Consider the following 72089-nt stretch of genomic DNA (forward strand, 5'->3'; position numbering starts at 1 on the left):
GATGGAGTTTTTTGCTACATACAGGTCTGAAAATTTTAGTGTTGTCAAGATGAGCAATTATGGCACAGTAGACATCATAGGCATGGGTGATATTCATTTAAAGACCAACCTTGGTTGCAAGTTGGTGCTTAAGGATGTGAGGCATGTGGTTGACTTGAGACTGAATCTAATTTCAATTGGAAGGCTAGATGATGAAGACTATGATAGCAGATTTCACAAAGGGTAATGAAAGCTTAGTAAGGATTCTCTTGTTATAGCTAATGAAAAAAAATGTCATACTTTGTACAGGTTGCAGGCTAAAGTTTATGGTGAGCAGTTAAATGCTACAGAAAAAGACTTTAGCATAGAGTTGTGGCATAGGCGATTGGGACACATGAGCGAGAAGGGGCTGCAAGCTCTTTCCAAGAGAGAGGTATTACCAGACCTTAGAGGTATACATCTGAACCCTTGTATTGATTGTTTGGCAGGTAAACAACATAGAGTTTCATTTGCTAGTCCTGCTATGTCTAGAAAAATGCATGCCTTAGACCGTGTTTATACAAATGTATGTGGTCCTTTGAGGACAAAAACTCCTGGTGGATCTGTTGATGTTCTTGGTATAAGTGGTGCATTTTATTTTGTCACTTTTATAGATGATTTTTCTAGGAAAGTTTGGGCCTATTCTTTTAAGACTAAAGATCAGGTGATTAATGTCTTCAAAAAGTTTTATGCCAGGGTTGAAAGGGAGACAGAAAGGAAATTGAAATGCATAAGATTAGATAATAGTAGTGACTATACAGGATTGTTTAATGACTATTGCAGGTCATATGGGATCCAACATGAGATGACAGTTCCTGGTACACCTCAGCATAATGCAATTGCAGAGAGGATGAACCGCACAATCATGGAAAAGATCAGATGTATGCTTTCACAGGCCAAGCTACCTAAAAGGTTTTGGGATGAGGCTTTGAGGACTGCAGTTGATGTGATCAACTTATCACCATGTACATCCCTAGATGATGATGTTGCAGAGCATGTATGGTCAGGAAAAGATGTTTCCTATAGGCATTTGAGAGTGTTTGGTTGTTGTGCATTTACATATGTTCCAGATAATGAGAGGTCCAAGCTGGATGGTAAGACTAAAGAATGTATTTTTCTTGGTTACTCACATGATCATTTTGGTTACAGGCTTTGGGATCCAGAAAAGCAGAAGGTGTTTAGAAGCAGAGATGTAGTCTTCTTTGAGGATCAAACTTTTAAAGATTTGAAGAAGAAGGCACCAGCCAATACTTCTGCAGAAGGATTCGCAGATTGTGACCCAGTTATTGCTAGTCATAAGTGCCCAGCAAGCCAATCACGTGAGTGATGGCACGTGTGACTTGATACAGAATCTTTTTGCTTATTATATTTTGGCGTATATCACTTTATAACTATTGCATAAATGCATATATATTGTGATGTCCTTGGATTTGTGCAATGGGAATCGGATCGTGATGAGATCACGATAATGAGATCGATTCACCTTTAAACACATATCCTAAATAATCCCGGTCATAGGTTACTCGAGAGGGACATCGTGATAACCGGATAGACTGGTGTGCTGTATACCCGTCCATATGATGGATGCAGCTAGTCTCATAGCTGCTCGTGTAGGGACACTAGGGATACAGTACAGGTGCTCATTGGAGAATGAGTTCACTGATTGATCCGCTTACGAAATGCTGGATGGTTGATGATGCCTTATTGTCAGACAACAATTCCGTAGTCCTAGTGGTGTATCTGGTTCTTAGACTTGAGACACCAAGGATGTCCTGTATGAGTGCTCCACTCTTTGATACCAGACTTATAGGTTTGGCTGTTCCCAGATCTAGTACAGCTGGTCATTGGGAGTGGTAGTCGACCTTACGAGGGCTATTGAGTGTCGATAGAGGATCATCCACTCTCGGTATCATGAGAGGAATATCCCATGTGTTCTTGCTCAGACAAATCCCTGGCCAGGGTCATTCGGGTTGAGAGAGAAAGAGTTCTCCGAGAGAATCCGATTAGAGCGAGACTCGAGTAGAAACCGTATGGGTCTGACAGCACCATGCTCGATATACGGTCTCTGGGATATTAGATGGATGAGGGACTATAGGTACATGGTAACTGAGGACAGACAGGTCCAATGGATTGGATTCCCCTGTATCGTCTGGGGATTACGGCGTAGTGGCCTAGTACTTCCGTAGTCGATGAGTCGAGTGAATTATTACAGAGATAATAATTCACTTAGTTAGAAAGAGTTCTGACAGGTATGACTCACGGCCAGCTCGATATTGGGCCTAGAGGGTCACACACATATGGTAGGCATTGCGATGAGTAGAGGTTCGGATATGAGATATCCGACGGAGCCCTTGTCTTATTGGATGCAGATCCAATACCCACTAGGGAAAGGACCCATTAGGGTTTTGACACGGGATCTCTATAAATAGGAGGGATTCACAGCCTCATAGGCTAGAGTCTTTGCTTGCCCTTCCTATTCTCCTCTCCCTCTCCACCTCAGAGTAGGCCTGGAGTTTTGAGGAGCGTCGTCGCAACCCTGCTGTGTGGATCACCGCTAGAGAGGAGGACGCTTGACCTCCTTCACCCTCTCCTAAGGATCTGCAAGGAAACAGGGATATACGATCTCCCTAGGTAACACAATCTCTATACGCAGTTTTGTGTTTTTGCGGATTTTGCGCACCAATCTTCGCACGACGATGAACATCTTTTTGGGAATCAGGGATTTTTGTTTTCTTGTTCTTCCGCTGCGCATATGATGTCGCCCCCCTATGATTTCCCAACAGTGGTATCAGAGCCAGGTTGTTCGTGCGAATGATTGGTTTTTGAACTGCGTGTGTTGTGTTTAGGAAGAATATTGACGTCAAAATCGTTGACGCAAAAGCGAGGAAGGGCAGCAACAGTTGCTGCCCTCGATCTGCCTGCCTGCAGCCACCTGCAGCGGCAGCCGCAGCCAGGCAGCACAGCGCCGGCGCTATGCCTGCAGCAGCCGGCCGGCGGTCTGCTTGCAGCAGGCTTGCTGCCGACGGGGCTGGCAACCCACGGGCAGAGGCGCCGCAGGGCAGCGGCGCCTGCCGCCGAAAGGAAGCGGCGCCTGCCGCCGCAGGGCAGCGACGCGCGACGCCTGCCGCCGCTACTCCCGCGGGCGAAACCCCCCCCACAGGGGCGGCCGCCCGGCGGGACAGCACCGCCTGCGGAGGCAGCGACGCCCGAAGGGGGAGCCCACCTGCAGCGACGCCTACCGCCGCTACTCCCGCGGGCGAAACCCCCCTCACAGGGGCGGCCGCCTGGCGGGACAGCACCGCCCGCGGAGGCGGCGGCGCCCGAAGAGGGCGCCCACCCGCAGCGGCATCGCCGCCAGCGGGCGTGCCGCCTGCAGGCGAGGGCAGTGCCCTCGCCCCGCCGCACAGGCCGCCGCCGGCAGGGTGGCGGCGGCGGCAGCAGCGAAAAGGGGAAAGGGTATTAGGGTTTTCTGCGCAAAAGACAGTTTTGCCCCTCGGAATTTGAGAAATTCCAGTTTCTGTCTTTTGTCCAAATTACGAAAATACCCTTAGGAATTGAAAAATTCCCTATATATCCCTGATTTCAGAAAATATTAATTAATTAAAAGGTTTAGTTGATTATTATTTTTATTATTATCTAGTAGTCCTACATGATGATGATTATTTATACATGTGATGTATGATGAGTGGACGGATGATCATGGACCGTGTGATGTGTGTACTTGTGATTATTATTATTGAGGTCTGCGAACCTCCATTATATTTCTCGTTTATTGTCGGGCCTGCGTGCCTATGATTAAGTTGTAATCACATGAGGAGGCGCAGCGGGAGCGTGGAAGCCATAGCGGGACCCACGAGACGGACGATCGTGATGCATGGAGATGCATCAAGATGTCGACGGAACCGACGAGGACGAGATGGACGATCACAAGGCATGGAGATGCACCGTTGCACACATAGATCTTGATGTGAGTGATTAGGCCTACTGGCTCGGGCCTAATCATATTAGGTTGTGGTCCATGATCATCTGGTGTGATTGCTTATACACATACTAGATATGTATATATATTTGCATGCGATGTAGATATATATTAAATATGTATATGTGTGACATGTCATATTAGGAGACCAAATCATAGAAACATCTCTCGATAATATTAAGTTGGTAAACGTGAGGCAATTAGATTGACCCACGTGGCCTTCCATCGTTATGAGTAGGAACCGAATCCCGGTGTAGGTTGAGTTGGTCGAGTCCCTCGAGACTCACCTATATCGCGATTCGCTATCTTGCTTACGACATAGAGATGTCACCGGTGACCTGAGGGCATGATATGCTTGGTCGAGTCCCTCGAGGGTATATCATCAAATCAGACTCATCTTGTAACGAAGGTGTTGACTTAACCGAGCATCATGGTTGGTCGAGTCCCTTGAGGCCATGGTGATTCGGAGGCCGAACAGGACGGGAATCACAAGGAGTTGTGATCGGCAAGAGTTGTCTACCTTTTAGGCTTAGTGTGATTGGTCGAGTCCCTCGAGGTTGCACTAAGACGCTGATTGGATCCTGATCCCCACTAGAAGTCTGCCGGAGACTTCCGTTTCACGTGCTGAGGGTGTCGCGTGACTCGTTAGTAAAATAGTGGGAGCATATTAAGATAGAAGTCCATATCTTGATAGTTTATTTCTTGCAAAATCTGCATGTTATTCATTTTTGCTACATCTTTATTTTCAGAAAATGTCGCTTTCAAATCCCTTACGTGGCATACTTGATGTCAACCGCCTCACTAGTCCAAATTATACGGATTGGCTTCGTAACTTGAGAATTGTTCTCACAGCGGAGAAAATCGTGTACGTCCTTGATACAGTGATGCCTACGCCCGAAGAAGGGGCAAGCGAGGATGAGATCGCTCGCTACGTGAAGTACATTGATGACTCCACTCTTGCTCAGTGCTATATGTTGGGCTCTATGACTCCAGAGTTACAGAGACAACATGAAAAGATGGATGCCAGATCCATTCTCCTACATGTCCGCAAATTGTTTGAGGAACAGGGAAGGACTCAACGATATGAGATATCCAAGAGCCTTTTCCGCGCTAGGATGACTGAGGGGACACCGGTTCAGAACCATGTCCTAAAGATGATTGAGTGGATAGAGAAACTCACAGGTCTAGGAATGGTCCTAGAGGATAACTTGTGTGTGGACATTGTGCTTCAGTCCCTACCAGATTCCTTTTCACAGTTCATAATGAACTTTAATATGAACAAGCTTGAGGTGACTCTCCCAGAGCTCCTCAATATGTTGAGGGAGGCAGAGAGTACTATTAAGAAAGAGAAGCCAGTTCTCTACACTGGTGAGACCAGAAAGAAAAGGAAAGCAGAAAGGTCCCTTAAGAAGGGAAAGGGCAAGGGCAAACAAGGTAAAGCAAAGGTTGCTAAGAAAGACCCAACAAAGGACAAAGGCCAGTGCTTCCACTGTGGTAAAGATGGGCACTGGAAGAGAAACTGCAAAGAGTACCTTGCAGAAAGGGCGAAACAAAAGCTTGATGAAGCTTCAGGTACATTCATGATCAGTCTCCATTTATCAGACTCTTATGATAACACATGGGTATTAGATACCGGTAGTGCTTATCATATATGCAATTCGTTGCAGGTTCTGGCAAGGCCTAGGAGACTAGAGAGAGGCGAGATGGACCTCAAGATGGGTAATGGAGCAAAAGTTGCTGTATTAGCTGTTGGCGAGGTCGCCCTACATCTGCCTAGTGGAGCTTTTATTGCATTAGATGCATGTTATTTTGTTCCTTCTATTATCAAAAACATTATCTCCATTTCATGTTTAACAGTTAGTGGATATAAATTTGTTTTTGAGAACAATGGTTGTTCAATATTATTAGATGATAAGATCATCACGAAAGGAACATTGCATAATGGTTTATTTATATTAGACACTACTCTACATATCATGAATGTAAATGTGTCTAAGAGGAAACGAGATGAGTTGAACAGTGCATACCTGTGGCATTGTAGACTAGGTCACATCCATGAAAGAAGGATTCAAAAGTTGCTAAATGATGGATATCTAGATCCATTCGACTATGTGTCATATGCAACTTGTGAGCCTTGCATTCGTGGAAAACTGACCAACTCTCCATTTAGTGGAATTGGAGAGAGAGCCACTGAGTTGTTGGAACTCATACATAGTGATGTATGTGGACCCATGTCAACTCATGCCATTGGAGGTTACTCCTACTTCATTACATTTACTGATGATTTCTCAAGGTATGGATATGTGTACTTAATGAAGTACAAGTCCGAGGCCTTTGAGAAATTCAGAGAGTATAAGAATGAGGTGGAGAACCAGACTGGAAAGAGTATCAAAACTCTTCGATCAGATCGAGGAGGTGAGTACTTAAGTACAGAGTTTACTCACTTCCTCAAGGACCATGGGATATTATCCCAATGGACACCTCCTTATACACCTCAGCTCAATGGTGTCTCTGAAAGGAGAAATCGTACATTATTAGATATGGTACGGTCCATGATGAGTTTCGCTGACCTACCCATCTCATTCTGGGGATATGCCCTAGAAACCGCAGCTTACCTTCTGAACAGAGTTCCAACTAAGTCGGTGGTGTCTACACCATATGAGATATGGAAAGGGAAGAAGCCTGATCTTAAAGTAGTTAAGATTTGGGGCTGCTCTGCCCATGTTAAAAGACACAACCCCGATAAGTTAGAATCAAGGACAGGGCGATGTAAATTTGTGGGATACCCCAAGGAAACTTGTGGGTATTACTTCTATCATCTCGAGGACCAAAAGGTCTTTGTAGCTAAGAGAGCAGTGTTCCTTGAGAAGGAACACATTCTTGACGGAGACAGTGGGAGAATGATAGAATTGAGCGAGGTTGGAGAACCAAGCTCAAGCACCACTCTACAGCCCGAGTCTGTTCAGGTATCTAATACACAAGTTTCAACTTTACGCAGGTCTGATAGAGTATCCCATCCTCCTGAGAGATATGTGGGACATATTAGAGCAGAGGATGTAGAGGATATTGATCCTCAGACCTACGAGGAGGCTATTATGAGTATAGACTCCGGGAAGTGGAAAGAAGCCATGAATTCTGAGATGGATTCTATGTACTCCAATAAGGTTTGGAACCTAGTTGATGCACCCGAAGGTATTGTACCCATCGGTTGCAAGTGGATCTTTAAGAAAAAGATCGGAGTAGATGGAAAGGTAGAGACCTATAAAGCAAGGCTAGTGGCTAAGGGGTATCGTCAAAGGCAAGGTGTTGACTACGACGAAACTTTCTCACCCATAGCAATGCTAAAATCCATCAGAATTCTATTGGCTATTGCAGCACACTATGATTATGAGATCTGACAGATGGATGTGAAAATCGCATTCCTCAACGGGAACCTGGAGGAGGAGGTGTATATGATGCAACCTGAGGGATTTGTGTCCAAGAACTGCCCAGATAAGGTGTGTAGGTTGCTTAGATCCATTTATGGACTAAAGCAAGCTTCCCGAAGTTGGAACATAAGATTTGATGAGGCAATCAGATCTTATGACTTCGTTAAGAACGAAGATGAGCCTTGTGTATACAGAAAGGTAAGTGGGAGCGCTATTAGCTTTTTGGTGTTATATGTGGATGACATCCTCATCATTGGGAATGACATAGGAATGCTATCCACAATAAAGGCTTGGTTATCTAGACACTTCTCCATGAAGGACTTAGGAGAAGCATCTTATATCTTGGGGATTAGAATCTATAGAGATAGATCCAAAAGGATGCTTGGCTTGTCCCAGTCCAGGTACATAGAAACTATTGTCAAAAGGTTTGGCATGGAAAATTCCAAAAGAGGTCTCATACCGATGAGACATGGGATATCGCTTTCTACGAGTATGTCCCCAAAGACTCCAGAAGAAAGGGCGAACATGGATATGATACCTTATGCCTCAGCAATAGGGTCTATCATGTATGCCATGCTATGTACTAGGCCTGATATAGCGCATGCTCTGAGTGTCACGAGCAGGTATCAGGCGGATCCAGGCTTGGAGCACTGGAAAGCAGTAAAGTGTATCCTTAAGTACTTGAGAAGGACTAAGGATCTTTTACTAGTATATGGAGGTAATAGCCTTAAGGTTGAAGGCTACACTGACTCAAGTTTTCAGTCTGATGTCGATGATAGCAAGTCGAATTCAGGGTATGTGTACACCTTGAATGGAGGAGCAGTGTGCTGGAAGAGTTCCAAGCAAGATACCACTGCTGACTCGACCACAGAGGCGGAGTACATTGCTGCATCAGATGCAGCAAAGGAGGGAGTCTGGTTGAAGAAGTTCATCACAGATTTGGGAGTCGTGCCAGATAGTGAGGAGCCGATTTCCCTATATTGCGACAACAACGGGGCAATTGCTCAAGCGAAGGAACCTAGGTCTCATCAGAAATCTAAGCATGTTCTGAGGAGGTTCCACCTTATCAGAGAGATCGTGACCCGAGGAGATGTAGCAGTGGAAAGAGTTCCATCCGAAGATAACATTGCAGATCCACTAACAAAGCCATTGTCTCAGATTGTCTTTGAGCGTCACAGGGGTCTGATGGGGATCAGACACATAGGTGATTGGCTTTAGGTCAAGTGGGAGATTGCTAGTCATAAGTGCCCAGCAAGCCAATCACGTGAGTGATGGCACGTGTGACTTGATACAGAATCTTTTTGCTTATTATATTTTGGCGTATATCACTTTATAACTATTGCATAAATGCATATATATTGTGATGTCCTTGGATTTGTGCAATGGGAATCGGATCGTGATGAGATCACGATAATGAGATCGATTCACCTTTAAACACATATCCTAAATAATCCCGGTCATAGGTTACTCGAGAGGGACATCGTGATAACCGGATAGACTGGTGTGCTGTATACCCGTCCATATGATGGATGCAGCTGGTCTCATAGCTGCTCGTGTAGGGACACTAGGGATACAGTACAGGTGCTCATTGGAGAATGAGTTCACTGATTGATCCGCTTACGGAATGCTGGATGGTTGATGATGCCTTATTGTCAGACAACAATTCCGTAGTCCTAGTGGTGTATCTGGTTCTTAGACTTGAGACACCAAGGATGTCCTGTATGAGTGCTCCACTCTTTGATACCAGACTTATAGGTTTGGCTGTTCCCAGATCTAGTACAGCTGGTCATTGGGAGTGGTAGTCGACCTTACGAGGGCTATTGAGTGTCGATAGAGGATCATCCACTCTCGGTATCATGAGAGGAATATCCCATGTGTTCTTGCTCAGACAAATCCCTGGCCAGGGTCATTCGGGTTGAGAGAGAAAGAGTTCTCCGGGAGAATCCGATTAAAGCGAGACTCGAGTAGAAACCGTATGGGTCTGACAGCACCATGCTCGATATACGGTCTCTGGGATATTAGATGGATGAGGGACTATAGGTACATGGTAACTGAGGACAGACAGGTCCAATGGATTGGATTCCCCTGTATCGTCTGGGGACTACGGCGTAGTGGCCTAGTACTTCCGTAGTCGATGAGTCGAGTGAATTATTACAGAGATAATAATTCACTTAGTTAGAAAGAGTTCTGACAGGTATGACTCACGGCCAGCTCGATATTGGGCCTAGAGGGTCACACACATATGGTAGGCATTGCGATGAGTAGAGGTTCGGATATGAGATATCCGACGGAGCCCTTGTCTTATTGGATGCAGATCCAATACCCACTAGGGAAAGGACCCATTAGGGTTTTGACACGGGATCTCTATAAATAGGAGGGATTCACAGCCTCATAGGCTAGAGTCTTTGCTTGCCCTTCCTATTCTCCTCTCCCTCTCCACCTCAGAGTAGGCCTGGAGTTTTGAGGAGCGTCGTCGCAACCCTGCTGTGTGGATCACCGCTAGAGAGGAGGACGCTTGACCTCCTTCACCCTCTCCTAAGGATCTGCAAGGAAACAGGGATATACGATCTCCCTAGGTAACACAATCTCTATACGCAGTTTTGTGTTTTTGCGGATTTTGCGCACCAATCTTCGCACGACGATGAACATCTTTTTGGGAATCAGGGATTTTTGTTTTCTTGTTCTTCCGCTGCGCATATGATGTCGCCCCCCTATGATTTCCCAACAGTTATTCCTCCAATATATCAGGGTGATGGGGGAGATGTGCAGGAAGATGGTGTAGAGCCTGATGTTGATCTACCTGCAGGACATGTTGAGCGAGAAGAAGTAGGAGAGCAAGTTCCAGCAGAACCTCAATTGAGAAAATCTTCTAGACAACGTCAACCTTCCAGAAGATACTCTACATATGAGTATGTAATGCTTACTGATGCAGGTGAACCAGAGAATTACCAGGAAGTAGTTGAAAGTGAGCAGAAAGAAAAGTGGTTAGTTGCTATGCAGGAAGAGATGGATGCTCTTCAGAAGAACCACACTTATGATTTGGTGCTACTACCAAATAGAATGAAGGCTTTGAAGAACAAGTGGGTTTTCAAGTTGAAGACTCAAGAATATTGTTCTCAACCAAAGTACAAAGCTAGATTGGTTGTGAAAGGCTTTGGTAAAAAGAAAGGTATTGACTTTGAAGAAATTTTTTCTCCTGTTGTTAAAATGTCTTCTATTCGTGTTGCTCTTAGTATTGCTACTAGCCAGGACTTGGAGGTTGAGCAGTTAGATTTGAAGACAGCTTTCCTTCATGGGGATTTGGATGAGGAAATTTATATGGAGCAATCATAAGGCTTCAAAGTTAAAGGTAAAGAGAACTTTGTCTGCAAATTGAAGAAGAGCTTGTATGGGCTAAAGCAAGCTCCAAGACAGTGGTACAGAAAGTTTGATTTATTTATGATAGAAAATAGATACAAAAGAATGGCTTCAGATCATTGTGTATACATCAAATGGTTTGGTGAGGATTTTATTATTCTCTTACTTTATGTTGATGACATGCTTATTCTTGGGAAAGATATGTCTAAAATTGACAGGTTGAAGAAGGAACTGAGTGAGTCTTTTGCAATGAAGGATATTGGGCCAGCAAAACAAATACTAGGTATGCATATTTCCCGTGATAAGAAAAATAAGAAGATTTGGTTGTCACAGGAGAAATACATCGAGAAGATATTGGAAAGATTTAGTATGAGCAATGCAAAACCAGTTGGTTCTCATCTTGCAGGTCACTTCAAGTTGTGCTCAGAACAGAGTCCGTCAAGTGATGAGGAGAAGGAGAAAATGCAAAAGATTCCTTATGGTTCAGCAGTTAGAAGTTTAATGTATGAAATTGTATGTACAAGGCCAGACATCGCATATGCAGTTGGTGTTACTAGCAGATTTCTTGCAAATCCAAGCAAAGAGCACTAGGCAGTAGTGAAGTGGATTTTTAGATATCTCAGAGGGAGCTCTAAGGTTTGTTTAAGCTTTGGATGTGGACCACATGTGTTGACAGGTTACACAGATGCAGATATGGCAAGAGATATAGATACGAGAAAGTCTACTTCATGTTATGTACTTACTTTTGCAAGGGGAGCTGTGTCATGGCAATCCAGGTTGCAAAGGTGTATTGCTCTCCCCACCACAGAAGCAGAATATATTGCTGCTATAGAGGTATGCAAAGAAATGTTATGGATGAAAGAATTCTTACAAGAATTTGGGTTGAAACAAGAAAATTATGTGGTGCATTGTGACAGCCAGAGTGTCATCCAATTGTGTAAGAACCCAATGTTTCATTCCAAGTCAAAGCATATAGATGTCAGATACCACTGGATTCGAAATGTATTTGAAGAGAAGCAGTTGCAGCTTTAGAAAATTCACACAGATGACAACGGAGCAGACATATTGACAAAAACTTTACCAAAAGAAAGACAGGAGATATGCCGATAGCTGGTCGGCATGGCTTCACATTGAGGAGTCATGGGACAGCCTCCCTTATGGGCTGAAGGGGGAGGTTGTTGGGCTGGCAGCCCACAAATTCAGCCTATAGTGGGCTTGGGCAGCCCACAACCCACACCCCCTCTTAACCTAACCCTAATTAACAATAGGAGGGGTGTGGTGGCTGCGTTTTAGAGGCAGAAAAAGGAATATATATGGCAGCAACGTGGGAGAAGAAAACAGCCACGAGATTCCAAAGAAAAGGAGGAAAACAAGGCAGAAAAGGAAGAGAAAGAAAGGGAAGAAGACAAGGTCAATGCAGAGAGGCTGTTCTCAATCATCTAGCAGTGTTCTAATCTTAGGTTAGATCAAATATATAGTAGACTCTTGCTGTGATTACTTGGGGAGGTTTTAGATATTGTAGGTAGTGACGAGATCCTTGTATCCCAGTTATTCTCTTGTGATTGTTGTTAGGGTTTAGGGTAAGAGATTGAGATTTGTATATTTATTATTCTCATAGTGGATTATCTCTAGTTTGCCCCGTGGTTTTTACCCTTCACATTGAAGGGGTTTTCCACATATATCTTGGTGTTCTATTTGATTGTGATTCCATTTAATTCCGCTGCGTATTATGGTCTTCTAGTATTTGTTCATATACAAAGGTTATTCCTATTTATATCCCCATCAAAATCATTGTGAGAAAAATAATTATGATTTAGGATTTGACTTTTCTATAAATATATTATAGTTTTGGTGGGGAAACAGTAAGATACGATGAATACTTTGAGTACTCTTAGGTTTTTTTTTTTTTTCTAGGGTGCACAAAAAGGGTGTTCTATGAGGTTTTTAGAGATGATGAAATAAAAAATATAAATTTTGTAAAATCTATATGATTGGGTATAAAAGAGGATTAGGCTTGAGTGAGGATAACTTAATGATCTTGTAATTGATCTCACGTACTAAAGAATTTGGTTTTCATATTGAATTTAGGTTGAACCATAGTAAATCTTATACTGATTTTCTAGTATATTATATTATTATTGATCATTCACTTTGAATATTGATTAGGTCCAAGTCATTATATTACGTAATGAATTTAACATCATGCATTATATTATGTCCAAGTCATTATATTGATTAGGTCCAAGTCATTATGTTGATTAGGTCCGAGTCATTATGTCCATCTGTGATTCACCAAGCCCAAAGCATTCCTCTTGCACTCGATTTATCTTTTAAGGATAAAAATATTATATCTAACGTGACCATTATTATTATTATTATTATTTGGTCATGATGCATTCGTCTTTAAATCCATCGAAAGTACCTAATGTAATCCATGTCTCTTATGCCCAATTGATCCTTCTAGAAAAAATATATCTTACGTGTTAGGATTAATAAATATTTTAAAATATTTAGAACCAATGTTTAGAAAGAACAAGAAATCTTATTACGAGGAGAAATCATTGTGAGAAAAACAATTATGATTTAGGATTTGACTTTTCTATAAATATATTATAGTTTTGGTGGGGAAACAGTAAGATACGATGAATGCTTTGAGTACTCTTAGGTTTTTTTTCTTTTCTAGGGTGCACAAAGAGGGTGTTCTCTGAGGTTTATAGAGATGATGAAATTTTGTAAAATCTATATGATTGGGTATAAAAGAGGATTAGGCTTGAGTGATGATAACAATGATCTTGTAATTGATATCACGTACTAAAGAATTTGGTTTTCATAGTGGATTTAAGTTGAACCATAGTAAATCTTATATTGATTTTCTAGTATATTATATTATTATTGATCATTCACTTTGAATATTGATTAGGTCCAAGTCATTATATTAAGTAATGAATTTAACATCATGCATTATATTATGTCCAAGTCATTATGTTGATTAGGTCCGAGTCATTATGTCCATCTGTGATTCACCAAGCCCAAAGCATTTCTCTTGCACTTGATTTATTTATTCAGGTTAAAAATACTATATCTAACGTGACCATTATTATTATTATTATTTGGTCACGATGCATTCGTCTTTAAATCCATCGAAAGTACCTAATGTAATCCATGTCTCTTATGCCCAATTGATCCTTCTAGAAAAAATATATCTTACGTGTTAGGATTAATAAATATTTTAAAATCTTTAGAACCAATGTTTAAAAAGAACAAGAAATCTTAGTACGAGGAGAAATCATCTTGAAAATAATATTATGATTTAGGGTTTGACTTTTCTATAAATATGTTATAGTTTTGATGGTCAAACAATAAGATAAGATGAATACTTCGAGTACTTTTAGGTTTTTTATTTTTTCTAAGGTGCATAGAGAGGGTATTCTCCGGGGTTTTTAGAGATGATGAAATAAAAGATGTAAATTCTTTAAAATTGATATGATTAGCTATAAAAGAGGATTAGGCTTGAGTGAGGATAACTTAATGACCTTGTAATTGATCTCACATGGTAATGAATTTGATTTTCATCATGGATTTAGGTTGAACCATAGTAAATCTTATGTTGATTTTCTAGTATGTTATCTTATTATTGATCATTCACTTTGAATATTGATTAGGTCCAAGTCATTATATTACGTAATGAATTTAACATCGTGTATTATATTAGTCCAAGTCATTAAATTGATTAGGTCCAAGTCATTATGTTTATCAGGCATTATAGTTCCAAGTCATTAGGTCCAAGGCATTATAGTCATTAGGTACAAGTCATTAAATTGATTAGTTCCAAGTCATTATAGTTTCTAGTAAAGAATTTAATTTTCATCGTGCATTTATTCATTCATTCAAGATTTAGAAAAAAAAAAAAAACAAACATCAAAAGCACCTAACATTCGCTTTGCCATCCAACACGGACGGACGGACGGCTGCTTCACCAGAGACACAAGACATCCTATATGTATTTTTTTGGGTTAGTATCTTTGCCTACGTAGCTAATTCTATCTGGGATAGCAACAACAGTTGATAGCTACGCGTAGTAATTAAACTGTGAAGACAACCAACCATTAACGCTCTTTATCTCATTTCTAATTTTAATGACTTGGTCATTAAGTATCAAAATCTTGATAAGTGTATTCCATTTAGAATAGATGGAAATAAATTAATGCATATGGACCATATCATATTATTCACCTTCCTATGCTGGATGTCGATCCCAGATTCGGCATTCTGCATACGGTGCCACCTTTGGGTCGGTACACCTATCTCAGATCTCATGTACACAGTCAGTCCATGCACACGACAACTTGGCTCTATATAAAGTGCCCCTCACTGCGGAGTTGCAGATGCTGGCGCCGGACGGGAGCGTGGTGGGGTGCAAGAGCGCATGCTTAGCCTTCGACACGTACGAGTACTGCTGCAAGGGCCAGTACGATAGCCCGGACACATGCAAGCCCACCAGCTACTCCAAGATGTTCAAGGATGCGTGTCCTCAAGCTTATAGTTATGCTTATGATGACAAGAGCAGCACCTTCACCTGCGTGGGGGCTAATTACGATATCACCTACTGCCCTTGAAACCAACGTACATCTATCATAAGCTTATTCTTATCTCGCTTTGGCTCTCGAGAGAGCATAAATAAAAGAAGAGTTTCAAAGTTCTATTCGTGTCATTTGACTTTCATTTTTCTTGCTTTGGACATCGATCATTCATTTCTAGGGAACAAAATGCATACAACACGCTGCCTCATGAGATAAACAAAGGAACAAACTTTATATACGAACAAATATAAATCGATCGTAACACACAACAGAATTAAATGAAAATTATAATCAAATAGGATATTAAGATTTATGTGATAAAAATCATGGGGTAAACAATAGAAAATTCACTATAAGAATAATGAATATACAAATATCAGAATCTCTTGCCGAAAACCAAAATAACAATCACAAAAGAATAACTGGGATGCAAGGATTACGTTACTATATATAATATCCAAATTCTCCCTAAGTAATTACAATAAGAATCTATTGTAGATATGATCTAACCCAATATGAGAATACTGCCTATATTGGATGATTGAGAACACCCTCTGTATTGTCCTTGTCTTCTTTCCTTTTCTTTTATCTTATTTTTATATCATTTTCTTAAGTTTTCTGCATCTTTTTTCATAGCCACCATACCTCATTTATTATATCTAGATTTATGTTAATAATGGAATATGGGCTGTTAAAACCTATTATGAACTGAACCAATGGGTCGTCTGTCCAACATTGTCAAACTATACAAGAAGGTTAAATAAATAAAAATTTATAATTGACAAGAACAGAACAACAAGATGGCTGACTCACCTTTGGTGGATACATTGACGCCAAGATTAGGACGAGGAGGAGCTTCTATGCTTTGTGACCTTATATGCTTCAAACATGTCTTTGTTATTGAATGTAGTCTATTCTTTTTTTTTTTTGGCACCTAAAGGATGGAGGCGACGATAGAAAGAATGAGAAAACGAACGACCGCACTAAAAGAATGAGAAAACGAACGACCGCACTATTGAATAGTATAGGCAAAAAGAGATCGAAAAGGAAGAGAAGAGAAGAGAGAGTGGGAGAGAGAGGAAAGGGAGATTTGATAATGGTACGATAAAAAAACAGAGAGTAGTGGTCGCAAATAAAAAAATGCAGCGGAAAGAAACCGAAACCCACTGCCCACATGGCCGCAGCTCCGCAGGCCTCAGCCCACTGTGGTCGTAGAATCTAACGTTATGTCTTCATACCGGTTGAGCCGATGCATTGATCTTAAGGTTGTGGTGTGAAGAGTTAAAAAAGTGTCATTGCAGGTCAAAAAATAATTTGATTTTAATTAGAGTTATGTTCTCAAAGAAAAAAATATGATTAATTAATCTAACACTGTAATATTCTGATAATTAGGTTGGACCCACGACTCGAGTAACACACAACAAAAGAAGAAAACCTACGAGCTGGCTCTAATCTGGACCAGCTACATACCAAAGTTATGATTTGGCTGCGACATGACTTGCTCAAACTGGCCTTTCCCCTCTGCCCTTTGATGCCCATAGGCGAAGTAGAACTTTAGTCGCAGCACTGTCTCTCTCTCCTTCTTCGTCGCCATCCTGATCTCAGGTCCGTGATCATTGGTTCTATGTATGCCTTCCCTTGACATTGTTATGTCATTCATTCATGCATGATACTTGTTGATGCTTCTTCAGGCGCACACTCCGCCACCTTTAGCTTCAAGAACAACTGCTCCTTCACTATTTGGCCTGCCTCGTTGGCCAATTTCGACATAGGTGCTCTTTCCCAGACCGGATTCCTGCTGGCAGTCGCGCCTCCTTTTCACTGGATGCGCCACACACCTGGGGAGGCCAGCTGTGGTCTCGGCAAACGTGTTCCACGGACTCGGTGGGCAAATTCTCATGCTTCACCGGGGACTGCAGCATTGGGCAGGTGGCGTGCAATGGGGCGGGAGGAGCGTCGCCGACAATGCTAATCGAGTTCATGATTCATAGTTGTCTAGGTAGTTATCGTGATCTAGTAGTTATACGGTGACTTCAATAACTACCTCAATCGTTATCTAGAAGTTATAGGGTAGTTTCAATAACTACCTTTATCTTGGGTGACATGGTGATATGGGTAGTTACCACTAGTTCTATAAATATGATCATAGTTCATAAAGCAAGGAAATATAGAGAGTGGCTTCAATAACTACCTTAATCATGATCTAGAAGTTATAGGGTAGTTTCTATAACCACCTTTATCTTGGGTGACATGGTGATATGGGTAGTTACCACTAGTCCTATAAATATGATCATAGTTCATAAAGCAAGGAAATATAGAGAGTGGCTTCAATAACTATCTTAATCATGATCTAGAAGGTATAGGGTAGTTTCTATAACTATCTTTATCTTGGGTGACATGGTGATATGGGTAGTTACCACTAGTCCTATAAATATGATCATAGTTCATAAAGCAAGGAAATATAGATGAGAATACTGCTTAGATTGGATGATTGAGAACAGTAGATTGGATGATTGAGAACAGTCTCGACGTTATCCTTGTCTTCTTTTTTTTTTTTCTCTTCTCATATTTTTATGTCCTTTTTTTTTTCTGATTTTGAATCATGTTGTTGCTGTAGTTTTCTATCCATTTTTTTCATAGCCCTCACACCCCCTTTATTAGATTTAGGTTTAGGTTAATAAGGGAAGTGAGCTATAGGCTGTTAAAGCCCACAATGGGCTGTCTGCCCAACACGACCAAGCCATATAAGAAGGAAAAATAAAGTAGAAAATTATAATCTGACAAGAACATAACAACAAGATTGGGATGAGGAGGAGCTTCTATACTTTGTGATCTTATTTGCTTCAAACATGTCTTTGTTCTTCAATTTAGTCTGTTCTTTCTTTTCTCACTTAAATGATGGAGACGGACGACAGAAAGAAAAAAAAAGAAAAAAAAAAAGGAGAAAACGATCGACCGCACTATTGAATAATGTAGACAATGAGAGATGGAATAGAAAGAGAAGAGAGAGAGAGAGATAGTCGAAAGGGAGATTTGTTGATCGTGACGAGAAAGAACAGAGAGTAGTAGTTGGAATCCAGTAGAAAGAAATCGAAACCGACTGCCCATAGGGCCTCAGCCCACAGTGGTCGTAAAATCGAACATTATGTCTTCATACTGGTTGAGCTAAGCATATGGACCATCTTATTCACCTTCCTATGCTGGAAGTCGATCCCAGATTCGGCATTCTGCATACGGTGCCACCTTTGGGTCGGTACACCTATCTCAGATCTCATGTACACAGTTCATGCACACGACAACTTGGCTCTATATATAGTGCCCCCTCACTCTGACGTTTCGTCTCACCCCAACTCCTCTTAGTTCTCCGGAGCCTTCCTCTATGGCGCAGCCACGACTCGTCTCTCTCGCCTTCTTCGTCGCCGTCCTGATCTCAGGTCTGTTATCATCACTGGTTCTATGCATGCCTTCCTTTGCCATTGTTACGTCGTGTGTTCTTGCACGACACCTGTCGGTGCTTCTTCAGGCGCCCACTCCACCACCTTTAACTTCAAGAACAACTGCTCCGACCCTGTTTGGCCTGCCTCGCTGAACAATTCCGGCAAAGGTGCTCTTTCCCAGACCGGATTCCAGCTGGACAGTGGCGCCTCCTTTTCGCTGGATGCGCCACCCGCCTGGGGAGGCCGGCTGTGGGCTCGGCACAAATGTTCCACCGACTCGTCCGGTAGATTCTCGTGCCTCTCCGGGGACTGCGGCACTGGGCAGGTGGCGTGCAATGGGGCGGGAGGAGCGCGGCCGACCACGCTCGTCGAGTTCACCCTGCAGGGCGACGGAGGCAAGGATTTCTACGACGTGAGCTGCATCGACGGCTTCAACGTGCCGGTGTCGGTCGTTCCCAGCGGGGGATCGAACTGCGACAGCACGTCGTGCCGGACGAACATCAACGCGCGGTGCCCCACGGAGTTGCAGATGCTGGCACCGGACGGGAGCGTGGTGGGGTGCAAGAGCGCATGCGTAGCCTTCGACACGGACGAGTACTGCTGCCGGGGCCAGTACAATAGCACGGACACATGCAAGCCCACCAGCTACTCCAAGATGTTCAAGGATGCGTGTCCTCAAGCTTATAGTTATGCTTATGATGACAAGAGCAGCACCTTCACCTGCGTGGGGGCTAATTACGATATCACCTACTGCCCTTGAAACCAACGTACATCTATCACAAGCTTCTTCTTATCTCGCTTTGGCTCTCGAGAGAGCATAAATAAAAGAAGAGTTTCAAAGTTCTATTCGTGTCATTTGACTTCGATCATTCATTTCTAGGGAACAAAATGCATACAACACGCTGCCTGATGAGATAAACAAAGGAACCAACTTTGTATACGAATAAATATAAATTGATCGTAACACACAATAGAATTAAATGAAAATCATAATCAAATAGGAAATTAAGATTTACGTTATAAAAATCATAGGGCAAACAAAAGAAAATTCACTATAAGAATAATGAATATATAAATCTCAGAGTCTTTTGCTCAAAACTAAAGTAATAATTACAAAAGAATAACTATGATACAATGATTACATCACTGTACACAATATTCAAAATCTCCCCAAATAATCATAAAAAAAATTTATTGTAGATCTAATCTAATATTAGATGAGAATACTGCTTAGATTGGATGATTGAGAACAGTCTCGGCGTTATCCTTGTCTTCTTCTTTTTTTTCTCTTCTCTTATTTTTATGTCCTTTTTTTTCTGATTTTGAATCATGTTGCTGCTGTAGTTTTCTATCCATTTTTTTCATAGCTCTCACACCCTCTTTATTAGATCTAGGTTTAGGTTAATAAGGGAAGTGGGCTGCTATTAAAGCCCACAATGGGCTGTCTGCCCAACACGACCAAGCCGTAAAAGAAGGAAAAATAAAGTAGGAAATTATAATCTGACAAGAACATAACAACAGGATGAGGAGGAGCTTCTATACTTTGTGATCTTATTTGCTTCAAACATGTCTTTGTTCTTCAATTTAGTCTGTTCTTTCTTTTCTCACTTAAATGATGGAGACGGACGACAGAAAGATAAAAAAAGAAAAAAAAAAAAAAAAGGAGAAAACGATCGACCGCACTATTGAATAATGTAGACAATGAGAGATGGAATAGAAAGAGAAGAGAGAGAGAGAGATAGTCGAAAGGGAGATTTGTTGATCGTGACGAGAAAGAACAGAGAGTAGTAGTTGGAATCCAGTAGAAAGAAATCGAAACCGACCGCCCATAGGGCCTCAGCCCACAGTGGTCGTAGAATCGAACATTATGTCTTCATACTGGTTGAGCTAAGCATATGGACCATCTTATTCACCTTCCTATGCTGGAAGTCGATCCCAGATTCGGCATTCTGCATACGGTGCCACCTTTGGGTCGGTACACCTATCTCAGATCTCATGTACACAGTTCATGCACACGACAACTTGGCTCTATATATAGTGCCCCCTCACTGCGACGTTTCGTCTCACCCCAACTCCTCTTAGTTCTCCGGAGCCTTCCTCTATGGCGCAGCCACGACTCGTCTCTCTCGCCTTCTTCGTCGCCGTCCTGATCTCAGGTCTGTTATCATCACTGGTTCTATGCATGCCTTCCTTTGCCATTGTTACGTCGTGTGTTCATGCACGACACCTGTCGGTGCTTCTTCAGGCGCCCACTCCACCACCTTTAACTTCAAGAACAACTGCCCCGACCCTGTTTGGCCTGCCTCGCTGAACGATTCCGACAAAGGTGCTCTTTCCCAGACCGGATTCCAGCTGGACAGTGGCGCCTCGTTTTCGCTGGATGCGCCACCCGCATGGGGAGGCCGGCTGTGGGCTCGGCACAAATGTTCCACCGACTCGTCCGGTAGATTCTCGTGCCTCTCCGGGGACTGCGGCACTGGGCATGTGGCGTGCAATGGGGCTGGAGGAGCGTCGCCGACCACGCTCGTCGAGTTCACCCTGCAGGGCGACGGAGGCAAGGATTTCTACGACGTGAGCTGCGTCAACGGCTTCAACGTGCCGGTATCGGTCGTTCCCAGCGGGGGGTCAAACTGCGACAGCACGTCGTGCCGGACGAACATCAACGCGCGGTGCCCCACGGAGTTGCAGATGCTGGCGCCCGGACAGGAGCTTGGTGGGGTGCAAGAGCGCATGCTTAGCCTTCGACACGAACGAGTACTGCTGCATGGGCCAGTACGGTCGCCCGGACACATGCAAGCCCACCAGCTACTCCAAGATGTTCGAGGATGCGTGTCCTCCAGCTTATAGTTATGCTTGTTAGAGCTAACCCCAAGAAATTTATCAAAAGATAATTTTGGCAACCCGACAAAAACAATAAAGCGGAAAGAATAAACGAGATAAGAACATCAAATTTACGTGGTTCGGTCAATTAACCTTGACCTACATCCACGGACGAAAGATGAGCAAATCACTACTATAAAAGAGACTTTTACAAATATCTTAGGAAGATGTTCCTATGCCATAAAACACCCGAAAATACTAAACTAGAAAAACCTCAACTATAAGCCCAAACTATTTATTTAACTAAGTATGAACTTAAACCCAAAGCAGACACTTAGGTTTTTCTTATTGTGCCACTTGTGGTGTATCTGACTTCAAAGCTCAGACCCTTATTTATAGTTCCAATAGAAGATAACAAACCTGATTTTTTCGATGTGGGACTATGGGACTTGCCAAACTAACAAATCTCCACCTTGGCATGTCCCAACAAAACTTGCTCCACCTTATTCATAAAAGCCCCAACGGGCAATCACCAACAATGAACACCAACCAAGTCCAAGCACTGTTTGAACTTGTAAACTGGAATAGGCTTCGTAAGCATATCAGTTGGATTGTCATTCGTATGAATTTTCTGAACAAAGACCTTTCTCTCTGCAATAGTATCCCATTTGCATCCAATAATTTTAGTACCCGAAGGCGGCTTCACAAGATCCCAAGTTCTATTCGAATGGAGAGATTCAATTTCTTCATTCATCGCGATCAACCACTTAGCGGAATTATCACAAGAAACTGCATCTGAGTAGGAAGTAGGCTCTCCAACTTCACTTGTTTCTTCTGCAACAGACAAAGCATATGTAACCAAATTTGCATATCTTTGTGATGGTCAAATATCTCTCCGTGGTCTATCATTGGCTATGGAATATTGCTCTTCCTTTGGATCATCTGCGTCAATAGACTCGGGATCATCTACTGGCATTCTTTGAGTAGAAGAGTTCGATTGAAAAGAATCAAACCTACCAATCTCAAGCTCCACCTGCTTCTGTGCACTATCATTTGTACAACTAGTAGATTCCTCTTTAGAAGATAACATAGATAATTCATCAAAAGTAACATCTTTACTGATTACAAATTTTGGGGATTTGGGATCAGAACACCATAATCTATATCCTTTCACCCCAGAAGCATACCCAAGGAAAATGTATTTTTTAGCTCGAGGCTCTAATTTTTCTTCATTTATATGCATGTATGCTGGACACCCAAAAATTTTTAAATCAGAGTAATCAGCAGGAGTACCTTACCAAACTTCCTCCGGAGTTTTAAAGTTAAGTGCTGTAGAAGGAGCGCGGTTGACAACGTAACAGGCCATATTAATCGCCTCTGCCCAAAAGTCCTTTGTCAACCATGCATTTGAGATCATACACCTTGCTCTCTCCAAAAGGTGTTCTGTTCATACGTTCGGCCACACCATTTTACTGAGGCGTCATCCTAACAGTGCGATGCCGAACGATTCCTTCACTTTTGCAAAATTCATTAAAGTCACCTTCACAAAATTTCATGCCATTATCTATTCGAAGCCGCTTAATCTGTTTACCTATTTGCTTCTCAATCAAAGCCTTCCATTATTTAAAGGTTAGAAAAACATCATTTTTATGCTTCAAAAAATAAACCCAAACTTTCCTGGAATAATCATCAATGAAAGTCAACATATACCTGGCACCACCTTTAGACTGAACATGAGTTGGACCCCAAAGGTCTGAATGAATATAGTCAAGAGTACCTTTTGTTTTATGAACTGCCGGAGAATTGAAGCCGACTCTTTTCTATTTTCCAAAAATGCGGTGTTCACAAAAATCCAGTGGCCCAGTACTCTGTCCGTAAAGTAGACCCCTTTTGCTCAATATACTCAAACCTTTTTTGCTCATATGACCCAAACGCATATGCTATAATTTGGTGATGTCAAAATCAGACAATGATGATGACTAGACTGCAACCGAGCCTGTGACAGTAGTTCCCTGCAGAATATATAAACTACCAGACCTACAAGCTTTCATAACAACAAGAGCACTTCTAGAAACTTTCATAACTCCACCTTCAGTTGTGTATTTACACCCAAGGGCCTCTAGGGTGCCTAAAGAGATGAGATTCTTTTTTAAATCAGGAACATATCTAACATTAGTGAGTGTCCTCACAATACCATCATGCATTTTAATTCGGATTGTTCCTCTACCAACATCACATGCTACATTATTTCCCATCAAAACAATTCCACCATTACCAGATTCATATGTGGAAAACAAATCTCTATTATGACACATGTGATAAGAACAACCAGAATCTAAAATTCATTCATTTTTAGACCTCGTCCTGTCATCAATAGCAGAGAAAATATTTCCAACATTCTCATCAGTTGCTACACTAGCTTCAGCGGATTCAATAGTTTTCTCAACAAATTTTTTCTTTTGCTTTAATTTATTTTTCAATTTAAAGCAATCAGATTTAATGTGCCCTATTTTATGATAATATCTGCACTCCAAATTTCTATGTCTGGATTTAGATATAGATTTAGATCTACTTCTGTCAAATTCCCTTTTATTTGTTCTCCCTCTAACAACCAGACCTTCAACCTAATTCTCTCTACTTTCACCAGTGATATCTCTGTCTATCTGCTCCTTAGATTTTAGTGCTGATTTAATTTCCTGATATGAAATTGTTTCTTTTCCATAAATCATAGTATCACGAAAATGCTTAAAAGATTGGGGAAGAGAACACAAAAGTAACAAGGCCTTATCCTCATCATCAATTTTTGCATCTATATTCTCCAAATCCTTAACCAAAGAATCAAATTTATCAAGATGTGAGAGTATAGATATACCTTCAGTCATCCGAAGCATATATAAACTCTGCTTTAACTAGAGGCGATTCTCTACTGTCCTCTTCATATACAAGGTTTTAAGCTTGTCCCACAAGCTCTTAGCCGTAGTTTCCATAGCTACCTCCCGTAAAACCTCGTCAGAGAGATTTAGAATAATGTTGGATCGGGCCTTCTTATCCATACCCGCAAGATCTTCCTTTGACGTACCATCTGGAATGTTCTCAGCTCCCTATAATGCTAAATCAACTCCGTCTTGAATCAGAATGACCTCCACCTTAAGTTGCCACATGTCGAAGTTGACATTTCTGTCGAATTTCTCGACAACAATCTTTGTTATTGTTATCGTTGCCAAAAGATCCCGAAACCAGGCTCTGATACCAGTTTGTTAGAGCTAGCCCTAGAAAATTTAACAAAAGGTAATTTTGGCAACCCGACAAGGACAATAAAGCGGAAAGAATAAAAGTGACAAGAACACCAGATTTACGTGGTTCGGTCAATTAACCTTGACCTACATCCATGGACGAAAGAGGAGCAAATCACTACTATAAAAGAGACTATTACAAATGCCTTAGGAAGATGTTCCTAAGCCATAAAACACCCGAAAATACTAAACAAGAAAAACCACAACTATAAGCCCAAACTATTTAACTGAGTATGGACTTAAACCCAAAGCAGACACTTAGTTTTTCTTGTGGTGCCACTTGTGGTGCATCTGACTTCAAAGCTCAGGCCCTTATTTATAGTTCCAATAGGAGATAACAAGCCTGATTTTTCCGATGTGGGACTATGGGACTTGCCAAACTAACAATGCTTATGAGGACAAGAGCAGCACCTTCACCTGCGTGGGGGCTAATTACGATATCACCTACTGCCCTTGAAACCAACGTACATCTATCACAAGCTTCTTCTTATCTCGCTTTGGCTCTTGAGAGAGCATAAATAAAAGAAGAGTTTCAAAGTTCTATTCGTGTCATTTGACTTCCATCTTTCTTGCTTTGGACAATGATCATTCATTTCTAGGGAACAAAATGCATACAACATGCTGCCTCATGAGATAAACAAAGGAACAAACTTTGTATACGAATAAATATAAATCAATCATAACACACAACAGAATTAAATGAAAATCACAATCAAATAGGACATTAAGATTTACGTTATAAAAATCACGGGGCAAACAAAAGAAAATTCACTATAAGAATAATGAATATATAAATCTCAGAGTCTCTTGCTCAAAACTCAAGTAATAATTACAAAAGAATAACAAAGATACAAGGATTACATCACTGTACACAATATTCAAAATCTCCCCAAGTAATCACAACAAAAATCTACTGTAGATCTAATCTAATATTAGATGAGAATACTGCTTAGATTGGATGATTGAGAACAGTCTCGCCATTATCCTTGTCTTCTTCCTTTTTTTCTTTTCTCTTATTTTTATGTCCTTTTTTCCTGATTTTGAATCACGTTGCTGCTGTAGTTTTCTATCCCTTTTTTTCATAGCACTCACACCCCCTTTATTAGATCTAGGTTTAGGTTAATAAGGGAAGTGGGCTATAGGCTGTTAAAGCCCACAATGGGCTGTCTGCCCAACACGACCAAGCCATACAAGAAGGAAAAATAAAGTAGAAAATTATAATCTGACAAGAACATAACAACAAGATTGGGACGAGGAGGAGCTTCTATGCTTTGTGATCTTATATGCTTCAAACATGTCTTTGTTCTTCAATGTAGTCTATTCTTTCTTTTCTCACCTAAAGGATGGAGACAGACGACAGAAAGAAAAAAAAGGAGAAAACGAGCGACCACACTTTTGAATAATGTAGGCAAGTAGAGATTGAAAAGGAAGAGAAGAGAGAGAGAGATAGAGGAAAGGGAGATTTGATGATCGGACAAGAAAGAACAAAGAGTAGTGGATGTAAATGTCTTTGTTCTTCAATGTAGTTTGTTCTTTCTTTTCTCACCTAAAGGATGGAGACGGACGATAGAAAGAAAAAAAAAAGGAGAAAACGAGCGACCGCACTATTGAATAATGTAGGCAAGGAGAGATCGAAAAGGAAGAGAAGAGAGAGAGAGAGATAGAGGAAAGGGAGATTTGATGATCGTGATGAGAAAGAACAGAGAGTAGTGGTTGCAAATGAAAGAATGCAGTAAGAAGAAATCGAAACCAACTGCCCATAGGGCCTCAGCCCACAGTGGTCTTAGAAACGAACATTATGTCTTCATACTGGTTGAGCTAATGCATATGGACCATATTATTCACCTTCCTATACTGGATGTCAATCCCAGATTCGGCATTCTGCATACGGTGCCACCTTTGGGTCGGTTCACGTAACTCAGATCTCATGTACACAGTCCATGCACACGACAACTTGGCTCTATATAAAGTGCCCCTCAATACGATGTTTCGTCTCACCCCAACTCCTCTTAGTTCTCCAGAGCCTTCCTCTATGGCGCAGCCACGACTCATCTCTCTCGCCTTCTTCGTCGCCGTCCTGATCTCAGGTCTGTTATCATCACTGGTTCTATGCATGCCTTCCTTTGCCATTGTTATGTCGTGTGTTCATGCACGACACCTGTCGGTGCTTCTTCAAGCGTGCACTCCACCACCTTTAACTTCAAGAATAATTGCCCCGACCCTGTTTGGCTTGCCTCGCTGGCCAATTCCGACAAAGGTGCTCTTTCCTAGACCAGATTCCAACTGGACAGTGGCGCATCCTTTTCGCTGGATGCGCCACCCGCCTAGGGAGGCCGGCTGTGGGCTCGGCACAAATGTTCCACCGACTCGTCTGTGATGGGGATATAAACAAGAATAACCTTTGTATATTAACAAATACTAGAAGACCATAATACACAACAGAATTAAATGGAACCACAATCAAATAAAACACCAAGATATACGTAGAAAACTCATTCAATGTGAAGGGTAAAAATTACGTGGCAAACTAGAAATAATCCACTATGAGAGTAATGAATATACAAATCTCAATCTCTTGCCCTAAACCCTAGTAACAATCTAAAGAGAATAACTGGGATACAAGGATCATGTCACTGCCTATAATATCTAAAACCTCCCCAAGTAATCACAGCAAGAGTCTACTGTAGATTTGATCTAACCTGAGATGAGAACACTACTAGATGATTGAGAACAGCCTCTCTGCGTTGTCCTTGTCTTCTTCCCTTTCTTTCTCTTCCTTTTTTGTCTTGTTTTCTTCCTTTCTTTAGAATCCCGTGGCTATTTTCTTCTCCCACGTTGCTGCCCAATTTATGCCTTTTTCTGCCTCTAAAACGTAGCCACCACACCCCTTATAATGTTAATTATGGTTAGGTTAAGAGGGGGTGAGGGTTGTGGGCTGCCCAAGCCCACTATGGGATGAATTTGTGGGCTGCCAACCCAACAACCTCCCCCTTCAGCCCATAAGAGAGGCTGTCCCATGACTCCTCAATGTGAAGCCATGCCGACCAGTTGTCGGCATATCTCCTGCCTTTCTTTTGGTAAGGTCTTTATTCCATTTGGTAGCAGTACCAAATCATAAGTGTGGTTCTTCTGAATAGCATCCATCTCTTCCTGCATAGCAACTAACCACTTCTCTTTCTGCTCAGTTTCAACTACTTCCTGGTAACTCTCTGGTTCACCTGCATCAGTAAGCATCACATACTCATCTGTAGAATATCTTCTGGAAGGTTGAAGTTGTTTAGAAGATCTTCTCAATTGAGGTTCTGTTGGAACTTGCTCTCCTGCTTCTTCTTGCTCAACATGTCCTGCAGGTAGATCAACATTAGGCTCTACACCATCTTCTTGCATATCTCCCCCATCACCCTGATATACTGGAGGAATAATTGCGTCACAATCTGCTAATCCTTCTGCAGAAGTATTGGCTAGTGCCTTCTTCTTCAAATCTTCAAAAGTTTGATCCTCAAAGAAGACTACATCTCTGCTTCTAAACACCTTTTGCTTTTCTGGATCCCAAAGCCTGTAACCAAAATGATCATATGAGTAACCAAGAAAAATACATTCTTTAGTCTTACTATCCAGCTTGGACCTCTCATTATCTGGAACATGTGCAAATGCACGATAACCAAACACTCTCAAATGCTTGTAGGAAACATCTTTCCCTGACCATACATGCTCTGCAACATCACCATCTAAGGCTGTACATGGTGATAAATTGATCACATCAACCGCATTCCTCAAAGCCTCATCTCAAAACCTTTTGGGTAGCTTGGCCTGTGAAAGCATACATCTGATCTTTTCCATGATGGTGCGATTCATCCTCTCTACAATTGTATTATGCTGAGGTGTACCAGGAACTGTCATCTCATGTTGGATCCCATGTGACCTGCAATAGTCATTAAACAATCCTATATACTCACCACTATTATCTGATCTTATGCGTTTCAATTTTCTTTCCGTCTCCCTTTCAACCTTGGCATGAAACTCTTTAAAGACATTAATAACATTATCTTTTAGTCTTCAAAGCATAGGCCCAAACTTTCTTGGAAAAATCATCTATAAAAATGACAAAATAAAGTGCACCACTTATACCAAGAACATCAACAGATCCACCAGGAGTTTTTATCCTCAAAGGACCACATACATCTGTATAAACACGGTATAAGGCATGCATTTTTCTAGACAAAGCAGGACTAGCAAATGAAACTCTATGTTGTTTATCTGCCAAACAATCAATACAAGAGTTCAGATGTATACCTCTAAGGTCTAGTAATACCTCTCTCTTGGAAAGAGCTTACAGCCCCTTCTTGCTCATGTGTCGCAGTCGCCTATACCACAACTCTATGCTGAAGTCTTTTTCTGTGGCATTTAACTGCTCACCATAAGCTTTAGCCTGCAACATATACAAAGTATGACATTTCTTTCCATTAGCTATAACAAGAGAATCCTTACTGAGCTTTCATTGCCCTTTGTGAAATCTGCTATAATAGTTTTCATCATCTAGCCTTCCAACTGAAATTAAATTCAGCCTCAAGTCAACCACATGTCTCACATCCTTAAGTACCAATTTACAGCCTAGGTTGGTCTTTAAATGGATATCACCCATGCTTATAATGTTTGCTGTGCCATAGTTGCCCATCTTGACAATACCAAAATTTCCAGACCTGTATGTAGTAAAAAACTCCCTCTGTGGTGTAGCATGATAAGAAGCATCTGTGTCAATCACCCACTCAAGATCCTGACACACACAAGAAAAAATATCATCAGAAGGAGACAAAATCAAATAATCACCACCCTGCATTGTAGTTGTGATATTATCTTTTGACTCTATAGACTCCACTTCTTTTCCCTTTTTCTTACTTTTCTTAGGTTGCTTACATTGGTTCTTGTAATATCCTTTCTCACCATAATTATAGCAAATAATATCTTTTCTTGATCTTGACTTACTTTTACCCATGCGTGAACTACTTCTAGACTTTGACCTTCCTCTATTCTTTGAGATAAGTGCTTGTGAATCATTCTGAAATGTTGTCGAACTCTTTCTTCTCAACTCCTCATTCAACAAATTGCTTGTTACTTGACTCATAGTGACAACACCATCTGACGCAGAATTACAGAGGGAAACCACCAGTGTCTCCAAACTTTTTGGTAATGAACTGAGAAGTAACAATGCTTGCAACTCATCATCAAAAGATATTTTCATAGAGGATAACTTGTTAGTAATACTTTATATTTTATTCAAATGTTCAACAATAGAAGCACCCTTTCTATATTTTAGGTTCACAAGTTTTCTGATCAAAAAAGCTTTGTTGCCAGTTGTTTTTCTTTCATGGAGACTTTCCAACTTTTTCTAAAGAGAATATGCAAAAATTTCAGTAAAAACATGGTGAAAGACACTATCATCAAGCCACCGTCGAATAAATCCAATTGTTTTTCGATCTAACCTCTTCCACTCATCATTTGTCATAGTTATGGATTTTGCACTATCCCCCTACAAAAGTCCATACAAATATTTGCAAGAGATCTTCCATTCTTAGTTTCCATATCATCAAATTGTTTCCATTTAAACTAATCATGCGAGAAACATTACTGGCCTCCATGTTCAAATACAAAATTAAATCACCAAAACCCCTTGCTCTGATACTAGTTGATGGGGATATAAATAGGAATAACCTTTGTATATGAACAAATACTAGAAAACCATAATACGCAGCGGAATTAAATGGAACCATAATAAAATAGAACACCAAGATATATATGGAAAACCAGTTCAATGTGAAGGGTAAAAACCATGGGGCAAACTAGGGATAATCCACTATTATAATAATGAATATACAAATCTCAATCTCTTGCTCTAAACCCTAACAACAATCTTAAGAAAATAACTGGGATACAAGGATCATGTCACTGCCTACAATATCTAAAACCTACCCAAGTAATCACAGCAAAAGTCTACTGTAGATTTGATCTAACCTGAGATGAGAACACTGTTAGATGATTGAGAACAGCCTCTCTGCGTTGTCCTTATCTTCTTCCCTTTCTTTCTCTTCCTTTTCTGCCTTATTTTCTTCCTTTTCTTTGGAATCCCATGGCTATTTTCTTCTCCCACGTTGCTGCCCTATTTATGCATTTTTCTTTCTCTAAAACGCAGCCACCATAGCCCTCCTAATATTAATTAGGGTTAGGTTAAGAGGGGCTGTGGGCTGCCCAAGCCCACTATGGGCTGAATCTGTGGGCTGCCAGCCCAACAGTCTGGTAGATTCTCGTGCCTCTCCAGGGACTGTGGCACTGGGTAGGTGGCGTGCAATGGGGCAGGAGGAGCGCTGCCGACCACACTCGTCGAGTTCACCCTGCAGGGCGACGGAGGCAAGGATTTCTACGACATGAGCTGTGGCGATGGCTTCAACGTGCCGGTGTCGGTCATTCCCAGCGGGGGGTCGAACTGCAACAGCACGACGTGCCGGACGAACATCAATGCGCGGTGCCCCACGGAGTTGCAGATGCTGGCGTCGGACGAGAGCGTGGTGGGGTGCAAGAGCGCATGCTTAGCCTTCGACACGGACGAGTATTGCTGCAGGGGTCAGTACGGTATCCTGGACACATGGAAGCCCACCAGCTACTCCAAGATGTTCAAGGATGCGTGTCCTCAAGCTTATAGTTATGCTTATGAGGACAAGAGTAGCACCTTCACCTGCGTGGGGGCTAATTACGATATCACCTACTGCCCTTGAAACCAACGTACATCTATCACAAGCTTCTTCTTATCTCGCTTTGGCTCTCGAGAGAGCATAAATAAAAGAAGAGTTTCAAAGTTCTATTCGTATCATTTGACTTCCATCTTTCTTGCTTTGGACATCGATCATTCATTTCTAGGGAACAAAATGCATACAACATGTTGCCTGATGAGATAAACAAAGGAACAAACTTTATATACGAACAAATATAAATCGATCGTAACACACAACAGAATTAAATAAAAATCACAATCAAATAGGACATTAAGATTTACGTGATAAAAATCATTGGTAAACAAAAGAAAATTCACTATAAGAATAATGAATATACAAATATCAGAATCTCTTGCCAAAAACCAAAACAATAATTACAAAAGAATAACTAGGATGCAAGGATTACGTTACTGTATACAATATCCAAATTCGTTTTAAGTAATTAAAACAAGAATCTATTATAGATCTGATCTTACCCAATATGAGAATACTGCTTAGATTGGATGATTGAGTATAGCCTCTATATTGTCCTTGTCTTCTTTTCTTTTATTTTCTATTATTTTTATATCATTTTCTTAAGTTTTTGCATCTTTTTTCATAGCCACCATACACCATTTATTAGATCTAGATTTATGTTAATAATGGAAAATGAGCTGTTAAAACCCATTATGAGCTGAACCAATGGGTCGTCTGTCGAACATTCTCAAACTATACAAGAAGGATAAATAGATAAAAATTTATAATTGACAAGAACATAACAACAAGATGGCTGACTCACCTTTGGTGGATACATTGACGTCAAGATTGGGACGAGGAGGAGCTTCTATGCTTTGTTACCTTATATGATTCAAACATGTCTTTGTTCTTGAATGTAGCCTATTCTTTTTTTTTTTTGGCACCTAAAGGATGGAGGTGACGATAGAAAGAATGAGAAAACGAATGACCGCACGAATGACCGCACTATTGAATAGTGTAGGCAAAGAGAGATCGAAAAGGAAGAGAAGAGAAGAGAGAGAGGGAGAGAGAGGAAAGGGAGATTTGACAATGGGACGATAAAAAAACAGAGAGTAGTGGTCGCAAATAAAAAAATACAGCAGAAAGAAACCAAAACCCACTGGCCACATGGCCGCAGCTCCGCAGGCCTCAGCCCACTGTGGTCGTAGAATCGAACGTTATGTCTTCATACCGGTTGAGCCGATGCATTGATCTTAAGGTTGTGGTGTGAAGAGTCAAACAAAGTGCCATTGCAGGTCAAAAAACAATTTGATTTTAATTAGAGTTATGTTCTCAAAGAAAAAAATATGATTAATTAATCTAACACTGTAATATTCTGATAATTAGGTTGGACCCACGACTCGAGTAACACACAACGAAAGAAGAAAACCTACGAGCTGGCTCTGATCTGGACCAGCTACATACCAAAGTTGTGCTTTGGCTGCGACATGACTTGCTCAAACTGGCCTTTCCCCTCTGCCCTTTGACGCCCACAGGCGAAGTAGAACTTTAGTCGCAGCACTGTCTCTGTCGCCTTCTTCGTCGCCATCCTGATCTCAGGTCCGTGATCATTGGTTCTATGTATGCCTTCCCTTGACATTGTTATGTCATTCGTTCATGCATGATACTTGTTGATGCTTCTTCAGGCGCACGCTCCGCCACCTTTAGCTTCAAGAACAACTGCTCCTTCACTATTTGGCCTGCCTCGTTGGCCAATTCCGACAAAGGTGCTCTTTCCCAGACCGGATTCCAGCTGGACAGTGGCGCCTCCTTTTCACTGGACGCGCCACCCGCCTGGGGAGGCCGGCTGTGGGCTCGGCAAACGTGTTCCACCGACTCGGCGGGCAAATTCTCGTGCATCACCGGGGACTGCGGCACTGGGCAGGTGGCGTGCAATGGGGCGGGAGGAGCGCCGCCGACCACGCTCATCGAGTTCACCCTGCAGGGCTACGGAGGCAAGGATTTCTACGACGTGAGCTGCGTCGACGGCTTCAACTTGCCGGTGTTGGTCGTTCCCAGCGGGGGGTCGAATTGCAACAGCACGTCGTGCCCGGTGAACGTCAACGCGCTGTGCCCCCAGGAGTTGCGGATAACAGCGCCGGACGGGGGCGTGGTGGGGTGCAAGAGCGCATGCTTAGCCTTCAACACGGACGAGTACTGCTGCAGGGGCCAGTACGGTAGCCCGGACACTTGCAAGCCCTCCTACTACTCCCAGATCTTCAAGAATGCATGTCCTCAAGCATATAGTTATGCTTATGATGATAGGACCAGCACCTTCACCTGTGTGGGGGCTAACTACGATATCACCTTCTGCCCTTGAAACGGATGTAAGTTAAAGACGCGCTTAGTCTTGTTTCGTTGACAGAAGAAGAACATTAAAAGAGTTTTTGAATTCCTACCTAAATGTTGTTTGACTTGTACCTTTTTTTTCTTTTTTTGTTCATCATCGATCTAGAGAACAAAATGCATGCAACACAACTATGAAATTATACCATGTTGGGATCCTAAAATAATTTAAAATTTTTGGAGTTAATATCCTAGGAGAACAAGAGATCTTGATTTGAGAATTTTTTTTTCGTAAAAGTAAAAAATCTTAAAAATTAACGTTTATTTTTTCTTATTTCTCAAGTATATGTAGAGTATGATAAGAGGTGAGAGCAAAATATGAGAAATACCTTAGCTGCTATTGGATCTAGAGTCTAAAGGTTATCATCCATAAAAAGTTATAGGATCTAGAGAGAATACATACTTTTCAGCATTTATACGAGAGGGTATGTATGAGATAGAATATATTCCTAATAACAAATGAGAATAGGTTATATTATAGAGAAGGTTATCCTCTAGGAATCTAGAGAGGATGCAAGTATGTATTTTTCAGCGTTTATGTGAGAGGGTATGTATATGATAGAATATAATCTTAACAACAAATGAGAATATATTCGATTCTAGAGAAGATTATCCTCTAGGGATCTAAAGAGGATGTAAGTATGTACCTTTTAACATTTATGTGAGAGGGAATATAATACTCTTAGCTATATTCTCTCCCAACGGTAGATAAAATTCATATGATACTCTCGATAATAGATAAAATACTATTTCTTATCCACCAAAATAAAAACATAGATCTATCAATAGTAGATGGAAGAATCCATATGACAGCCTGCTAAACCCTGAAAGGAATCGCTATCCAGTATATTGGCTCTCTTATAATTAAGAGGGATTATTCAAGTCTTTTTATTACATCAACCTTATATCTTATGTTAGTCTCAAGTTGGTGCTAGCACATATATATATATATATATTAAAAAAATCATAATAAAAGGATTAGATTGGATCCACCACATGATGGTCCTAAAGTTCTTACCATACGAGGCATTACCAATGAATATCTCACATCCATACCAAAGTTGATCATTCATTTATCAAGAAATCATAATCAAACTTGTAAATCGAAGACCTCAAAACTTATAAATGATCTATCAACATTATAAACATCTAGAATCATACCCCCAATTCACTCTTGATCGGCCTAAATCATAGTTGAATTGGTCCAACCGATTCAAATCGGGCTTAATTAAAATAAATTTAATTTAACCAACTAATAATCCTCATAAGATTAGTTTTGAATGTATCGTAACTTCGTCTAACTTAGAAGAATTGATTAGGTCTAATATGGGTCAAATGAGTTTAAATTGGTCGAGAAAAATTCAGAAGCACTTTAAACTGATCAAAATCAACTAAATTGGTTCGGTTCGGATCTAATTTAGGAATCAATTAGGGCCAAACTCATAAAATAAGTTAAAAAACATCGGAATAGGAACAGTGAAAACTTGGGCTACAAAGGTTTTTGTAGGCTCGGATTTGGGCTCAACCCGTGTTTAGGCATCGGGTTAAGCTTTGATCCAACCCACCAACAACACATAATACATGTGAACTTAGTAGATCACTTATACTGATCTACTAATAGATGTCACGTTCATACTGATCTTAGTAGATCACTTATTCATAAAGCAATCATAATCAAACTCGTAGATCAAAACAAATAAGATTAATCCCCTTTTGTTTTCATAAAATTTTAAATTTTCAAAACAAATCATATAATAGCTTTAAAATTCCATATAAAAATAAATAAAAATTCCAAACATCAGAGTTATTTAACTAAAATCAAAAACATAATTTATTATATTACAAAACTGTTTTTCATGAATTAAATATCAATAACTAGTGTTTTTAAAATTATAAGTTCAATAAATCATGAATAATTCAGATAATATCATATGAACATATTTCAGGGTAGAGAAAACATATCCTAAATTATTCAGAGTAGATAGATAACCAACAAGATTCAAAATCTATTTGTTTCCAAATTAATGCCTAAAAATACTTGAAAATTTCTGACTAAAGAAATAAAATTCTAAACATGCAGAGTAGTTTATCCAAAACAGAAACGTAATTAAAAATATTCAAAATATATCTTTATGAATCAAAAACAGCATTCAAGTCCATAATTCCAACAATTCCAAATTATGCGCTATATAATGGGCATGAAGCTCATATCATGTAAGGCACAAGAGATGTCAAATTTATACTATTCTTAGTAGATCACTTATTCGTCAAGCAATCATAATCAAACTGGTAGATCAATCTCGATATCTTTAAACTCATAAATAATCTATTGACATCATGAATCATACCCTAATTAGTTTTTAATTTATATGAACCCTAGTTGAATCAATCTAATTAATTTGAATCAGACTTAATTAAATCAGAATTTTATTAAACTAACATACAATCCTTATAAGACTAGTTTAAAATCTATTTCTATGAATAAAATTATTTAATTAATTAAAAATCCTGTAATACATAGAAGTTCCAGATAAAATATTATGAAACATTTAGAAGATAAAGAGATCAAAATAAAATTAAATAATAATAATAATAAATCTGATTTTTTTATGTATTAAATCAAAATAAAATAATAAATAATAAATTTATAGAATGATTTCTAAATATAATAAATCAGAATTATGCAGAATTTTAATTATAAAAATATAAATTCACATATGATGAAATATGGAAAGTCAGGTAATCTATCTCTCCGACAATTGTCTCATGTCTCTTTGCTCATATCATAACCTCACTGTACTCGGATGAACATGGAGAGTTCTACGCATCCTATCCATATGTAGGAGAGATAGAAGAGTCTAATACGATAATTTCATAATTAATTAAATATTATTTGTTTCATAACATAAAATAATTGATTTATATTTAAAACTCTTTTTTAGATCAACATATCATCAAATCTACTTAAACAACAATTAAATATTTCACTAGGGATAGAGGATCTTAGTTGGCTTTCCTACAAGACTGAAGGGCAATGGGTTGCAAAAATACGGTTAGCTTTGAGCTAGATGAGTTATATTATAAAAGTCTGAGTATTTTCTAAGAGTTAAATAAATGTAGCAAGATGATGTTCTCTAACCTACAACCAATTATAAGAGCTAAAGCCCTCTATTAGTGAGAAGGAAGAACAACAAAATTAAAATGTATAGAGATCAATAATCTTGATGACTTTGGCCTCTCATCTTGTGAAATCAAGTCATATGGGAGATATTGTATAATTCCAAAATAAAAAAAACATCAACGTCGCTGTACGACTAAATTGATACGACAACCTAATCTCTTAGGGCCATCATCAATACATCTTCCAAAATAATGATAAATCATCATTTTTTAAGTTGATTGTATCTTTAAAATGATTATATCTTTTACAATAATTATATTTTTAAGAGGATTACTCTTAAAATAATCACCATCAATCAAATCGACCTCACTCTCAAAATGATTGTACCATCGAGTCAGTCATACATAATCATGCTTTCAATTCGATTACACCTTTAAGTTGCTTATTTGCTCATGTCGATCGCACTCACAAGTGAAGGAGGATCGAGATTCTCGATCTCGATAGGTCGGAAGAGAAGAAACCGATACATTAGAATCTAGCTTCTCTCTCTCGACACTCAAACCCAGCTTTATAATCCAAGCAATTTACTTGTGAGCCCAACATTATACTCTTATTAGAACGAAAAGTTGAGAGCGAAACACTTTACCACTCCGGCAAGCATCTGCGTATGATACAGTAGTGAGAGCAAATGTATAGATAGTACATATTTGCACCATATGATGTGTCGTCAGAAAATATATCTATCGGATGTGACTAATATGTTGTTTTAGCATATGATACATTCACATTTGCTTAAGACATCAAAATATCTGAACCATCCATGATTGACCAAGCCCAAAGCATTCCTTATGCACTCGATTTATTTATTCAGGATAAAAATAACGTATCTAACGTGACCAATATATATATATATATATATATGCTCATGGTATATTTGTCATGGACATAAATCCATCCGAACCACCTAATACAAACCATGTCTCTTATGCCCAATTGATCCCTCTAGAAAAAATATATATCTAAAGTGTTAGGATTAATAAATATTTTAAGATTTTTAGAACCAATGTTTAAAAAGAACAAGAAATCTTTGTGAGAAAAACAATTATGATTTAGGATTTGACTTTTCTATAAATATATTATAGTTTTGGTGGGGAAACAGTAAGATACGATGAATGCTTTGAGTACTCTTAGGTTTTTTTTCTTTTCTAGGGTGCACAAAGAGGGTGTTCTCTGAGGTTTATAGAGATGATGAAATTTTGTAAAATCTATATGATTGGGTATAAAAGAGGATTAGGCTTGAGTGAGGATAACAATGATCTTGTAATTGATCTCACGTACTAAAGAATTTGGTTTTCATAGTGGATTTAAGTTGAACCATAGTAAATCTTATATTGATTTTCTAGTATATTATATTATTATTGATCATTCACTTTGAATATTGATTAGGTCCAAGTCATTATATTAAGTAATGAATTTAACATCATGCATTATATTATGTCCAAGTCATTATGTTGATTAGGTCCGAGTCATTATGTCCATCTGTGATTCACCAAGCCCAAAGCATTTCTCTTGCACTTGATTTATTTATTCAGGTTAAAAATACTATATCTAACGTGACCATTATTATTATTATTATTTGGTCACGATGCATTCGTCTTTAAATCCATCGAAAGTACCTAATGTAATCCATGTCTCTTATGCCCAATTGATCCTTCTAGAAAAAATATATCTTACGTGTTAGGATTAATAAATATTTTAAAATCTTTAGAACCAATGTTTAAAAAGAACAAGAAATCTTAGTACGAGGAGAAATCATCTTGAAAATAATATTATGATTTAGGGTTTGACTTTTCTATAAATATGTTATAGTTTTGATGGTCAAACAATAAGATAAGATGAATACTTCGAGTACTTTTAGGTTTTTTATTTTTTCTAAGGTGCATAGAGAGGGTATTCTCCGGGGTTTTTAGAGATGATGAAATAAAAGATGTAAATTCTTTAAAATTGATATGATTAGCTATAAAAGAGGATTAGGCTTGAGTGAGGATAACTTAATGACCTTGTAATTGATCTCACATGGTAATGAATTTGATTTTCATCATGGATTTAGGTTGAACCATAGTAAATCTTATGTTGATTTTCTAGTATGTTATCTTATTATTGATCATTCACTTTGAATATTGATTAGGTCCAAGTCATTATATTACGTAATGAATTTAACATCGTGTATTATATTAGTCCAAGTCATTAAATTGATTAGGTCCAAGTCATTATGTTTATCAGGCATTATAGTTCCAAGTCATTAGGTCCAAGGCATTATAGTCATTAGGTACAAGTCATTAAATTGATTAGTTCCAAGTCATTATAGTTTCTAGTAAAGAATTTAATTTTCATCGTGCATTTATTCATTCATTCAAGATTTAGAAAAAAAAAAAAAACAAACATCAAAAGCACCTAACATTCGCTTTGCCATCCAACACGGACGGACGGACGGCTGCTTCACCAGAGACACAAGACATCCTATATGTATTTTTTTGGGTTAGTATCTTTGCCTACGTAGCTAATTCTATCTGGGATAGCAACAACAGTTGATAGCTACGCGTAGTAATTAAACTGTGAAGACAACCAACCATTAACGCTCTTTATCTCATTTCTAATTTTAATGACTTGGTCATTAAGTATCAAAATCTTGATAAGTGTATTCCATTTAGAATAGATGGAAATAAATTAATGCATATGGACCATATCATATTATTCACCTTCCTATGCTGGATGTCGATCCCAGATTCGGCATTCTGCATACGGTGCCACCTTTGGGTCGGTACACCTATCTCAGATCTCATGTACACAGTCAGTCCATGCACACGACAACTTGGCTCTATATAAAGTGCCCCTCACTGCGGAGTTGCAGATGCTGGCGCCGGACGGGAGCGTGGTGGGGTGCAAGAGCGCATGCTTAGCCTTCGACACGTACGAGTACTGCTGCAAGGGCCAGTACGATAGCCCGGACACATGCAAGCCCACCAGCTACTCCAAGATGTTCAAGGATGCGTGTCCTCAAGCTTATAGTTATGCTTATGATGACAAGAGCAGCACCTTCACCTGCGTGGGGGCTAATTACGATATCACCTACTGCCCTTGAAACCAACGTACATCTATCACAAGCTTCTTCTTATCTCGCTTTGGCTCTCGAGAGAGCATAAATAAAAGAAGAGTTTCAAAGTTCTATTCGTGTCATTTGACTTTCATTTTTCTTGCTTTGGACATCGATCATTCATTTCTAGGGAACAAAATGCATACAACACGCTGCCTCATGAGATAAACAAAGGAACAAACTTTATATACGAACAAATATAAATCGATCGTAACACACAACAGAATTAAATGAAAATTATAATCAAATAGGATATTAAGATTTATGTGATAAAAATCATGGGGTAAACAATAGAAAATTCACTATAAGAATAATGAATATACAAATATCAGAATCTCTTGCCGAAAACCAAAATAACAATCACAAAAGAATAACTGGGATGCAAGGATTACGTTACTATATATAATATCCAAATTCTCCCTAAGTAATTACAATAAGAATCTATTGTAGATATGATCTAACCCAATATGAGAATACTGCCTATATTGGATGATTGAGAACACCCTCTGTATTGTCCTTGTCTTCTTTCCTTTTCTTTTATCTTATTTTTATATCATTTTCTTAAGTTTTCTGCATCTTTTTTCATAGCCACCATACCTCATTTATTATATCTAGATTTATGTTAATAATGGAATATGGGCTGTTAAAACCTATTATGAACTGAACCAATGGGTCGTCTGTCCAACATTGTCAAACTATACAAGAAGGTTAAATAAATAAAAATTTATAATTGACAAGAACAGAACAACAAGATGGCTGACTCACCTTTGGTGGATACATTGACGCCAAGATTAGGACGAGGAGGAGCTTCTATGCTTTGTGACCTTATATGCTTCAAACATGTCTTTGTTATTGAATGTAGTCTATTCTTTTTTTTTTTTGGCACCTAAAGGATGGAGGCGACGATAGAAAGAATGAGAAAACGAACGACCGCACTAAAAGAATGAGAAAACGAACGACCGCACTATTGAATAGTATAGGCAAAAAGAGATCGAAAAGGAAGAGAAGAGAAGAGAGAGTGGGAGAGAGAGGAAAGGGAGATTTGATAATGGTACGATAAAAAAACAGAGAGTAGTGGTCGCAAATAAAAAAATGCAGCGGAAAGAAACCGAAACCCACTGCCCACATGGCCGCAGCTCCGCAGGCCTCAGCCCACTGTGGTCGTAGAATCTAACGTTATGTCTTCATACCGGTTGAGCCGATGCATTGATCTTAAGGTTGTGGTGTGAAGAGTTAAAAAAGTGTCATTGCAGGTCAAAAAATAATTTGATTTTAATTAGAGTTATGTTCTCAAAGAAAAAAATATGATTAATTAATCTAACACTGTAATATTCTGATAATTAGGTTGGACCCACGACTCGAGTAACACACAACAAAAGAAGAAAACCTACGAGCTGGCTCTAATCTGGACCAGCTACATACCAAAGTTATGATTTGGCTGCGACATGACTTGCTCAAACTGGCCTTTCCCCTCTGCCCTTTGATGCCCATAGGCGAAGTAGAACTTTAGTCGCAGCACTGTCTCTCTCTCCTTCTTCGTCGCCATCCTGATCTCAGGTCCGTGATCATTGGTTCTATGTATGCCTTCCCTTGACATTGTTATGTCATTCATTCATGCATGATACTTGTTGATGCTTCTTCAGGCGCACACTCCGCCACCTTTAGCTTCAAGAACAACTGCTCCTTCACTATTTGGCCTGCCTCGTTGGCCAATTTCGACATAGGTGCTCTTTCCCAGACCGGATTCCTGCTGGCAGTCGCGCCTCCTTTTCACTGGATGCGCCACACACCTGGGGAGGCCAGCTGTGGTCTCGGCAAACGTGTTCCACGGACTCGGTGGGCAAATTCTCATGCTTCACCGGGGACTGCAGCATTGGGCAGGTGGCGTGCAATGGGGCGGGAGGAGCGTCGCCGACAATGCTAATCGAGTTCATGTTGAGATTTGATTCATAGTTGTCTAGGTAGTTATCGTGATCTAGTAGTTATACGGTGACTTCAATAACTACCTCAATCGTTATCTAGAAGTTATAGGGTAGTTTCAATAACTACCTTTATCTTGGGTGACATGGTGATATGGGTAGTTACCACTAGTTCTATAAATATGATCATAGTTCATAAAGCAAGGAAATATAGAGAGTGGCTTCAATAACTACCTTAATCATGATCTAGAAGTTATAGGGTAGTTTCTATAACCACCTTTATCTTGGGTGACATGGTGATATGGGTAGTTACCACTAGTCCTATAAATATGATCATAGTTCATAAAGCAAGGAAATATAGAGAGTGGCTTCAATAACTATCTTAATCATGATCTAGAAGGTATAGGGTAGTTTCTATAACTATCTTTATCTTGGGTGACATGGTGATATGGGTAGTTACCACTAGTCCTATAAATATGATCATAGTTCATAAAGCAAGGAAATATAGATGAGAATACTGCTTAGATTGGATGATTGAGAACAGTAGATTGGATGATTGAGAACAGTCTCGACGTTATCCTTGTCTTCTTATTTTTTTTTCTCTTCTCATATTTTTATGTCCTTTTTTTTTTCTGATTTTGAATCATGTTGTTGCTGTAGTTTTCTATCCATTTTTTTCATAGCCCTCACACCCCCTTTATTAGATTTAGGTTTAGGTTAATAAGGGAAGTGAGCTATAGGCTGTTAAAGCCCACAATGGGCTGTCTGCCCAACACGACCAAGCCATATAAGAAGGAAAAATAAAGTAGAAAATTATAATCTGACAAGAACATAACAACAAGATTGGGATGAGGAGGAGCTTCTATACTTTGTGATCTTATTTGCTTCAAACATGTCTTTGTTCTTCAATTTAGTCTGTTCTTTCTTTTCTCACTTAAATGATGGAGACGGACGACAGAAAGAAAAAAAAAGAAAAAAAAAAAGGAGAAAACGATCGACCGCACTATTGAATAATGTAGACAATGAGAGATGGAATAGAAAGAGAAGAGAGAGAGAGAGATAGTCGAAAGGGAGATTTGTTGATCGTGACGAGAAAGAACAGAGAGTAGTAGTTGGAATCCAGTAGAAAGAAATCGAAACCGACTGCCCATAGGGCCTCAGCCCACAGTGGTCGTAAAATCGAACATTATGTCTTCATACTGGTTGAGCTAAGCATATGGACCATCTTATTCACCTTCCTATGCTGGAAGTCGATCCCAGATTCGGCATTCTGCATACGGTGCCACCTTTGGGTCGGTACACCTATCTCAGATCTCATGTACACAGTTCATGCACACGACAACTTGGCTCTATATATAGTGCCCCCTCACTCTGACGTTTCGTCTCACCCCAACTCCTCTTAGTTCTCCGGAGCCTTCCTCTATGGCGCAGCCACGACTCGTCTCTCTCGCCTTCTTCGTCGCCGTCCTGATCTCAGGTCTGTTATCATCACTGGTTCTATGCATGCCTTCCTTTGCCATTGTTACGTCGTGTGTTCTTGCACGACACCTGTCGGTGCTTCTTCAGGCGCCCACTCCACCACCTTTAACTTCAAGAACAACTGCTCCGACCCTGTTTGGCCTGCCTCGCTGAACAATTCCGGCAAAGGTGCTCTTTCCCAGACCGGATTCCAGCTGGACAGTGGCGCCTCCTTTTCGCTGGATGCGCCACCCGCCTGGGGAGGCCGGCTGTGGGCTCGGCACAAATGTTCCACCGACTCGTCCGGTAGATTCTCGTGCCTCTCCGGGGACTGCGGCACTGGGCAGGTGGCGTGCAATGGGGCGGGAGGAGCGCGGCCGACCACGCTCGTCGAGTTCACCCTGCAGGGCGACGGAGGCAAGGATTTCTACGACGTGAGCTGCATCGACGGCTTCAACGTGCCGGTGTCGGTCGTTCCCAGCGGGGGATCGAACTGCGACAGCACGTCGTGCCGGACGAACATCAACGCGCGGTGCCCCACGGAGTTGCAGATGCTGGCACCGGACGGGAGCGTGGTGGGGTGCAAGAGCGCATGCGTAGCCTTCGACACGGACGAGTACTGCTGCCGGGGCCAGTACAATAGCACGGACACATGCAAGCCCACCAGCTACTCCAAGATGTTCAAGGATGCGTGTCCTCAAGCTTATAGTTATGCTTATGATGACAAGAGCAGCACCTTCACCTGCGTGGGGGCTAATTACGATATCACCTACTGCCCTTGAAACCAACGTACATCTATCACAAGCTTCTTCTTATCTCGCTTTGGCTCTCGAGAGAGCATAAATAAAAGAAGAGTTTCAAAGTTCTATTCGTGTCATTTGACTTCGATCATTCATTTCTAGGGAACAAAATGCATACAACACGCTGCCTGATGAGATAAACAAAGGAACCAACTTTGTATACGAATAAATATAAATTGATCGTAACACACAATAGAATTAAATGAAAATCATAATCAAATAGGAAATTAAGATTTACGTTATAAAAATCATAGGGCAAACAAAAGAAAATTCACTATAAGAATAATGAATATATAAATCTCAGAGTCTTTTGCTCAAAACTAAAGTAATAATTACAAAAGAATAACTATGATACAATGATTACATCACTGTACACAATATTCAAAATCTCCCCAAATAATCATAAAAAAAATTTATTGTAGATCTAATCTAATATTAGATGAGAATACTGCTTAGATTGGATGATTGAGAACAGTCTCGGCGTTATCCTTGTCTTCTTCTTTTTTTTCTCTTCTCTTATTTTTATGTCCTTTTTTTTCTGATTTTGAATCATGTTGCTGCTGTAGTTTTCTATCCATTTTTTTCATAGCTCTCACACCCTCTTTATTAGATCTAGGTTTAGGTTAATAAGGGAAGTGGGCTGCTATTAAAGCCCACAATGGGCTGTCTGCCCAACACGACCAAGCCGTAAAAGAAGGAAAAATAAAGTAGGAAATTATAATCTGACAAGAACATAACAACAGGATGAGGAGGAGCTTCTATACTTTGTGATCTTATTTGCTTCAAACATGTCTTTGTTCTTCAATTTAGTCTGTTCTTTCTTTTCTCACTTAAATGATGGAGACGGACGACAGAAAGATAAAAAAAGAAAAAAAAAAAAAAAGGAGAAAACGATCGACCGCACTATTGAATAATGTAGACAATGAGAGATGGAATAGAAAGAGAAGAGAGAGAGAGAGATAGTCGAAAGGGAGATTTGTTGATCGTGACGAGAAAGAACAGAGAGTAGTAGTTGGAATCCAGTAGAAAGAAATCGAAACCGACCGCCCATAGGGCCTCAGCCCACAGTGGTCGTAGAATCGAACATTATGTCTTCATACTGGTTGAGCTAAGCATATGGACCATCTTATTCACCTTCCTATGCTGGAAGTCGATCCCAGATTCGGCATTCTGCATACGGTGCCACCTTTGGGTCGGTACACCTATCTCAGATCTCATGTACACAGTTCATGCACACGACAACTTGGCTCTATATATAGTGCCCCCTCACTGCGACGTTTCGTCTCACCCCAACTCCTCTTAGTTCTCCGGAGCCTTCCTCTATGGCGCAGCCACGACTCGTCTCTCTCGCCTTCTTCGTCGCCGTCCTGATCTCAGGTCTGTTATCATCACTGGTTCTATGCATGCCTTCCTTTGCCATTGTTACGTCGTGTGTTCATGCACGACACCTGTCGGTGCTTCTTCAGGCGCCCACTCCACCACCTTTAACTTCAAGAACAACTGCCCCGACCCTGTTTGGCCTGCCTCGCTGAACGATTCCGACAAAGGTGCTCTTTCCCAGACCGGATTCCAGCTGGACAGTGGCGCCTCGTTTTCGCTGGATGCGCCACCCGCATGGGGAGGCCGGCTGTGGGCTCGGCACAAATGTTCCACCGACTCGTCCGGTAGATTCTCGTGCCTCTCCGGGGACTGCGGCACTGGGCATGTGGCGTGCAATGGGGCTGGAGGAGCGTCGCCGACCACGCTCGTCGAGTTCACCCTGCAGGGCGACGGAGGCAAGGATTTCTACGACGTGAGCTGCGTCAACGGCTTCAACGTGCCGGTATCGGTCGTTCCCAGCGGGGGGTCAAACTGCGACAGCACGTCGTGCCGGACGAACATCAACGCGCGGTGCCCCACGGAGTTGCAGATGCTGGCGCCCGGACAGGAGCTTGGTGGGGTGCAAGAGCGCATGCTTAGCCTTCGACACGAACGAGTACTGCTGCATGGGCCAGTACGGTCGCCCGGACACATGCAAGCCCACCAGCTACTCCAAGATGTTCGAGGATGCGTGTCCTCCAGCTTATAGTTATGCTTGTTAGAGCTAACCCCAAGAAATTTATCAAAAGATAATTTTGGCAACCCGACAAAAACAATAAAGCGGAAAGAATAAACGAGATAAGAACATCAAATTTACGTGGTTCGGTCAATTAACCTTGACCTACATCCACGGACGAAAGATGAGCAAATCACTACTATAAAAGAGACTTTTACAAATATCTTAGGAAGATGTTCCTATGCCATAAAACACCCGAAAATACTAAACTAGAAAAACCTCAACTATAAGCCCAAACTATTTATTTAACTAAGTATGAACTTAAACCCAAAGCAGACACTTAGGTTTTTCTTATTGTGCCACTTGTGGTGTATCTGACTTCAAAGCTCAGACCCTTATTTATAGTTCCAATAGAAGATAACAAACCTGATTTTTTCGATGTGGGACTATGGGACTTGCCAAACTAACAAATCTCCACCTTGGCATGTCCCAACAAAACTTGCTCCACCTTATTCATAAAAGCCCCAACGGGCAATCACCAACAATGAACACCAACCAAGTCCAAGCACTGTTTGAACTTGTAAACTGGAATAGGCTTCGTAAGCATATCAGTTGGATTGTCATTCGTATGAATTTTCTGAACAAAGACCTTTCTCTCTGCAATAGTATCCCATTTGCATCCAATAATTTTAGTACCCGAAGGCGGCTTCACAAGATCCCAAGTTCTATTCGAATGGAGAGATTCAATTTCTTCATTCATCGCGATCAACCACTTAGCGGAATTATCACAAGAAACTGCATCTGAGTAGGAAGTAGGCTCTCCAACTTCACTTGTTTCTTCTGCAACAGACAAAGCATATGTAACCAAATTTGCATATCTTTGTGATGGTCAAATATCTCTCCGTGGTCTATCATTGGCTATGGAATATTGCTCTTCCTTTGGATCATCTGTGTCAATAGACTCGGGATCATCTACTGGCATTCTTTGAGTAGAAGAGTTCGATTGAAAAGAATCAGACCTACCAATCTCAAGCTCCACCTGCTTCTGTGCACTATCATTTGTACAACTAGTAGATTCCTCTTTAGAAGATAACATAGATAATTCATCAAAAGTAACATCTTTACTGATTACAAATTTTGGGGATTTGGGATCAGAACACCATAATCTATATCCTTTCACCCCAGAAGCATACCCAAGGAAAATGTATTTTTTAGCTCGAGGCTCTAATTTTTCTTCATTTATATGCATGTATGCTGGACACCCAAAAATTTTTAAATCAGAGTAATCAGCAGGAGTACCTTACCAAACTTCCTCCGGAGTTTTAAAGTTAAGTGCTGTAGAAGGAGCGCGGTTGACAACGTAACAGGCCATATTAATCGCCTCTGCCCAAAAGTCCTTTGTCAACCATGCATTTGAGATCATACACCTTGCTCTCTCCAAAAGGTGTTCTGTTCATACGTTCGGCCACACCATTTTAGTGAGGCGTCATCCTAACAGTGCGATGCCGAACGATTCCTTCACTTTTGCAAAATTCATTAAAGTCACCTTCACAAAATTTCATGCCATTATCTATTCGAAGCCGCTTAATCTGTTTACCTATTTGCTTCTCAATCAAAGCCTTCCATTATTTAAAGGTTAGAAAAACATCATTTTTATGCTTCAAAAAATAAACCCAAACTTTCCTGGAATAATCATCAATGAAAGTCAACATATACCTGGCACCACCTTTAGACTGAACATGAGTTGGACCCCAAAGGTCTGAATGAATATAGTCAAGAGTACCTTTTGTTTTATGAACTGCCGGAGAATTGAAGCCGACTCTTTTCTATTTTCCAAAAATGCGGTGTTCACAAAAATCCAGTGGCCCAGTACTCTGTCCGTAAAGTAGACCCCTTTTGCTCAATATACTCAAACCTTTTTTGCTCATATGACCCAAACGCATATGCTATAATTTGGTGATGTCAAAATCAGACAATGATGATGACTAGACTGCAACCGAGCCTGTGACAGTAGTTCCCTGCAGAATATATAAACTACCAGACCTACAAGCTTTCATAACAACAAGAGCACTTCTAGAAACTTTCATAACTCCACCTTCAGTTGTGTATTTACACCCAAGGGCCTCTAGGGTGCCTAAAGAGATGAGATTCTTTTTTAAATCAGGAACATATCTAACATTAGTGAGTGTCCTCACAATACCATCATGCATTTTAATTCGGATTGTTCCTCTACCAACATCACATGCTACATTATTTCCCATCAAAACAATTCCACCATTACCAGATTCATATGTGGAAAACAAATCTCTATTATGACACATGTGATAAGAACAACCAGAATCTAAAATTCATTCATTTTTAGACCTCGTCCTGTCATCAATAGCAGAGAAAATATTTCCAACATTCTCATCAGTTGCTACACTAGCTTCAGCGGATTCAATAGTTTTCTCAACAAATTTTTTCTTTTGCTTTAATTTATTTTTCAATTTAAAGCAATCAGATTTAATGTGCCCTATTTTATGATAATATCTGCACTCCAAATTTCTATGTCTGGATTTAGATATAGATTTAGATCTACTTCTGTCAAATTCCCTTTTATTTGTTCTCCCTCTAACAACCAGACCTTCAACCTAATTCTCTCTACTTTCACCAGTGATATCTCTGTCTATCTGCTCCTTAGATTTTAGTGCTGATTTAATTTCCTGATACGAAATTGTTTCTTTTCCATAAATCATAGTATCACGAAAATGCTTAAAAGATTGGGGAAGAGAACACAAAAGTAACAAGGCCTTATCCTCATCATCAATTTTTGCATCTATATTCTCCAAATCCTTAACCAAAGAATCAAATTTATCAAGATGTGAGAGTATAGATATACCTTCAGTCATCCGAAGCATATATAAACTCTGCTTTAACTAGAGGCGATTCTCTACTGTCCTCTTCATATACAAGGTTTTAAGCTTGTCCCATAAGCTCTTAGCCGTAGTCTCCATAGCTACCTCCCGTAAAACCTCGTCAGAGAGATTTAGAATAATGTTGGATCGGGCCTTCTTATCCATACCCGCAAGATCTTCCTTTGACGTACCATCTGGAATGTTCTCAGCTCCCTATAATGCTAAATCAACTCCGTCTTGAATCAGAATGACCTCCACCTTAAGTTGCCACATGTCGAAGTTGACATTTCTGTCGAATTTCTCGACAACAATCTTTGTTATTGTTATCGTTGCCAAAAGATCCCGAAACCAGGCTCTGATACCAGTTTGTTAGAGCTAGCCCTAGAAAATTTAACAAAAGGTAATTTTGGCAACCCGACAAGGACAATAAAGCGGAAAGAATAAAAGTGACAAGAACACCAGATTTACGTGGTTCGGTCAATTAACCTTGACCTACATCCATGGACGAAAGAGGAGCAAATCACTACTATAAAAGAGACTATTACAAATGCCTTAGGAAGATGTTCCTAAGCCATAAAACACCCGAAAATACTAAACAAGAAAAACCACAACTATAAGCCCAAACTATTTAACTGAGTATGGACTTAAACCCAAAGCAGACACTTAGTTTTTCTTGTGGTGCCACTTGTGGTGCATCTGACTTCAAAGCTCAGGCCCTTATTTATAGTTCCAATAGGAGATAACAAGCCTGATTTTTCCGATGTGGGACTATGGGACTTGCCAAACTAACAATGCTTATGAGGACAAGAGCAGCACCTTCACCTGCGTGGGGGCTAATTACGATATCACCTACTGCCCTTGAAACCAACGTACATCTATCACAAGCTTCTTCTTATCTCGCTTTGGCTCTTGAGAGAGCATAAATAAAAGAAGAGTTTCAAAGTTCTATTCGTGTCATTTGACTTCCATCTTTCTTGCTTTGGACAATGATCATTCATTTCTAGGGAACAAAATGCATACAACATGCTGCCTCATGAGATAAACAAAGGAACAAACTTTGTATACGAATAAATATAAATCAATCATAACACACAACAGAATTAAATGAAAATCACAATCAAATAGGACATTAAGATTTACGTTATAAAAATCACGGGGCAAACAAAAGAAAATTCACTATAAGAATAATGAATATATAAATCGCAGAGTCTCTTGCTCAAAACTCAAGTAATAATTACAAAAGAATAACAAAGATACAAGGATTACATCACTGATTACATCACTGTACACAATATTCAAAATCTCCCCAAGTAATCACAACAAAAATCTACTGTAGATCTAATCTAATATTAGATGAGAATACTGCTTAGATTGGATGATTGAGAACAGTCTCGCCATTATCCTTGTCTTCTTCCTTTTTTTCTTTTCTCTTATTTTTATGTCCTTTTTTCCTGATTTTGAATCACGTTGCTGCTGTAGTTTTCTATCCCTTTTTTTCATAGCACTCACACCCCCTTTATTAGATCTAGGTTTAGGTTAATAAGGGAAGTGGGCTATAGGCTGTTAAAGCCCACAATGGGCTGTCTGCCCAACACGACCAAGCCATACAAGAAGGAAAAATAAAGTAGAAAATTATAATCTGACAAGAACATAACAACAAGATTGGGACGAGGAGGAGCTTCTATGCTTTGTGATCTTATATGCTTCAAACATGTCTTTGTTCTTCAATGTAGTCTATTCTTTCTTTTCTCACCTAAAGGATGGAGACAGACGACAGAAAGAAAAAAAAGGAGAAAACGAGCGACCACACTTTTGAATAATGTAGGCAAGTAGAGATTGAAAAGGAAGAGAAGAGAGAGAGAGATAGAGGAAAGGGAGATTTGATGATCGGACAAGAAAGAACAAAGAGTAGTGGATGTAAATGTCTTTGTTCTTCAATGTAGTTTGTTCTTTCTTTTCTCACCTAAAGGATGGAGACGGACGATAGAAAGAAAAAAAAAAGGAGAAAACGAGCGACCACACTATTGAATAATGTAGGCAAGGAGAGATCGAAAAGGAAGAGAAGAGAGAGAGAGAGATAGAGGAAAGGGAGATTTGATGATCGTGATGAGAAAGAACAGAGAGTAGTGGTTGCAAATGAAAGAATGCAGTAAGAAGAAATCGAAACCAACTGCCGATAGGGCCTCAGCCCACAGTGGTCTTAGAAACGAACATTATGTCTTCATACTGGTTGAGCTAATGCATATGGACCATATTATTCACCTTCCTATACTGGATGTCAATCCCAGATTCGGCATTCTGCATACGGTGCCACCTTTGGGTCGGTTCACGTAACTCAGATCTCATGTACACAGTCCATGCACACGACAACTTGGCTCTATATAAAGTGCCCCTCACTACGATGTTTCGTCTCACCCCAACTCCTCTTAGTTCTCCAGAGCCTTCCTCTATGGCGCAGCCACGACTCATCTCTCTCGCCTTCTTCGTTGCCGTCCTGATCTCAGGTCTGTTATCATCACTGGTTCTATGCATGCCTTCCTTTGCCATTGTTATGTCGTGTGTTCATGCACGACACCTGTCGGTGCTTCTTCAAGCGTGCACTCCACCACCTTTAACTTCAAGAACAATTGCCCCGACCCTGTTTGGCTTGCCTCGCTGGCCAATTCCGACAAAGTTGCTCTTTCCTAGACCAGATTCCAACTGGACAGTGGCGCATCCTTTTCGCTGGATGCGCCACCCGCCTAGGGAGGCCGGCTGTGGGCTCGGCACAAATGTTCCACCGACTCGTCTGTGATGGGGATATAAACAAGAATAACCTTTGTATATTAACAAATACTAGAAGACCATAATACACAACAGAATTAAATGGAACCACAATCAAATAAAACACCAAGATATACGTAGAAAACCCATTCAATGTGAAGGGTAAAAATTACGTGGCAAACTAGAAATAATCCACTATGAGAGTAATGAATATACAAATCTCAATCTCTTGCCCTAAACCCTAGTAACAATCTAAAGAGAATAACTGGGATACAAGGATCATGTCACTGCCTATAATATCTAAAACCTCCCCAAGTAATCACAGCAAGAGTCTACTGTAGATTTGATCTAACCTGAGATGAGAACACTACTAGATGATTGAGAACAGCCTCTCTGCGTTGTCCTTGTCTTCTTCCCTTTCTTTCTCTTCCTTTTTTGTCTTGTTTTCTTCCTTTTCTTTAGAATCCCGTGGCTATTTTCTTCTCCCACGTTGCTGCCCAATTTATGCCTTTTTCTGCCTCTAAAACGTAGCCACCACACCCCTTATAATGTTAATTATGGTTAGGTTAAGAGGGGGTGAGGGTTGTGGGCTGCCCAAGCCCACTATGGGATGAATTTGTGGGCTGCCAACCCAACAACCTCCCCCTTCAGCCCATAAGAGAGGCTGTCCCATGACTCCTCAATGTGAAGCCATGCCGACCAGTTGTCGGCATATCTCCTGCCTTTCTTTTGGTAAGGTCTTTATTCCATTTGGTAGCAGTACCAAATCATAAGTGTGGTTCTTCTGAATAGCATCCATCTCTTCCTGCATAGCAACTAACCACTTCTCTTTCTGCTCAGTTTCAACTACTTCCTGGTAACTCTCTGGTTCACCTGCATCAGTAAGCATCACATACTCATCTGTAGAATATCTTCTGGAAGGTTGAAGTTGTTTAGAAGATCTTCTCAATTGAGGTTCTGTTGGAACTTGCTCTCCTGCTTCTTCTTGCTCAACATGTCCTGCAGGTAGATCAACATTAGGCTCTACACCATCTTCTTGCATATCTCCCCCATCACCCTGATATACTGGAGGAATAATTGCGTCACAATCTGCTAATCCTTCTGCAGAAGTATTGGCTAGTGCCTTCTTCTTCAAATCTTCAAAAGTTTGATCCTCAAAGAAGACTACATCTCTGCTTCTAAACACCTTTTGCTTTTCTGGATCCCAAAGCCTGTAACCAAAATGATCATATGAGTAACCAAGAAAAATACATTCTTTAGTCTTACTATCCAGCTTGGACCTCTCATTATCTGGAACATGTGCAAATGCACGATAACCAAACACTCTCAAATGCTTGTAGGAAACATCTTTCCCTGACCATACATGCTCTGCAACATCACCATCTAAGGCTGTACATGGTGATAAATTGATCACATCAACCGCATTCCTCAAAGCCTCATCTCAAAACCTTTTGGGTAGCTTGGCCTGTGAAAGCATACATCTGATCTTTTCCATGATGGTGCGATTCATCCTCTCTACAATTGTATTATGCTGAGGTGTACCAGGAACTGTCATCTCATGTTGGATCCCATGTGACCTGCAATAGTCATTAAACAATCCTATATACTCACCACTATTATCTGATCTTATGCGTTTCAATTTTCTTTCCGTCTCCCTTTCAACCTTGGCATGAAACTCTTTAAAGACATTAATAACATGATCTTTTAGTCTTCAAAGCATAGGCCCAAACTTTCTTGGAAAAATCATCTATAAAAATGACAAAATAAAGTGCACCACTTATACCAAGAACATCAACAGATCCACCAGGAGTTTTTGTCCTCAAAGGACCACATACATCTGTATAAACACGGTATAAGGCATGCATTTTTCTAGACAAAGCAGGACTAGCAAATGAAACTCTATGTTGTTTATCTGCCAAACAATCAATACAAGAGTTCAGATGTATACCTCTAAGGTCTAGTAATACCTCTCTCTTGGAAAGAGCTTACAGCCCCTTCTTGCTCATGTGTCGCAGTCGCCTATACCACAACTCTATGCTGAAGTCTTTTTCTGTGGCATTTAACTGCTCACCATAAGCTTTAGCCTGCAACATATACAAAGTATGACATTTCTTTCCATTAGCTATAACAAGAGAATCCTTATTGAGCTTTCATTGCCCTTTGTGAAATCTGCTATAATAGTTTTCATCATCTAGCCTTCCAACTGAAATTAAATTCAGCCTCAAGTCAACCACATGTCTCACATCCTTAAGTACCAATTTACAGCCTAGGTTGGTCTTTAAATGGATATCACCCATGCTTATAATGTTTGCTGTGCCATAGTTGCCCATCTTGACAATACCAAAATTTCCAGACCTGTATGTAGCAAAAAACTCCCTCTGTGGTGTAGCATGATAAGAAGCATCTGTGTCAATCACCCACTCAAGATCCTGACACACACAAGAAAAAATATCATCAGAAGGAGACAAAATCAAATAATCACCACCCTGCATTGTAGTTGTGATATTATCTTTTGACTCTATAGACTCCACTTCTTTTCCCTTTTTCTTACTTTTCTTAGGTTGCTTACATTGGTTCTTGTAATATCCTTTCTCACCATAATTATAGCAAATAATATCTTTTCTTGATCTTGACTTACTTTTACCCATGCGTGAACTACTTCTAGACTTTGACCTTCCTCTATTCTTTGAGATAAGTGCTTGTGAATCATTCTGAAATGTTGTCGAACTCTTTCTTCTCAACTCCTCATTCAACAAATTGCTTGTTACTTGACTCATAGTGACAACACCATCTGACGCAGAATTACAGAGGGAAACCACCAGTGTCTCCAAACTTTTTGGTAATGAACTGAGAAGTAACAATGCTTGCAACTCATCATCAAAAGATATTTTCATAGAGGATAACTTGTTAGTAATACTTTATATTTTATTCAAATGTTCAACAATAGAAGCACCCTTTCTATATTTTAGGTTCACAAGTTTTCTGATCAAAAAAGCTTTGTTGCCAGTTGTTTTTCTTTCATGGAGACTTTCCAACTTTTTCTAAAGAGAATATGCAAAAATTTCAGTAAAAACATGGTGAAAGACACTATCATCAAGCCACCGTCGAATAAATCCAATTGTTTTTCGATCTAACCTCTTCCACTCATCATTTGTCATAGTTATGGATTTTGCACTATCCCCCTACAAAAGTCCATACAAATATTTGCAAGAGATCTTCCATTCTTAGTTTCCATATCATCAAATTGTTTCCATTTAAACTAATCATGCGAGAAACATTACTGGCCTCCATGTTCAAATACAAAATTAAATCACCAAAACCCCTTGCTCTGATACTAGTTGATGGGGATATAAATAGGAATAACCTTTGTATATGAACAAATACTAGAAAACCATAATACGCAGCGGAATTAAATGGAACCACAATAAAATAGAACACCAAGATATATATGGAAAACCAGTTCAATGTGAAGGGTAAAAACCATGGGGCAAACTAGGGATAATCCACTATTATAATAATGAATATACAAATCTCAATCTCTTGCTCTAAACCCTAGCAACAATCTTAAGAAAATAACTGGGATACAAGGATCATGTCACTGCCTACAATATCTAAAACCTACCCAAGTAATCACAGCAAAAGTCTACTGTAGATTTGATCTAACCTGAGATGAGAACACTGTTAGATGATTGAGAACAGCCTCTCTGCGTTGTCCTTATCTTCTTCCCTTTCTTTCTCTTCCTTTTCTGCCTTATTTTCTTCCTTTTCTTTGGAATCCCATGGCTATTTTCTTCTCCCACGTTGCTGCCCTATTTATGCATTTTTCTTCCTCTAAAACGCAGCCACCATAGCCCTCCTAATATTAATTAGGGTTAGGTTAAGAGGGGCTGTGGGCTGCCCAAGCCCACTATGGGCTGAATCTGTGGGCTGCCAGCCCAACAGTCTGGTAGATTCTCGTGCCTCTCCAGGGACTGTGGCACTGGGTAGGTGGCGTGCAATGGGGCAGGAGGAGCGCTGCCGACCACACTCGTCGAGTTCACCCTGCAGGGCGACGGAGGCAAGGATTTCTACGACATGAGCTGTGGCGATGGCTTCAACGTGCCGGTGTCGGTCATTCCCAGCGGGGGGTCGAACTGCAACAGCACGACGTGCCGGACGAACATCAATGCGCGGTGCCCCACGGAGTTGTAGATGCTGGCGTCGGACGAGAGCGTGGTGGGGTGCAAGAGCGCATGCTTAGCCTTCGACACGGACGAGTATTGCTGCAGGGGTCAGTACGGTATCCTGGACACATGGAAGCCCACCAGCTACTCCAAGATGTTCAAGGATGCGTGTCCTCAAGCTTATAGTTATGCTTATGAGGACAAGAGTAGCACCTTCACCTGCGTGGGGGCTAATTACGATATCACCTACTGCCCTTGAAACCAACGTACATCTATCACAAGCTTCTTCTTATCTCGCTTTGGCTCCGAGAGAGCATAAATAAAAGAAGAGTTTCAAAGTTCTATTCGTATCATTTGACTTCCATCTTTCTTGCTTTGGACATCGATCATTCATTTCTAGGGAACAAAATGCATACAACATGTTGCCTGATGAGATAAACAAAGGAACAAACTTTATATACGAACAAATATAAATCGATCGTAACACACAACAGAATTAAATAAAAATCACAATCAAATAGGACATTAAGATTTACGTGATAAAAATCATTGGTAAACAAAAGAAAATTCACTATAAGAATAATGAATATACAAATATCAGAATCTCTTGCCAAAAACCAAAACAATAATTACAAAAGAATAACTAGGATGCAAGGATTACGTTACTGTATACAATATCCAAATTCGTTTTAAGTAATTAAAACAAGAATCTATTATAGATCTGATCTTACCCAATATGAGAATACTGCTTAGATTGGATGATTGAGTATAGCCTCTATATTGTCCTTGTCTTCTTTTCTTTTATTTTCTATTATTTTTATATCATTTTCTTAAGTTTTTGCATCTTTTTTCATAGCCACCATACACCATTTATTAGATCTAGATTTATGTTAATAATGGAAAATGAGCTGTTAAAACCCATTATGAGCTGAACCAATGGGTCGTCTGTCGAACATTCTCAAACTATACAAGAAGGATAAATAGATAAAAATTTATAATTGACAAGAACAGAACAACAAGATGGCTGACTCACCTTTGGTGGATACATTGACGTCAAGATTGGGACGAGGAGGAGCTTCTATGCTTTGTTACCTTATATGATTCAAACATGTCTTTGTTCTTGAATGTAGCCTATTCTTTTTTTTTTTGGCACCTAAAGGATGGAGGTGACGATAGAAAGAATGAGAAAACGAATGACCGCACTATTGAATAGTGTAGGCAAAGAGAGATCGAAAAGGAAGAGAAGAGAAGAGAGAGAGGGAGAGAGAGGAAAGGGAGATTTGACAATGGGACGATAAAAAAACAGAGAGTAGTGGTCGCAAATAAAAAAATACAGCAGAAAGAAACCAAAACCCACTGGCCACATGGCCGCAGCTCCGCAGGCCTCAGCCCACTGTGGTCGTAGAATCGAACGTTATGTCTTCATACCGGTTGAGCCGATGCATTGATCTTAAGGTTGTGGTGTGAAGAGTCAAACAAAGTGCCATTGCAGGTCAAAAAACAATTTGATTTTAATTAGAGTTATGTTCTCAAAGAAAAAAATATGATTAATTAATCTAACACTGTAATATTCTGATAATTAGGTTGGACCCACGACTCGAGTAACACACAACGAAAGAAGAAAACCTACGAGCTGGCTCTGATCTGGACCAGCTACATACCAAAGTTGTGCTTTGGCTGCGACATGACTTGCTCAAACTGGCCTTTCCCCTCTGCCCTTTGACGCCCACAGGCGAAGTAGAACTTTAGTCGCAGCACTGTCTCTGTCGCCTTCTTCGTCGCCATCCTGATCTCAGGTCCGTGATCATTGGTTCTATGTATGCCTTCCCTTGACATTGTTATGTCATTCGTTCATGCATGATACTTGTTGATGCTTCTTCAGGCGCACGCTCCGCCACCTTTAGCTTCAAGAACAACTGCTCCTTCACTATTTGGCCTGCCTCGTTGGCCAATTCCGACAAAGGTGCTCTTTCCCAGACCGGATTCCAGCTGGACAGTGGCGCCTCCTTTTCACTGGACGCGCCACCCGCCTGGGGAGGCCGGCTGTGGGCTCGGCAAACGTGTTCCACCGACTCGGCGGGCAAATTCTCGTGCATCACCGGGGACTGCGGCACTGGGCAGGTGGCGTGCAATGGGGCGGGAGGAGCGCCGCCGACCACGTTCATCGAGTTCACCCTGCAGGGCTACGGAGGCAAGGATTTCTACGACGTGAGCTGCGTCGACGGCTTCAACTTGCCGGTGTTGGTCGTTCCCAGCGGGGGGTCGAATTGCAACAGCACGTCGTGCCCGGTGAACGTCAACGCGCTGTGCCCCCAGGAGTTGCGGATAACAGCGCCGGACGGGGGCGTGGTGGGGTGCAAGAGCGCATGCTTAGCCTTCAACACGGACGAGTACTGCTGCAGGGGCCAGTACGGTAGCCCGGACACTTGCAAGCCCTCCTACTACTCCCAGATCTTCAAGAATGCATGTCCTCAAGCATATAGTTATGCTTATGATGATAGGACCAGCACCTTCACCTGTGTGGGGGCTAACTACGATATCACCTTCTGCCCTTGAAACGGATGTAAGTTAAAGACGCGCTTAGTCTTGTTTCGTTGACAGAAGAAGAACATTAAAAGAGTTTTTGAATTCCTACCTAAATGTTGTTTGACTTGTACCTTTTTTTTCTTTTTTTGTTCATCATCGATCTAGAGAACAAAATGCATGCAACACAACTATGAAATTATACCATGTTGGGATCCTAAAATAATTTAAAATTTTTGGAGTTAATATCCTAGGAGAACAAGAGATCTTGATTTGAGAATTTTTTTTTCGTAAAAGTAAAAAATCTTAAAAATTAACGTTTATTTTTTCTTATTTCTCAAGTATATGTAGAGTATGATAAGAGGTGAGAGCAAAATATGAGAAATACCTTAGCTGCTATTGGATCTAGAGTCTAAAGGTTATCATCCATAAAAAGTTATAGGATCTAGAGAGAATACATACTTTTCAGCATTTATACGAGAGGGTATGTATGAGATAGAATATATTCCTAATAACAAATGAGAATAGGTTATATTATAGAGAAGGTTATCCTCTAGGAATCTAGAGAGGATGCAAGTATGTATTTTTCAGCGTTTATGTGAGAGGGTATGTATATGATAGAATATAATCTTAACAACAAATGAGAATATATTCGATTCTAGAGAAGATTATCCTCTAGGGATCTAAAGAGGATGTAAGTATGTACCTTTTAACATTTATGTGAGAGGGAATATAATACTCTTAGCTATATTCTCTCCCAACGGTAGATAAAATTCATATGATACTCTCGATAATAGATAAAATACTATTTCTTATCCACCAAAATAAAAACATAGATCTATCAATAGTAGATGGAAGAATCCATATGACAGCCTGCTAAACCCTGAAAGGAATCGCTATCCAGTATATTGGCTCTCTTATAATTAAGAGGGATTATTCAAGTCTTTTTATTACATCAACCTTATATCTTATGTTAGTCTCAAGTTGGTGCTAGCACATATATATATATATATTAAAAAAATCATAATAAAAGGATTAGATTGGATCCACCACATGATGGTCCTAAAGTTCTTACCATACGAGGCATTACCAATGAATATCTCACATCCATACCAAAGTTGATCATTCATTTATCAAGAAATCATAATCAAACTTGTAAATCGAAGACCTCAAAACTTATAAATGATCTATCAACATTATAAACATCTAGAATCATACCCCCAATTCACTCTTGATCGGCCTAAATCATAGTTGAATTGGTCCAACCGATTCAAATCGGGCTTAATTAAAATAAATTTAATTTAACCAACTAATAATCCTCATAAGATTAGTTTTGAATGTATCGTAACTTCGTCTAACTTAGAAGAATTGATTAGGTCTAATATGGGTCAAATGAGTTTAAATTGGTCGAGAAAAATTCAGAAGCACTTTAAACTGATCAAAATCAACTAAATTGGTTCGGTTCGGATCTAATTTAGGAATCAATTAGGGCCAAACTCATAAAATAAGTTAAAATACATCGGAATAGGAACAGTGAAAACTTGGGCTACAAAGGTTTTTGTAGGCTCGGATTTGGGCTCAACCCGTGTTTAGGCATCGGGTTAAGCTTTGATCCAACCCACCAACAACACATAATACATGTGAACTTAGTAAATCACTTATACTGATCTACTAATAGATGTCACGTTCATACTGATCTTAGTAGATCACTTATTCATAAAGCAATCATAATCAAACTCGTAGATCAAAACAAATAAGATTAATCCCCTTTTGTTTTCATAAAATTTTAAATTTTCAAAACAAATCATATAATAGCTTTAAAATTCCATATAAAAATAAATAAAAATTCCAAACATCAGAGTTATTTAACTAAAATCAAAAACATAATTTATTATATTACAAAACTGTTTTTCATGAATTAAATATCAATAACTAGTGTTTTTAAAATTATAAGTTCAATAAATCATGAATAATTCAGATAATATCATATGAACATATTTCAGGGTAGAGAAAACATATCCTAAATTATTCAGAGTAGATAGATAACCAACAAGATTCAAAATCTATTTGTTTCCAAATTAATGCCTAAAAATACTTGAAAATTTCTGACTAAAGAAATAAAATTCTAAACATGCAGAGTAGTTTATCCAAAACAGAAACGTAATTAAAAATATTCAAAATATATCTTTATGAATCAAAAACAGCATTCAAGTCCATAATTCCAACAATTCCAAATTATGCGCTATATAATGGGCATGAAGCTCATATCATGTAAGGCACAAGAGATGTCAAATTTATACTATTCTTAGTAGATCACTTATTCGTCAAGCAATCATAATCAAACTGGTAGATCAATCTCGATATCTTTAAACTCATAAATAATCTATTGACATCATGAATCATACCCTAATTAGTTTTTAATTTATATGAACCCTAGTTGAATCAATCTAATTAATTTGAATCAGACTTAATTAAATCAGAATTTTATTAAACTAACATACAATCCTTATAAGACTAGTTTAAAAACTATTTCTATGAATAAAATTATTTAATTAATTAAAAATCCTGTAATACATAGAAGTTCCAGATAAAATATTATGAAACATTTAGAAGATAAAGAGATCAAAATAAAATTAAATAATAATAATAATAAATCTGATTTTTTTATGTATTAAATCAAAATAAAATAATAAATAATAAATTTATAGAATGATTTCTAAATATAATAAATCAGAATTATGCAGAATTTTAATTATAAAAATATAAATTCACATATGATGAAATATGGAAAGTCAGGTAATCTATCTCTCCGACAATTGTCTCATGTCTCTTTGCTCATATCATAACCTCACTGTACTCGGATGAACATGGAGAGTTCTACGCATCCTATCCATATGTAGGAGAGATAGAAGAGTCTAATACGATAATTTCATAATTAATTAAATATTATTTGTTTCATAACATAAAATAATTGATTTATATTTAAAACTCTTTTTTAGATCAACATATCATCAAATCTACTTAAACAACAATTAAATATTTCACTAGGGATAGAGGATCTTAGTTGGCTTTCCTACAAGACTGAAGGGCAATGGGTTGCAAAAATACGGTTAGCTTTGAGCTAGATGAGTTATATTATAAAAGTCTGAGTATTTTCTAAGAGTTAAATAAATGTAGCAAGATGATGTTCTCTAACCTACAACCAATTATAAGAGCTAAAGCCCTCTATTAGTGAGAAGGAAGAACAACAAAATTAAAATGTATAGAGATCAATAATCTTGATGACTTTGGCCTCTCATCTTGTGAAATCAAGTCATATGGGAGATATTGTATAATTCCAAAATAAAAAAAACATCAACGTCGCTGTACGACTAAATTGATACGACAACCTAATCTCTTAGGGCCATCATCAATACATCTTCCAAAATAATGATAAATCATCGTTTTTTAAGTTGATTGTATCTTTAAAATGATTATATCTTTTACAATAATTATATTTTTAAGAGGATTACTCTTAAAATAATCACCATCAATCAAATCGACCTCACTCTCAAAATGATTGTACCATCGAGTCAGTCATACATAATCATGCTTTCAATTCGATTACACCTTTAAGTTGCTTATTTGCTCATGTCGATCGCACTCACAAGTGAAGGAGGATCGAGATTCTCGATCTCGATAGGTCGGAAGAGAAGAAACCGATACATTAGAATCTAGCTTCTCTCTCTCGACACTCAAACCCAGCTTTATAATCCAAGCAATTTACTTGTGAGCCCAACATTATACTCTTATTAGAACGAAAAGTTGAGAGCGAAACACTTTACCACTCCGGCAAGCATCTGCGTATGATACAGTAGTGAGAGCAAATGTATAGATAGTACATATTTGCACCATATGATGTGTCGTCAGAAAATATATCTATCGGATGTGACTAATATGTTGTTTTAGCATATGATACATTCACATTTGCTTAAGACATCAAAATATCTGAACCATCCATGATTGACCAAGCCCAAAGCATTCCTTATGCACTCGATTTATTTATTCAGGATAAAAATAACGTATCTAACGTGACCAATATATATATATATATATATGCTCATGGTATATTTGTCATGGACATAAATCCATCCGAACCACCTAATACAAACCATGTCTCTTATGCCCAATTGATCCCTCTAGAAAAAATATATATCTAAAGTGTTAGGATTAATAAATATTTTAAGATTTTTAGAACCAATGTTTAAAAAGAACAAGAAATCTTTGTGAGAAAAACAATTATGATTTAGGATTTGACTTTTCTATAAATATATTATAGTTTTGGTGGGGAAACAGTAAGATACGATGAATGCTTTGAGTACTCTTAGGTTTTTTTTCTTTTCTAGGGTGCACAAAGAGGGTGTTCTCTGAGGTTTATAGAGATGATGAAATTTTGTAAAATCTATATGATTGGGTATAAAAGAGGATTAGGCTTGAGTGAGGATAACAATGATCTTGTAATTGATCTCACGTACTAAAGAATTTGGTTTTCATAGTGGATTTAAGTTGAACCATAGTAAATCTTATATTGATTTTCTAGTATATTATATTATTATTGATCATTCACTTTGAATATTGATTAGGTCCAAGTCATTATATTAAGTAATGAATTTAACATCATGCATTATATTATGTCCAAGTCATTATGTTGATTAGGTCCGAGTCATTATGTCCATCTGTGATTCACCAAGCCCAAAGCATTTCTCTTGCACTTGATTTATTTATTCAGGTTAAAAATACTATATCTAACGTGACCATTATTATTATTATTATTTGGTCACGATGCATTCGTCTTTAAATCCATCGAAAGTACCTAATGTAATCCATGTCTCTTATGCCCAATTGATCCTTCTAGAAAAAATATATCTTACGTGTTAGGATTAATAAATATTTTAAAATCTTTAGAACCAATGTTTAAAAAGAACAAGAAATCTTAGTACGAGGAGAAATCATCTTGAAAATAATATTATGATTTAGGGTTTGACTTTTCTATAAATATGTTATAGTTTTGATGGTCAAACAATAAGATAAGATGAATACTTCGAGTACTTTTAGGTTTTTTATTTTTTCTAAGGTGCATAGAGAGGGTATTCTCCGGGGTTTTTAGAGATGATGAAATAAAAGATGTAAATTCTTTAAAATTGATATGATTAGCTATAAAAGAGGATTAGGCTTGAGTGAGGATAACTTAATGACCTTGTAATTGATCTCACATGGTAATGAATTTGATTTTCATCATGGATTTAGGTTGAACCATAGTAAATCTTATGTTGATTTTCTAGTATGTTATCTTATTATTGATCATTCACTTTGAATATTGATTAGGTCCAAGTCATTATATTACGTAATGAATTTAACATCGTGTATTATATTAGTCCAAGTCATTAAATTGATTAGGTCCAAGTCATTATGTTTATCAGGCATTATAGTTCCAAGTCATTAGGTCCAAGGCATTATAGTCATTAGGTACAAGTCATTAAATTGATTAGTTCCAAGTCATTATAGTTTCTAGTAAAGAATTTAATTTTCATCGTGCATTTATTCATTCATTCAAGATTTAGAAAAAAAAAAAAAACAAACATCAAAAGCACCTAACATTCGCTTTGCCATCCAACACGGACGGACGGACGGCTGCTTCACCAGAGACACAAGACATCCTATATGTATTTTTTTGGGTTAGTATCTTTGCCTACGTAGCTAATTCTATCTGGGATAGCAACAACAGTTGATAGCTACGCGTAGTAATTAAACTGTGAAGACAACCAACCATTAACGCTCTTTATCTCATTTCTAATTTTAATGACTTGGTCATTAAGTATCAAAATCTTGATAAGTGTATTCCATTTAGAATAGATGGAAATAAATTAATGCATATGGACCATATCATATTATTCACCTTCCTATGCTGGATGTCGATCCCAGATTCGGCATTCTGCATACGGTGCCACCTTTGGGTCGGTACACCTATCTCAGATCTCATGTACACAGTCAGTCCATGCACACGACAACTTGGCTCTATATAAAGTGCCCCTCACTGCGGAGTTGCAGATGCTGGCGCCGGACGGGAGCGTGGTGGGGTGCAAGAGCGCATGCTTAGCCTTCGACACGTACGAGTACTGCTGCAAGGGCCAGTACGATAGCCCGGACACATGCAAGCCCACCAGCTACTCCAAGATGTTCAAGGATGCGTGTCCTCAAGCTTATAGTTATGCTTATGATGACAAGAGCAGCACCTTCACCTGCGTGGGGGCTAATTACGATATCACCTACTGCCCTTGAAACCAACGTACATCTATCACAAGCTTCTTCTTATCTCGCTTTGGCTCTCGAGAGAGCATAAATAAAAGAAGAGTTTCAAAGTTCTATTCGTGTCATTTGACTTTCATTTTTCTTGCTTTGGACATCGATCATTCATTTCTAGGGAACAAAATGCATACAACACGCTGCCTCATGAGATAAACAAAGGAACAAACTTTATATACGAACAAATATAAATCGATCGTAACACACAACAGAATTAAATGAAAATTATAATCAAATAGGATATTAAGATTTATGTGATAAAAATCATGGGGTAAACAATAGAAAATTCACTATAAGAATAATGAATATACAAATATCAGAATCTCTTGTCGAAAACCAAAATAACAATCACAAAAGAATAACTGGGATGCAAGGATTACGTTACTATATATAATATCCAAATTCTCCCTAAGTAATTACAATAAGAATCTATTGTAGATCTGATCTAACCCAATATGAGAATACTGCCTATATTGGATGATTGAGAACACCCTCTATATTGTCCTTGTCTTCTTTCCTTTTCTTTTATCTTATTTTTATATCATTTTCTTAAGTTTTCTGCATCTTTTTTCATAGCCACCATACCTCATTTATTATATCTAGATTTATGTTAATAATGGAATATGGGCTGTTAAAACCTATTATGAACTGAACCAATGGGTCGTCTGTCCAACATTGTCAAACTATACAAGAAGGTTAAATAAATAAAAATTTATAATTGACAAGAACAGAACAACAAGATGGCTGACTCACCTTTGGTGGATACATTGACGCCAAGATTAGGACGAGGAGGAGCTTCTATGCTTTGTGACCTTATATGCTTCAAACATGTCTTTGTTATTGAATGTAGTCTATTCTTTTTTTTTTTTGGCACCTAAAGGATGGAGGCGACGATAGAAAGAATGAGAAAACGAACGACCGCACTAAAAGAATGAGAAAACGAACGACCGCACTATTGAATAGTATAGGCAAAAAGAGATCGAAAAGGAAGAGAAGAGAAGAGAGAGTGGGAGAGAGAGGAAAGGGAGATTTGATAATGGTACGATAAAAAAACAGAGAGTAGTGGTCGCAAATAAAAAAAATGCAGCGGAAAGAAACCGAAACCCACTGCCCACATGGCCGCAGCTCCGCAGGCCTCAGCCCACTGTGGTCGTAGAATCTAACGTTATGTCTTCATACCGGTTGAGCCGATGCATTGATCTTAAGGTTGTGGTGTGAAGAGTTAAAAAAGTGTCATTGCAGGTCAAAAAATAATTTGATTTTAATTAGAGTTATGTTCTCAAAGAAAAAAATATGATTAATTAATCTAACACTGTAATATTCTGATAATTAGGTTGGACCCACGACTCGAGTAACACACAACAAAAGAAGAAAACCTACGAGCTGGCTCTAATCTGGACCAGCTACATACCAAAGTTATGATTTGGCTGCGACATGACTTGCTCAAACTGGCCTTTCCCCTCTGCCCTTTGATGCCCATAGGCGAAGTAGAACTTTAGTCGCAGCACTGTCTCTCTCTCCTTCTTCGTCGCCATCCTGATCTCAGGTCCGTGATCATTGGTTCTATGTATGCCTTCCCTTGACATTCATGCATGATACTTGTTGATGCTTCTTCAGGCGCACACTCCGCCACCTTTAGCTTCAAGAACAACTGCTCCTTCACTATTTGGCCTGCCTCGTTGGCCAATTTCGACATAGGTGCTCTTTCCCAGACCGGATTCCTGCTGGCAGTCGCGCCTCCTTTTCACTGGATGCGCCACACACCTGGGGAGGCCAGCTGTGGTCTCGGCAAACGTGTTCCACGGACTCGGTGGGCAAATTCTCATGCTTCACCGGGGACTGCAGCATTGGGCAGGTGGCGTGCAATGGGGCGGGAGGAGCGTCGCCGACAATGCTAATCGAGTTCATGTTGAGATTTGATTCATAGTTGTCTAGGTAGTTATCGTGATCTAGTAGTTATACGGTGACTTCAATAACTACCTCAATCGTTATCTAGAAGTTATAGGGTAGTTTCAATAACTACCTTTATCTTGGGTGACATGGTGATATGGGTAGTTACCACTAGTTCTATAAATATGATCATAGTTCATAAAGCAAGGAAATATAGAGAGTGGCTTCAATAATTACCTTAATCATGATCTAGAAGTTATAGGGTAGTTTCTATAACCACCTTTATCTTGGGTGACATGGTGATATGGGTAGTTACCACTAGTCCTATAAATATGATCATAGTTCATAAAGCAAGGAAATATAGAGAGTGGCTTCAATAACTATCTTAATCATGATCTAGAAGGTATAGGGTAGTTTCTATAACTATCTTTATCTTGGGTGACATGGTGATATGGGTAGTTACCACTAGTCCTATAAATATGATCATAGTTCATAAAGCAAGGAAATATAGATGAGAATACTGCTTAGATTGGATGATTGAGAACAGTAGATTGGATGATTGAGAACAGTCTCGACGTTATCCTTGTCTTCTTTTTTTTTTTTCTCTTCTCATATTTTTATGTCCTTTTTTTTTTCTGATTTTGAATCATGTTGTTGCTGTAGTTTTCTATCCATTTTTTTCATAGCCCTCACACCCCCTTTATTAGATTTAGGTTTAGGTTAATAAGGGAAGTGAGCTATAGGCTGTTAAAGCCCACAATGGGCTGTCTGCCCAACACGACCAAGCCATATAAGAAGGAAAAATAAAGTAGAAAATTATAATCTGACAAGAACATAACAACAAGATTGGGATGAGGAGGAGCTTCTATACTTTGTGATCTTATTTGCTTCAAACATGTCTTTGTTCTTCAATTTAGTCTGTTCTTTCTTTTCTCACTTAAATGATGGAGACGGACGACAGAAAGAAAAAAAAAGAAAAAAAAAAAGGAGAAAACGATCGACCGCACTATTGAATAATGTAGACAATGAGAGATGGAATAGAAAGAGAAGAGAGAGAGAGAGATAGTCGAAAGGGAGATTTGTTGATCGTGACGAGAAAGAACAGAGAGTAGTAGTTGGAATCCAGTAGAAAGAAATCGAAACCGACTGCTCATAGGGCCTCAGCCCACAGTGGTCGTAAAATCGAACATTATGTCTTCATACTGGTTGAGCTAAGCATATGGACCATCTTATTCACCTTCCTATGCTGGAAGTCGATCCCAGATTCGGCATTCTGCATACGGTGCCACCTTTGGGTCGGTACACCTATCTCAGATCTCATGTACACAGTTCATGCACACGACAACTTGGCTCTATATATAGTGCCCCCTCACTCTGACGTTTCGTCTCACCCCAACTCCTCTTAGTTCTCCGGAGCCTTCCTCTATGGCGCAGCCACGACTCGTCTCTCTCGCCTTCTTCGTCGCCGTCCTGATCTCAGGTCTGTTATCATCACTGGTTCTATGCATGCCTTCCTTTGCCATTGTTACGTCGTGTGTTCTTGCACGACACCTGTCGGTGCTTCTTCAGGCGCCCACTCCACCACCTTTAACTTCAAGAACAACTGCTCCGACCCTGTTTGGCCTGCCTCGCTGAACAATTCCGGCAAAGGTGCTCTTTCCCAGACCGGATTCCAGCTGGACAGTGGCGCCTCGTTTTCGCTGGATGCGCCACCCGCATGGGGAGGCCGGCTGTGGGCTCGGCACAAATGTTCCACCGACTCGTCCGGTAGATTCTCGTGCCTCTCCGGGGACTGCGGCACTGGGCATGTGGCGTGCAATGGGGCTGGAGGAGCGTCGCCGACCACGCTCGTCGAGTTCACCCTGCAGGGCGACGGAGGCAAGGATTTCTACGACGTGAGCTGCGTCAACGGCTTCAACGTGCCGGTATCTTGGAGTACTGCTGCATGGGCCAGTACGGTCGCCCGGACACATGCAAGCCCACCAGCTACTCCAAGATGTTCGAGGATGCGTGTCCTCCATCTTATAGTTATGCTTGTTAGAGCTAGTCCCAAGAAATTTATCAAAAGATAATTTGACAATCCGACAAAAACAATAAAGCGGAAAGAATAAACGAGATAAGAACATCAAATTTACGTGGTTCGGTCAATTAACCTTGACCTACATCCACGGACGAAAGATGAGCAAATCACTACTATAAAAGAGACTTTTACAAATATCTTAGGAAGATGTTCCTATGCCATAAAACACCTGAAAATACTAAACTAGAAAAACCTCAACTATAAGCCCAAACTATTTATTTAACTAAGTATGAACTTAAACCCAAAGCAAACACTTAGGTTTTTCTTATTGTGCCACTTGTGGTGTATCTGACTTCAAAGCTCAGACCCTTATTTATAGTTCCAATAGAAGATAACAAACCTGATTTTTTCGATGTGGGACTATGGGACTTGCCAAACTAACAAATCTCCACCTTGGTATGTCCCAACAAAACTTGCTCCACCTTATTCATAAAAGCCCCAACGGGCAATCACCAACAATGAACACCAACCAAGTCCAAGCACTGTTTGAACTTGTAAACTGGAATAGGCTTCGTAAGCATATCAGTTGGATTGTCATTCGCATGAATTTTCTGAACAAAGACCTTTCTCTCTGTAATAGTATCCCATTTGCATCCAATAATTTTAGTACCCGAAGGCGGCTTCACAAGATCCCAAGTTCTATTCGAATGGAGAGATTCAATTTCTTCATTCATCGCGATCAACCACTTAGCAGAATTATCACAAGAAACTGCATCTGAGTAGGAAGTAGGCTCTCCAACTTCACTTGTTTCTTCTGCAACAGACAAAGCATATGTAACCAAATTTGCATATCTTTGTGATGGTCAAATATCTCTCCGTGGTCTATCATTGGCTATGGAATATTGCTCTTCCTTTGGATCATCTGCGTCAATAGACTCGGGACCATCTACTGGCATTCTTTGAGTAGAAGAGTTCGATTGAAAAGAATCAGACCTACCAATCTCAAGCTCCACCTGCTTCTGTGCACTATCATTTGTACAACTAGTAGATTCCTCTTTAGAAGATAACATAGATAATTCATCAAAAGTAACATCTTTACTGATTACAAATTTTGGGGATTTGGGATCAGAACACCATAATCTATATCCTTTCACCCCAGAAGCATACCCAAGGAAAATGTATTTTTTAGCTCGAGGCTCTAATTTTTCTTCATTTATATGCATGTATGCTGGACACCCAAAAATTTTTAAATCAGAGTAATCAGCAGGAGTACCTTACCAAACTTCCTCCGGAGTTTTAAAGTTAAGTGCTGTAGAAGGAGCGCGGTTGACAACGTAATAGGCCATATTAATCGCCTCTGCCCAAAAGTCCTTTGTCAACCATGCATTTGAGATCATACACCTTGCTCTCTCTAAAAGTGTTCTGTTCATACGTTCGGCCACACCATTTTACTGAGGCGTCATCCTAACAGTGCGATGCCGAACGATTCCTTCACTTTTGCAAAATTCATTAAAGTCACCTTCACAAAATTTCATGCCATTATCTATTCGAAGCCGCTTAATCTGTTTACCTATTTGCTTCTCAATCAAAGCCTTCCATTATTTAAAGGTTAGAAAAACATCAATTTTATGCTTCAAAAAATAAACCCAAACTTTCCTGGAATAATCATCAATGAAAGTCAACATATACATGGCACCACCTTTAGACTGAACATGAGTTGGACCCCAAAGGTCTGAATGAATATAGTCAAGAGTACCTTTTGTTTTATGAACTGCCGGAGAATTGAAGCTGACTCTTTTCTATTTTTCAAAAATGCGGTGTTCACAAAAATCCAGTGGCCCAGTACTCTGTCCGCAAAGTAGACCCCTTTTGCTCAATATACTCAAACCTTTTTTGCTCATATGACCCAAACGCATATGCTATAATTTGGTGATGTCAAAATCAGACAATGATGATGACTAGACTGCAACCGAGCCTGTGACAGTAGTTCCTTGCAGAATATATAAACTACCAGACCTACAAGCTTTCATAACAACAAGAGCACTTCTAGAAACTTTCATAACTCCACCTTCAGTTGTGTATTTACACCCAAGGGCCTCTAGGGTGCCTAAAGAGACGAGATTCTTTTTTAAATCAGGAACATATCTAACATTAGTGAGTGTCCTCACAATACCATCATGCATTTTAATTCGGATTGTTCCTCTACCAACATCACATGCTACATTATTTCCCATCAAAACAATTCCACCATTACCAGATTCATATGTGGAAAACAAATCTCTATTATGACACATATGATAAGAACAACCAGAATCTAAAATTCATTCATTTTTAGACCTCGTCCTGTCATCAATAGCAGAGAAAATATTTCCAACATTCTCATCAGTTGCTACACTAGCTTCAGCGGATTCAATAGTTTTCTCAACAAATTTTTTCTTTTGCTTTAATTTATTTTTCAATTTAAAGCAATCAGATTTAATGTGCCCTATTTTATGATAATATCTGCACTCCAAATTTCTATGTCTGGATTTAGATATAGATTTAGATCTACTTCTGTCAAATTCCCTTTTATTTGTTCTCCCTCTAACAACCAGACCTTCAACCTAATTCTCTCTACTTTCACCAGTGATATCTCTGTCTATCTGCTCCTTAGATTTTAGTGCTGATTTAATTTCCTGATACGAAATTGTTTCTTTTCCATAAATCATAGTATCACGAAAATGCTTAAAAGATTGGGGAAGAGAACACAAAAGTAACAAGGCCTTATCCTCATCATCAATTTTTGCATCTATATTCTCCAAATCCTTAACCAAAGAATCAAATTTATCAAGATGTGAGAGTATAGATATACCTTCAGTCATCCGAAGCATATATAAACTCTGCTTTAACTAGAGGCGATTCTCTACTGTCCTCTTCATATACAAGGTTTTAAGCTTGTCCCACAAGCTCTTAGCCGTAGTCTCCATAGCTACCTCCCGTAAAACCTCGTCA

General features: G+C 39.6%; 6 protein-coding genes and 2 pseudogenes across 6 annotated transcripts in view; all 8 read left to right on the forward strand.

Annotated features, from left to right (window-relative positions):
* Nucleotides 1-17854: 17854 nt before the first annotated feature.
* On the forward strand, nucleotides 17855-19645 carry LOC135588980 (thaumatin-like protein 1b). The gene is made up of 2 exons (XM_065081309.1): nucleotides 17855-18796; nucleotides 18886-19645. The coding sequence occupies exons 1-2, from the start codon at nucleotides 18742-18744 to the stop codon at nucleotides 19557-19559; spliced, it is 729 nt and encodes a 242-aa protein (XP_064937381.1). The 5' UTR covers nucleotides 17855-18741; the 3' UTR covers nucleotides 19560-19645.
* A 1458-nt stretch (nucleotides 19646-21103) lies between these two features.
* On the forward strand, nucleotides 21104-25369 carry LOC135589094 (thaumatin-like protein 1; annotated as a pseudogene).
* A 5962-nt stretch (nucleotides 25370-31331) lies between these two features.
* Nucleotides 31332-31679, forward strand: LOC135589098 (thaumatin-like protein 1). The gene has a single exon (XM_065081401.1). It carries the CDS (start codon nucleotides 31332-31334, stop codon nucleotides 31677-31679), a length of 348 nt encoding a protein of 115 aa, XP_064937473.1.
* Nucleotides 31680-33156: 1477 nt separating this feature from the next.
* LOC103974189 (thaumatin-like protein 1) lies at nucleotides 33157-33990 on the forward strand. The gene has a single exon (XM_009388951.2). It carries the CDS (start codon nucleotides 33292-33294, stop codon nucleotides 33988-33990), a length of 699 nt encoding a protein of 232 aa, XP_009387226.2. The 5' UTR covers nucleotides 33157-33291.
* Nucleotides 33991-42793: 8803 nt separating this feature from the next.
* LOC135588982 (thaumatin-like protein 1b) lies at nucleotides 42794-44536 on the forward strand. The gene is made up of 2 exons (XM_065081310.1): nucleotides 42794-43687; nucleotides 43777-44536. Exons 1-2 carry the CDS (start codon nucleotides 43633-43635, stop codon nucleotides 44448-44450), a joined length of 729 nt encoding a protein of 242 aa, XP_064937382.1. The 5' UTR covers nucleotides 42794-43632; the 3' UTR covers nucleotides 44451-44536.
* Nucleotides 44537-45790: 1254 nt separating this feature from the next.
* LOC135589101 (thaumatin-like protein 1b) lies at nucleotides 45791-50259 on the forward strand (annotated as a pseudogene).
* A 7786-nt stretch (nucleotides 50260-58045) lies between these two features.
* On the forward strand, nucleotides 58046-58879 carry LOC135588983 (thaumatin-like protein 1). The gene has a single exon (XM_065081311.1). The coding sequence runs from the start codon at nucleotides 58181-58183 to the stop codon at nucleotides 58877-58879; it is 699 nt and encodes a 232-aa protein (XP_064937383.1). The 5' UTR covers nucleotides 58046-58180.
* A 9624-nt stretch (nucleotides 58880-68503) lies between these two features.
* The window catches only part of LOC135589113 (thaumatin-like protein 1), a 17094-nt gene continuing 13508 nt past the window's right edge, over nucleotides 68504-72089 (forward strand). The window contains exons 1-2 of the mRNA XM_065081414.1: nucleotides 68504-68558; nucleotides 68648-69003. Coding sequence (XP_064937486.1) covers nucleotides 68504-68558; nucleotides 68648-69003 — 411 coding nt within the window. The remainder of the gene's footprint in view (nucleotides 68559-68647; nucleotides 69004-72089) is intronic.

The sequence above is a fragment of the Musa acuminata genome, chromosome BXJ1-8 (genome assembly GCF_036884655.1).
Source record: "Musa acuminata AAA Group cultivar baxijiao chromosome BXJ1-8, Cavendish_Baxijiao_AAA, whole genome shotgun sequence".
Taxonomy (NCBI): Eukaryota; Viridiplantae; Streptophyta; class Magnoliopsida; order Zingiberales; family Musaceae; genus Musa; species Musa acuminata.

Excerpts from the sequence above, each read along its gene's own strand:
- LOC135588980 (XM_065081309.1), top strand. The coding sequence starts at position 18,742 with ATGGCGCAGCCACGACTCGTCTCTCTCGCCTTCTTCGTCGCCGTCCTG. Across the intron at positions 18,797-18,885 it reads CGTCGCCGTCCTGATCTCAG|GCGCCCACTCCACCACCTTT; the intron begins GTCTGTTATCAT and ends GTGCTTCTTCAG.
- LOC135589098 (XM_065081401.1), top strand. The coding sequence starts at position 31,332 with ATGAGCTGTGGCGATGGCTTCAACGTGCCGGTGTCGGTCATTCCCAGC.
- LOC103974189 (XM_009388951.2), top strand. The coding sequence starts at position 33,292 with ATGATACTTGTTGATGCTTCTTCAGGCGCACGCTCCGCCACCTTTAGC.
- LOC135588982 (XM_065081310.1), top strand. The coding sequence starts at position 43,633 with ATGGCGCAGCCACGACTCGTCTCTCTCGCCTTCTTCGTCGCCGTCCTG. Across the intron at positions 43,688-43,776 it reads CGTCGCCGTCCTGATCTCAG|GCGCCCACTCCACCACCTTT; the intron begins GTCTGTTATCAT and ends GTGCTTCTTCAG.
- LOC135588983 (XM_065081311.1), top strand. The coding sequence starts at position 58,181 with ATGATACTTGTTGATGCTTCTTCAGGCGCACGCTCCGCCACCTTTAGC.